At 33.2% G+C, this 60,948-nt stretch overlaps 3 protein-coding genes across 8 annotated transcripts in view; 2 read left to right on the top strand and 1 right to left on the bottom strand.

The window, feature by feature from the left end:
• Nucleotides 1–511: 511 nt before the first annotated feature.
• LOC111057983 (zinc finger protein 2 homolog) lies at nucleotides 512–22,930 on the bottom strand. Of its 3 annotated transcripts, none has more exons than XM_022345470.2 (5): nucleotides 22,667–22,917; nucleotides 20,565–20,781; nucleotides 18,595–18,706; nucleotides 14,603–14,703; nucleotides 512–3,680 (listed from the first exon to the last, which is right to left on the bottom strand). In XM_022345470.2, exons 2-5 carry the CDS (start codon nucleotides 20,670–20,672, stop codon nucleotides 2,241–2,243), a joined length of 1,761 nt encoding a protein of 586 aa, XP_022201162.1. In that variant the 5' UTR covers nucleotides 20,673–20,781; nucleotides 22,667–22,917; the 3' UTR covers nucleotides 512–2,240. The 3 variants fall into 3 exon arrangements, with proteins under 3 accessions (XP_022201162.1, XP_039290352.1, XP_022201163.1); XM_039434418.1 differs by having other exon boundaries at nucleotides 20,565–20,660; XM_022345471.2 differs by lacking the exon at nucleotides 20,565–20,781 and having other exon boundaries at nucleotides 22,667–22,930.
• Nucleotides 3,686–51,890, top strand: LOC111057981 (dentin sialophosphoprotein). Of its 4 annotated transcripts, none has more exons than XM_039434416.1 (5): nucleotides 3,686–3,727; nucleotides 21,103–21,151; nucleotides 43,846–44,093; nucleotides 46,559–49,205; nucleotides 50,845–51,889. In XM_039434416.1, the coding sequence occupies exons 2-5, from the start codon at nucleotides 21,146–21,148 to the stop codon at nucleotides 50,872–50,874; spliced, it is 2,931 nt and encodes a 976-aa protein (XP_039290350.1). In that variant the 5' UTR covers nucleotides 3,686–3,727; nucleotides 21,103–21,145; the 3' UTR covers nucleotides 50,875–51,889. The 4 variants fall into 4 exon arrangements, with proteins under 4 accessions (XP_039290350.1, XP_039290349.1, XP_022201161.2 ...); XM_039434415.1 differs by lacking the exon at nucleotides 3,686–3,727 and adding an exon at nucleotides 5,426–5,452 and having other exon boundaries at nucleotides 50,845–51,890; XM_022345469.2 differs by lacking the exons at nucleotides 3,686–3,727; nucleotides 21,103–21,151 and adding exons at nucleotides 23,229–23,349; nucleotides 23,666–23,782.
• Nucleotides 51,891–59,882: 7,992 nt separating this feature from the next.
• Nucleotides 59,883–60,948, top strand: part of LOC120352687 — a 5,712-nt gene continuing 4,646 nt past the window's right edge. Inside the window, exon 1 of the mRNA XM_039434414.1 lies at nucleotides 59,883–60,014. The gene's annotated coding sequence lies outside the window, so the exon portion shown is untranslated. The remainder of the gene's footprint in view (nucleotides 60,015–60,948) is intronic.

The raw sequence follows: 60,948 nt of genomic DNA, 5'->3' as shown, positions 1-60,948 counted from the left end.
ACAACAAATCACAAGAGAAGATTGTGGCAGTTTTCAAATTATGGTGTAGATTTTGTAATTTATTAAGTTGAAATAATAAAGAATAATTTTAATAAAAAAAATCGGCTAATTTTGAAACAATATTGGTGGAGCAGGAACAATACATTTGAAATAAAAGGGGCTTTGACAGAAAACTAACTTTTACTGTTCATGAAATACAATGATACTAAACGCTATTTTGATAAACAAAAACATCAACAATTTATTAAAATCATTTACTCGATGCAGCTTCAAGCATCAGTTAAAATACTACAACATATATGAATATACTGTAATTAAAAAAAAAATGAAAAATGGCTACAGTATTTGAAATTTTGTGAAATTCAACATTACATGATTTAAATATGACAGAACTTTCAACAGATACATAGTGTCCATACAGATGAACAATGAGATGATTGACAGCCTTAGATTAATAGATTGGGATGGTCAAAGCAGTAGATTTGAGTACAAAAAATGATTTACCAAAATAAACCACTAATATTATTCATTATCATTCTACATCAACATTGTTCTGTATCATTTTTTGTATATACAAACAATAAATATATTCAATACAGCATTATAAAATATGAATTATTTTCTTAAGGATGATGACGGAAATATCGAGGGTTTTCATTCAATACATGGGAATGGAAAAAAGCAAGGAACCTATTAATAGACAAGGGTCCATAAAAAGAATAAGAAAAGTATCATCAAAAGTAGATTTCCAGTAAACTTTTTCCAACATAGCATTCATATTAGTAACACTTGCTCTACAAGGCAGGCTCATAAAATAAGTGTACTAAGGATTTCACGGCCGAAGGACTTTTATTTTTGAAGTTATAGCTACGCATACATGAAGATAAATTTTCCCCCTCATAACAAGAATGGTTAGAGGTTAAATACATCAAGAACTACTGTTGATGCAATAGTGTATTTTGCAATATGTAAAAAATCTCCCAATTGAGAAATTTGTGGTGTCATCTGTTTTTACGTTCCTCCAGTTGAGGTTTACAATAAGGTATTAACTGCTGCTGTGGTGATGTTGAGTTGAGCTGTGCGCATAGAACCTGAACCAGGAAGGCAGCGGTGACACACCTCTTCACCCTCTACTATCAAGTTAGAAACCATATTTTCATAGAGAAAATCATGGTGATGTTTAGGGACCATTGAAGAATAATTTAAATTGGATATCTTGCTCAATGGGATACCATCACCCTGCAATATACAAAATATCTCACCAAAGGAAACACCCAAAAGACCATGGATTTTACATAGAATTTGCAACAAAATATATTCTTATATCAACCTTTAAGATTCGTATAATTTGTTCCTTTTTTGAACTTTTTATGAGCGTTCTAACTGTTGTAATCTGGCTTTGAGCTCAATGAATGCAATTTTTCAACTTTGAGTTGAACCCATGAAAAGTTCAAAGACGTCAAAGGGATAAATTATATGAATCTTATAGGATTATCTTATCATCCTCTTTCCAACCACATCCTTAGAATTAGATTTTGACTGATAGTTATCTAGTTATTGACGTTTTCAAAAATATCAAAATATTTCGAAAATTAAGGTCATAGAAATGTTTCTGGTATTTTTTTATTGCAAATGTCATGTAGAATCTATGGTCTTTGGCTGTTACACCTTTTGTGGGACACCTGTATACTGTGAGACCCTGGAAAAATATGCAGAGGTGTGCTGACAAAGGAAGTCAGTCAGACCAACATGGCCTTCACCACAAAGCAATTGCTCTGAATGGGGTCATCCTGCGCATTCCCCCTCTCCTACCACCTTCAAATCACTACTCTCCACCTTCACGAAGCTGCACATGAAAGAAAACGTTTTTCAAGGTTGGCCTGCAAAGGGATGATCGAGCCGTTGTGATAGTTGGCAAAGGAATTGAAGTGAACATTTTTTTACTTTTATTTTAAAATTCTCTGTTGTATTGACAGTTCTCAACATATCAACCTCCAAAAAGTATTGTCAGGCAGGAAAGGAATCAGGCTAATGAAAGTGCAAGATTTAAAATGGTATAGTGTATGAACAAATGGAGATTCAAATTACAAGACACAGTAAAGCTCTTCGTACAAACTGTACACTTGTAAGACTTCTTTTTTTTAAGACTTGTAAGACTTCTTCTTCTTTTTGCTGTGAGTAAGCAAGTGGACATGCAAATGATCTCACCGAGAGAAACTCTTTGTACAGCCTGTAAAACGCTATGGCTTCCCTTTGCTGTGAGTACACATGTGATCGTTCAAAGTACTTGGAATAGAGAAACGTTTCTTACAGACTGCACACTTGAAAGATTTCTCTTTGGTGTGAGAATGCATGTGGATATTTAAATTACTAGATGTGGGAAAACGTTTGGTACAGATTGAACATTGGTAAGGTTTCTCTTTGGTGTGAGCAGTACGCATGTGGACTATCAAATGAGTAGACTGAGAGAAGCTCTTAGTACAGACTGAACACTGGTAAGGCTTCTCTTTGGTGTGAGTGCGAATGTGGATATTCAATTCATGGGATAGAGAGAAACATTTTTTACAGACATTACACTGGTAAGGCTTTTCTTTGGTGTGACTACGCATATGACCATTCAAAGAACTAGATTGAGAGAAACTTTTTGTACAGACTGTACACTGGTAAGGCTTCTCTTTGGTGTGCGTACGCATGTGAAGAACCAAATGACCAGATAGAGAGAAACTTTTTGTACATACTGAACACTGGTAAGGCTTCTCATTGGTGTGAGTATGCATGTGTACTTTCAAATGACTACTCTGCGAGAAGTGTTTTGTGCAGACTGAACACTCGTAAGGTTTCTCTTTGGTGTGAGTACGCATGTGGACTATCAAATGAGTGGACTGAGAGAAGCTCCTAGCACAGACTGAACACTGGTAAGGCTTCTCTTTAGTATGAGTTCGCATGTGGACATTCAATTCATGAGATACAGAGAAACTTTTTTTACAGACAGTACACTGGTAAGGCTTTTCTTTGGTGTGAGTTCGCATGTGGACATTCAAGTTACTAGATACAGAGAAACTTTTTGTACAAACTGTACACTGATAAGGCTTCTCTTTGGTGTGAGTTCGCATGTGGATATTCAAGATTCTAGATAGAGAGAAACTTTTTGTACAGACTGTACATGGGTAAGGCTTCTCTTTGGTGTGAGTATGCATGTGGACATTCAAACTATATGAAACAGAGAAATATTTCTTACAGACTGTACACTTGTAAGGTTTCTCTTTGGTATGAGTTCGCATGTGGACTTTCAATCTATATGAAACAGAGAAACATTTCTTACAGACTGTACACTTGTAAGGTTTCTCTTTGGTGTGAGTTCGCATGTGGACATTCAAAGTACTAGATAGAGAGAAACATTTCTCACAGACTACACACTTGTAAGGTTTCTCTTTGGTGTGAGTTCGCATGTGGTCATTCAGATATCTAGCTCGAGAGAAACTTTTTGCACAGAATGAACACTGATGAGGCTTTGTAACTATCGTTTTGAGTGTTGCATTTCTATCTCCCTGATCTATGTCATCTCGATTTTGATTAGGTTGTGTTTCTACTATTTCATTGTTTCCATCTTGTGATTCACTGTTTTCTTTTATTTTTTCTTCTTCAGAGGAATCACCACAACTACCAGCTGATGGAGACACCTGAAAAAGTCCAAAAAATCAATTTGAAATATAGTATTCCAGTGCAGGTAAATCTCAACAAACATATTGTATTCTTGAAAACAAACACTGCATTTGTAGAGTAGTTAAATCCAATGCATGAACTATCTAGTGACACAGATTATGTTTGAAAAGTATCCATACATCTTTATCAATCTCAATGTATTCAAATAGTTTCGCAAATAGTCAAATTGCCAATAGAATCCTCAATATTTATTGAATTCTTAATTAGGCCAAGTATGTTGTAGTTAAATTAAATCAAATTAAACATAATGTTTGCACATGTATATTATATTTATTTGTTAAAAACATCTTATGATAGGATAACAACTGACAAATAATATCAAAATACAGGAGGGACGCTCGTTCTAGGTTGAGTAGTTGATAAATACTTTCTGAAAAAAGATATTCACTCAAAGCCGTTGGGAAATTTTATGATGTATATCTTTATTGAATGCTGTTCTTATTATTCAAAACTTTCAAATCATGAAGTTCTGGTTACAACCACTTTACCTGTTTTACAAATGAATTTACAAAATAAGTGACGTCATCTACTTTCATCTGCTACATTTTTTTGCAGACATTTAATCATAATCTTCATATTTACATTTCAAAAATGATATTTTTATAATATTATGATAAACCAATTTATTCAATTGACCTTTTTAATTATAAAACTAATATCTTGATTTGTAATATCTACATAATTATGTTTTTTGTTAATAGATATTATTATATGTGCATAATTCACACATTTATTGGAATCTGTAATTACATGAACAAATCAAATATATAACATTAAACTATATGAGGTGCCATGCATGACATTAAGTCATCTCAGGATAGGCACACACCAGTTAGTCAAGACAAGACAAGATATGATGAGACACAATACTTCACATAGTTGCTTATGAAGACATGTCTAATTGCAATGACTAATCAGTGTGTGTTGCATTATAAGCAACTATGTGAGATATTGTATCTGATCATGCCTTGTCTCGTATTGACTAACTGGAGTGTGTCTAGCCTAAGTTTTCTTGAATGTATTATTTTGAGAGTTGGAAATTATAGTCGTGGTATTGAATTATGCTATTAGATGTTGTAAGTGATGTAATGTCCAACGTGTAAAGATAAAACGTGAGTTTTACCACGTTTCATGAAGGCAATATCATGATTTTTACTCCATGCTATAAACTAGTGAGTTGGCTTTTTGGTCTGCAAGTCAAGGTCTGGGTTGAGTCACATAAATAGATTTTGGATTTTCAATTTGTGGCCCATTACGGTATCCGTCTATCAGTTACAAGAGCTTGTTCAAAACATTACTTGTTGAATATTGAATCGAAGATTCGATTTTTTATTGAGAAAAATGTAATATCACACTTGCCTGGAAAGATCGTTGACTGTGAGAATCAATTATAGGCTGTCTCATTCCGGGCAGCTTAAGCCTAACATAATTTATTGCATTTTCCAGGATTAATTATCTTGTAGGGAAGAAAGAGTAATGTTTTAACAATAATTTTGTAGAAGTATTATTTTATATATTGTGACGAAATGGTTTTATTTAGCAGAATTTCTGGCTCCTCTGCCGTTTACAATCATTTTGAGCATTTGAATAGTTCGCGCTCACTAGCCTTGTCTGACGTCACAACAATATTTTATTTTCTGTACCAGCTGACTGTCATCTGTACAGCTAACCTAAATTTTGAGATTAGTTGAAGAATCAAACACGAAAATTAAAACAAATTAGAAATGATGTAAGTAAGACCAAAAACTATTTGTATTATTTTATTGAAAGTACCTGAATTCAATTAAATTTAGCCATAATAGTCCAGGCGCTGGCTTACATTGAGCATACATGAGAGAGGCAGAGAATTTGACTTTGGATTATTGTAAGGGGGTCTTTTCTTTAGTGTATATGAAACTCGATGTCGTCACGTCCCAGGGTGGTCGACAGATTGGGGGGAAGGGAGGTAAGTTGTAAAAAACGCGCGCTTATAAAATCGCCTGTCCTGCAGTTACTATTATAGTACAGCTTTGAATTTTTTCTCAATGTTATGTACACATAACTAACTTTCAATGTGGTCCTTTACATTTTTGCGATAAACCACATAGTTTTTCCGTACAAAAATTAAATATCTCGAAAAATGTATTTTTTATTATGGACTTATTGTTATTTCTCGAATATTCAAATCGTTAGCCGACTTAGAGGAAAAGGTTCACAATAAACGTTGTAGGCCGTTTCTTCCTGAATCCAATGATATATATATATATATATATATAGTTTGGGGGTTACGATCATAGATGCGCCGGTGGGAGGGGGATAAGTAGCACTGTTACGCTGCGGCGCGGTCCTCCCTCATGATTAATGTGCGTAATGGCCTGTATATCGCATCGCTCCTACTAGAGTGCGAGATAAATTACTTTTAACATGAAGAGGAGAAACCCATTCCTCCCTTCACAGTTTGTAGCGTGGACACAGACGGACATCCTGCGCACAATTGGATGCGCCGTGTCATTTTGCTTCATGTTCTTGTGATGAAAACATCTCTGTGACATACACAAACCAATATACAGTACCTGCTGACCAGTACACTACTTGGAACATTGCTGGAGGGGAGTGTTGCCACGTCGCGTTACAAAGCTCTCTCACTTAAGACACAAAAGAAGGAGAATGCTGCTAGGTAGTGGGAGTGATAAGTGGAGGATAGAGCATCGGACCTCTCCGTCTTCGAGAAAGAGCCGTGTTAAAAGTAATTTATCTCGCACTTTAGTCTATGCATTAAAATTATGTATTTCAGGAAAGCTATCTTATGTATTTTCGGTCGCTGAACACGATTTTTCAACTCTCAAGCCTTAATAATTGATAAATTCTCATCATAATATACAAATTATGGTCAAAATTACAAACTTCATCTCATTCTGCAAGGAATCTAAGAAATGACTGTTTGAAAAAAAGAGACTTGGGTTTCAAGAAATATATTAAGTTAGAATAATGATAATATCTATATGTGTTTATGTTTTTTTGTTTTTATTTCAAATTAAATAATTGTGATGCGCTGCAAGCTAAATTATTAATTACACACTGACCACGCTCATTTGATATAGTGGTCAGTTAATATCCAAAAAATGTTTGTGGAATTTCTTAGTTCTTCATGGTGGAAATAGTATTCATCATTCATACATTATCATAATAATATTATGTTTAGTATGAAAATGTTAATCTTTTGTGAATCTTTAGTTTGTCGTGAACTTTCGAGAAATTATATCCAATATTATAATAGATATGTGTCAAATCAAAATGAAATGAGAATTTAAATATTCATTCAAATTATTTTTAATCGTATTATTATAATGGTATTTCACTAACTTTTGATTCATTCATTCATTATGGTATTCCCCCGTTCAGACTGTTTTGAAATGTTAACAAGTTATTCAGTATCAAAATTTGGAAATAGAATAGTTTTGGGCCATGCCTGTTATTCTTTCCCAAACATATTTATATGATTTGTAATTTTATCCACGAATGAATGAATGTATTCCTGTACATAGCTGGATTATTCCTTTATATATTCGTCACATTAATAAATCTCTGCCACAGATTTAGAAATCAAGTCTCCATGGTTTGGAGAGCATATTATTGGAGTGATTCTTTTACTCTGCTGCTTCTAGTATGTTCACTTCCTTTGTTTGAATTTAGACCATGTACAAAACTATGTCCACCTGTATCACTCCATCTTCATTGAGAATTTTCATAACTCTTCTCATCACAAAGTTTCCATAATCTTGCAGCGTATTGGAAGTTTTGAAAAGTGAAGTAGGAGTTGAATGAATGTATTCCTGCACGTAGCTGGATTATTCCTTAGAATAGTTTAGGCTGTTTTTTGACATTCAGTCATGACATTAGCCTTTTTGACATTCAATAATCAGGACAGCCATGTCATCATTATGCGAATTTGTCAACGATATTTATGTATTTAGTCAAATCCACAACTAGTTTCACTTACAATTTCTTAGGCCAAGTGAGATTAAGCGTTTTTTTCAAATATCCATAAGATGTTGACAGAGATTGCGGTTATTGTAGAAATGCATGCTGCACTAAAACTTCAATGCTGAATTATCTTTAAACAGCTACCTAGTAAAAAAACAGAGATGAGATCTTTTTGTTCTAGAATGGACTAAGACTAGGATTTTTTGTTTGGTTGCATCGTGGAGAATGACAGAACTCTGTTTCTTTTTATAGGTGTCTATTTCACTTTTACAATTTGCGACAACTTTGTTCAGATAAAACTCGTTGGAGACCGAATAACTATTTCTTTCTACATTCAAAAGAGAATCACACACTTCTTCACTTGCTTCCAGACCATTGATAACATTATGCAGATTCTGTTGTCCATCAGAGTCTTGAAGAAAAATGTAATGTTCTCTTGAGAAGGTTATGCTTCTGGAAATCATTCTCATCTCTCATTATTCTTGTTTTACTTCCTTCGATGACTTTCTTCACAATCTCCAGTGATATCCATAATGATATCAACATACTTGAACAGAATATCTTTGATGGAAGATTTATTTATATAGTGGCAGCCATTTTAGGAAAGCCTTTGAAGAACTAGCTATTCCAATCACTCACCTATGAGTCCTAGATGATCGAATGAGGGTTTGCTCCAAAGCATGATCGGTTGTCACATTATGAAATTTTTCAATGTTTCCTTTCGACAGAGAGTCAATGTATTGGACAGTATAGAGTTAATGTTTCCTCATTGGAAATGATTTTCTACTTCTGTGGGTATTTTTTTCATATTTTCTAGATATAACACAGACTCCATAGCATGGTTTGTGTGATTGAATAAAAAAAGTATGGGATCTTTTCTCGTACAGTTTCTATGTGCAATACCAGAGTCCTTCCTTATGAGCACGAATACAATTTAAATTACTCGTATGTTACAATAATCAGTCATAAATTTCAAGTAATCATTGATTTTGCATTGTGATTTTAAAAAAACTCCACAAATAGTTCCTGACTTCTTTCAAATATACTTTGACAATTTCTCATATTTGAACTTTTCATGAGTCCTTCTTGTAGTTGTTTCATTGAATTAATCGCTTGCTCTCACACCTTAATTATACTGATCCCCCCTCAATAGATTTCCAACAGTATTCTCTACAAATATTTCAGATTCAACAAAGATATCTCCTATTCCACTTCCATTCAAGTAGCACCACAAGACAATCAGTCAAACTCAGCCAGATGAGAAGTATATCTATTCGTAGATATTAGTTACAGAAATCAGTTGATAAAGCTGCGTTTACACCAAAGTTATTAACAAAATGTTAATAACTTAATCTTTATAGATTCTATTAGATTGAACGAAACTTGACAAACACATATTTATGTTCATAATGTGTATGATAAGTTATGTTCAATCTAATAGAATCTATAAAGATTGAGTTCTTAACATCTCGTTAATAACTTTGGTGTAAACGCAGCTTTAGAGTTGTAATCAAATATTTAGTAATATTATGTGACAAATAATTTTCAGATGAACAGAAGGACCTTGGCTGTCTATTTGGACTTAGCCAAGGCCTTTGATACTATTCCTCACATCTTTCTCTTGAGAAAGTTGGAGGGTATAGGTTTTCGTGGCACAGTTTTGAAATTTTTTGAGAATTATTTGAAAGACAGATCACAAATTCTGACTATAGATGGAAAAACCAGTAAACTAACTTTAACTGAGTTCGGCCTTCCACAGGGAACGGTTCTGTCACCAATTCTATTTCTCCTCTATATTAATGACCTATTGAGACTTGATATAGCTGGTTGTCATTCGATCTCTTTTGCTGATGACACGGCATTGGTCTTTACTGGTTCAAGCTGGGATGAAGCTAAGCGCTTGGCAGAGTCTGGTCTCACACGTGTTAAATCATGGCTTGACCAACACATTCTTACACTGAATGCCAATAAGAGTGTATATATGGTATTCTCACCAGCAGTGAGCTCTCTCCCCAGAGATATTCTGAATACTGGTATCAGAATACACTCTTCAATCTGTCTTGAACGGGAAAGATTGCAGACTGGTGATGGAGATTGTGATTGTCACTCATTAAAAAACGTGAAAGAAACTAAATATCTAGGAGTCTTTGTAGACTCTCATCTTAAATGGAATGCACATATAAATAACATGTGTAAGAAAATAAAACACATAATTCACAAATTCCATAGATTGAATAAATCAGCCATTAAAAATATAGAGAGATGGATCAGAAGTAACAATGTTTTTCGCCTCATGTACAGTTAGAATCTACTTTATTAAAAAAAACTTTTTTCTTTGATATTATTTTCACTAAGTTATATTTTTTTCAGATATTATATTACTACAATTATTATTATTATTATTATTATTTAAGTTATTTATTTATTATTACTACCATTCAAATAAAATGTTTAATCATCTTTTATGTTTATGTTAAATTAAATTAAATCTTTTGGTACTCGTTGCTAGCACACAAACTTAGGTTTTGCTGGCAACGCCAATTAAATTTTAAATTAAAATTTTATTTTTATTCTGTATAAGTATGAAGTATTTATTTATTCATTATTGTTATCTTTATAATTGGCAAATAAATGATTTTGATTTGATTTTGAATCATGGGGGAGGATCGCGCCGCAGCGTAACAGTGCTACTTATCCCCCTCCCACCGGCGCATCTATGATCGTAACCCCCAAACTATATATATATATATATATATATTATATGTAAAAGAATTAACCGGGTACATCCGTTTGTTTTGACTTACTTGAGTCTGACGTTTCGTCGCCATCGCAGACGACATCTTCTGAGGGTGGCGTCGAAATCCACACTGGAGTGTGGATTTCGACGCCACCCTCAGAAGATGTCGTCTGCGATGGCGACGAAACGTCAGACTCAAGTAAGTCAAAACAAACGGATGTACCCGGTTAATTCTTTTACATATAATATATCCATCCGCGAAACACTCAAATGTAATATATATATATATATATATATCATTGGATTCAGGAAGAAACGGCCTACAACGTTTATTGTGAACCTTTTCCTCTAAGTCGGCTAACGATTTGAATATTCGAGAAATAACAATAAGTCCATAATAAAAAATACATTTTTCGAGATATTTAATTTTTGTACGGAAAAACTATGTGGTTTATCGCAAAAATGTAAAGGACCACATTGAAAGTTAGTTATGTGTACATAATATTGAGAAAAAATTTAAAGCTGTACTATAATAGTAAATGCAGGACAGGCGATTTTATAAGCGCGCGTTTTTTACAACTTACCCCCCTTCCCTACAATCAGTCGACCACCCTGGGACGTGACGACATCGAGTTTCATATACACTAAAGGAAAGACCACCTAACAATAATCTGAAGTCAAATTCTCTGCCTCTCTCATGTAGGCCAATGCTCAATGTAAGCCAGCGCCTGGACTAAAAGATTGCTCTCTATCCTATAACATTGTCTTCATTGTTACTCAGGTTAGCTTATCAGATGTGTAGATTTTAACACTTGCATCACATATGCCATTTAGTCCACATGCTTGCAGCTTATTACTGATAAGGACAGAACAGAAGACTTGCTAATGATAATCTCAAGGAGAAAGGAGACCTCCAGCTAATTCTCCCTATTAATTTAAATGTAATTTATATAGCACAAAGCAAAGTTCCTAATTATTATTATTTTTGAATCTTAAACTAAAGTTCCTATTGTTTTGAACGTTCTACTGAGTGTGTATTGCCTACAATTCCATATTATGATGTCCACCAGCAGCCTCACAGGACGGTCACCATACGTACGTGTGAGTGAATAATATATTGTAAGTCCTGATCAGGCACAAGTATCATAATAGTGCGCGAAAAAGGCCTAAATCAATTGTGCATCACCAAATATCTCGACGATTAATCACAAACCTATTAAAACTTGTAAAGATCGTTCAAAAATCATCACATGAACTCAAATACTTTTCATGCGGCAATTGCTAATAGTATTAATAAGAAAGACTTTATTTCATTATCCCCAATAAATGTTCAATATTATCATAAATTTAATTCTGTTTGTTTTCATCATCTTTTCAAGTTTATTAAAAGATTATTTATTAATAAATTCCTATTCCAATTGTCTAAAATCAGTCGTTCTAAATTTCAATTCCTTGCATGGAACTGTTATATTATAAGTTATCTTTCAGGTTCTTCAGCTTGCCAATCAAGCTTCATTTATTATAATATATCACCTACAGAAGAACATGACCTCCCCTATCACCCTCATAGATCACAGAAAATTCTGGGTTTATGTGAGCGAGGGTGGATGTGTTTCTCCTGTTGTGATCCTCTCAAGTCAACAAAAGCCTATATATTCCGGAGCAAAAAGGGATGGATCATGATAATATATATATATTTTTTTATTAACGTTGCGAGTGTTCCTTTCCAAAAGCTTGAGGTGCAGACAAAAGGACCAGTGATCTAAGGTAAGGTTTTTAGATAATAGGATATTGTTTCATTTTCCCATTCCCAAGAATCAATTTGTTTTTTTTCCTGAGCGACCACAAATTGCCAAGTGATTAGACCTAATAAATATTTTTGTTTTTGTAAGTGTTTTAAATAGTAAACTTGAATATAGTTTTAAATAGTAATAGTTATTTGTGCAACTAGGCGAGTGCGGAATGATGGTTTCTTGAGTGCAGCAAAGAAACTTTGCGCACTTATTGCACATTAATTTTTTTCTACAGTTAGGTACCATAGAATGTGAAAAGTCAGTAATAGACGGTGAACATGTCCTATACCAAATAAAATGTTTGTTTGTGCAAATCTTTAGTATTTTTAATGCTGATAATAAATATTGCAACCATAACAGAATTATTTCAAATTCAGTCTAAATGACAATAGAATGAATATTATAAAGTTGTATGAGATTCAATTATAATAATACTCCATCTACAAGAAGTCATCAGCAAGTGTAGAAATGGCCATATCATTTGTCTGCATATGTATTGTGAGCCATCAATGAGACTCACAAACGTTATACTTCACCCGTGACTAACAGTTTAATATTCTCCTATCCGAAAACACAAAAGTTATGCAGCAAAACTTTGCTTATACTTATACGGTGCCCATTAATTTGTTTTATTGATTAATTTGTCTATGCAATCAAAGCTGTAAGCTTATGTTTTAATTTTTCTATTAATGTAAATAAATGAATAAGTTAATAGGCCCAGGACAGATCAAGGATTAGGCTAGTGATCAGCCCTCAGGACAGACTTAAAAGTCTAACCTGACCATTCTATGAAATTTTCATGTGTACTATTTATTCCAGTTCCAAATATCCTCAAGTTTGAGTCTGAATGATATATTATACACAATTAGTGTAAAAATATAGTTTCAGCTTGTTTTTTCTTGTAAATACATTAGTAAACGTGTCAATTTGGCTTTTCTGCTTTTCTGGCCAAGCGCCCAGTAGCCGCATAAAACGTATAATTAAGGTTATACTGCATTATTTAAAACGTGATATAGATATATTAATATATAATATATCATATAGATATATTAATATATAATATATCTAATATATATAATATATTTATATTATATAGACATTACATTTACCTGAAATGCTGAACTTCAATCATTCAAGTCACTGTTGAGTAAACAGGATATTGTAAATCCAGTGTTTTTGTTTACAGTATTCAATAACATCTATTCTGTATTCTGTTTCTAATTCATCAACGGTAGTCATTGAAGTTGTTCTACGAAAATGTGAATAGAGATGTTTCGGGGAGATGAAGAACTGAATAACTTTTTTTGAAGTGTAAATATTTATGTTTCAAATCTAATGGATACATTATTGTTTTGAAAATATAACAATCACAACCTTAGTATCAGTAACAAGATATAAAGTTAATAAAGATATAAGAATACTTGATTCCTTGATCATAAAAATGGTCGATAAATGTTTCCAATGTCTTCCAGTTAAAAATATAGGCATCTTACACATAAAAATTGTTTATGATAACTTGAATAGAAATAAAATACTGATATTGAATACTATCAAAACTTCTTGTTTATTTACTGTTTGTTATTCAATATCTCGCGGTAATAATCAGCTGTTCTACAAAAATTTCCAGCCAGCAACATATTCAGGTTTACCAACATTTCTTTTACTTTGCCGCACTCTACCATCATAAAGCGTGTTAACTATTTTGTGTTGTTATGTTGCAAATTTGGAGTGCGACAAAGTCTTTGCCGCACTCTAATCTACATTCCCGCACTGGGTGTGGGAATAAGGTATTTTGCGTACTATAATTGATGGGGGAATGAGCACTTTTTCGGGTAACTGTAGGAAAAAGTTAGAACCTTTTTCTTTTATTTTTATTTATCATTTACAATCAACTTAAAGACAAAGAAACAGACTACAGTCCAAAACTTCTTTTCATCCCAATTTCATAAAATAAATTGTCTAAATAAAGGTTATGTGCGACTTTCCAATTCTTTTCTTTCTCTTGTTTTGTTTTGATCCTCAATTGTTTAATGTAATCGACATAGTAAAAAATTGTTTAGTATTTCTATTGAAATTCTTTTCAATGACACCCATTTCCATTAGTATTATTCTTTTCCTCTCATTTATACATATTGTATATTACATATTTGTTGGAGATCACTCTCTCCGCAACCATTACAGAGGTGAATGAGGTTTGGTTTCGCTTCAAACTGTAAGACCTCTTCTGGAATTGCAAACAATGTATTTTAAATGAAACAATCTTATGCTTCTACATCATTCATGCTTCCTTATTGCCAAACTGGGAAAGTATTAAGAAAAATATAGGCTCAATAAGTTTCACTGAAATATCTATGCAGTAGATTTTGAAAGCGATTGTCTCACTTACGAATTCATGATCTGAGCTCTGGTTCTGGTATTGTCTTCTTGCATTACTATCCAGTACTTCCAAACGGACCAGTCTGACATAAGCAACGGGCAAGGTTGTCTCTGAAACGTAAACCAACATTGACTTGACACTTGAGGTATGAAAGAGGAAATAGAGCACAATCAATACTCAGTATAAAGTGTGATAACGAGACATTTCTCATAACATTTACTTGTCAAAATCAACTGCTACAGCTAACCTGCTACCTAAGCAAATGTTTCCAGCACATACAATTTTACATTATTTTGAACGAAAATATCTTATAGGCTAGTTACAATGCCACTGATTCATTGACATGATTTTGAGATATTAGTTCTGATTGTTACACAATTATCATTCTAGTAAAGAGATTAAAATATTGATTAATTATATAATAATAGACTTAATATCATTATTACTTGAGAGTAATAATGGTATAATAACTGGAACTGGTGTCTCAAAATTTGTTTTATGGTTTTAACAATATCTAGTCCTTTAATATGGGAGTAAGGTTCCACATCACCTTCACAACAACACACAAATTTATAGTATTTTTTTATTATATTTGAAGAATTTGTAAAGTTGATGTATTATAAAGAGAGATTATATATTAATTTGGAGATAAACTTTATTTGGTGGGATGACTAGGCAAAGTACAAGGTGAGATCATAGAATAAGAGTACTGATTTTTTCAAAGCTGAAATAATTTTATTTGCTAATTTTAGTTTTGGGGCCAATCAGACGAGTAGCCTAACTCCTAAATCACCAATATTAGAGGTATTAGGTTGAGAACTGACAAGGCAACAACTTATTTTGCAAGAGATGTCGGAAATCTCACACACACCATACTTTTCCAACAGCTCCTTCAACTCGAAAAACGTTTTCCATCTATGTTCTGGAAGATTGAAAAATAGTAATGTGTAGGTGGCAGGTAGCTCAGAGCATCGCAGATGATCTTGTTAGCTCAATACCACCAAGTCAATCCAAATTTTTAAAACAAAAACAGGTAATAAAGAAATAATGGTAGATGGTCACAGTTAGAAAGGATCGAGATTTAGTGAATGGACAAGTTTGTTTCATGGCGATGTTTGACGTTTGGTTGTTCTGCTTCTATGAAAACTAACAGTGCTATTAATAAAGTTATGGGAGCTTCGGGTAGCCTACCCATAAACATTCAGTTTCGGATATCAACAAAGAGTCAAGAGTTTCAAACATTGATACTACTCCCACAAAATCATCAAATAAGATAATTGAGTTGTCGACTCCAAAATCACGAGAGATTGGTGTTAATACACCCAACATTAGAATTGTTACGGATGACGAGACTTGCAGGATATGTGATTTAGAGCTCTTACAACATAACCTTATAATTAATATGGTGAGGGATTTAAAATTAGAAATAGAACAGATGAAATCTGAAATTGAGAGTCAGAGTGAGGATTCAAATCAAATAATTACGTCACTTGAGTACAAAAATTAATCTCTATTAGAAAGAATGCAGTCAATGTATACGTCTATTGAAGCATTGGAGGCGAATAACTTAGCTTTGAGAAATGAGAGTTGTGTATGTGATAAATTGTACGATGAGTCGGGAAAGTATGAGGAAACATAGACAAAAGGTGAAAGCCCTAATTGTTCTAATAGGAGATCGTATGTGATAAATTGTACGATGAGTCGGGAAAGTATGAGGAAACATAGACAAAAGGTGAAAGCCCTAATTGTTCTAATAGGAGATCGTATGTGATAAATTGTACGATGAGTCGGGAAAGTATGAGGAAACATAGACAAAAGGTGAAAGCCCTAATTGTTCTAATAGGAGATCGTCTAATCGAAAGACCAAGAATCAATCCGGGAAATCTAATGCTAGTATCACTTGTGAGGCTAGAATGCATCATTATGCTGATAGTCAGGGGAGAAATGTCTGCAAAGAGTAACAGCTACAATGTCACCTCTTTTGTAAAGCCGGGTGCAAAGTTCCGGGATGTCTTGCCCAATAACCTTGATAGTTTTGGTGCAAAGGACTTTGTCATAATTCAAGCCGGCTCAAATGATTTGAGTAAGGATGAGACTGAAGATGTTCTAATAGCGTTGCGATGGAGTTTGGCGGCACTTTACACGACAAAAATGTTATTGTTTTTCAATTCCTCTTCGGTAAGACCTGGCAGACTGGTCCTGCATCAACGTCGCAATTAAAGAAACTAATAGGTCATTGTTGAAAATATGTAACCTGTATTCACATGTAAAATTCATAGACATTAGTAACCTAGGACGAAAATATTTCACAAGTCATGGATTGCACTTGAATGGTTTTGGAAAAGCGTATATCAGTGATAGGATTGTTAAGTATGTAGAGGAAGTTCATTTCCTCCCATTACTCTTCCACTGTTTTTTATAAGAGTAGATAGGCGAAAATTTAATTTGAATTCCACTTCTATTGATACACATTCTGTGATTGGTGTTTGTTCTGATCAAATCAATTCAAATGATTCAGTTCCACTGACTTGTTGAATGAGTTCGCTATTGATAACAGTACCGGGTGGACGAGCTTTGCTCCACACCATAGAAATCTTTTGTACACAAGAACGAATTTACCTGCTCAAATCTCAAATTATACAGCAGTAATAATAATGTCTCTTTTACTCCATGCTATCTGATTTCGAATACATCCACAAATATTTCTCATATTTCTGTACAATTACAGTGGAACTTCAATTTCTTCATGAACCTCGACTTGAGGCTGTTTGTGAGTGGTATCCTATTATATTAAGCGAGTAATTTGTGTATATCTGTTTATGATTCTATATCTGGTTATTTTTATATTTGGTTATTTATGTTCAACGGATCTCAAAAACGATTTTCACGAAATTTGGAACATAGTAGATTTATGATATAAAAATTCGATTGCACTGAGTCTCATCCCTGGGAAAACTCGCTGAAGGACATGAAAAGGATAATCCATCCTTGGAAAAACAGATGATAATTTCGTCGTCTGTCAAAAACAGAAGATGCGTTTGCCTGTGTGGGAGATCAGCTGTGTAATCAATTAGCTTACCGTATCTCACAAGAAATCCATAAATTTTAATTGACTCGATCAAAATAATCTGAATTGTTGACATGAGATGGTATATCATAATATTCAAAGTTAATCATTATTTTACAGTTCTAAGTGATTAGTGAGTGTTATTTTGTTATTCAATTTGGTTTGTAAATAATCTAAATTACAACTTTTTTGTTTTAAAATGTTTGGACTGAAAATTAAACCTGAATTCAAGTGTATGGAACATAACCTAGGCTACTTTCTGGACTATTTATAGTGTATAAATCAAAATTCGGGGAAGAAACAGTTTCGGGCTGTGCCTGTTGGTCCTTCCCCAATCATTTTAGAGAATTGTGTTCTGCTTATCAATAGTTTATAAATAAATAACGAGCAAAGCTCGGTGACCCGATATTTGATATTATTTATGTAATTGAGCATTGGTGTAGTCTCAATTGTCTTTTTCAAAATTAGATGATTATTTTCTTTTTAATAGTTTTTATAGTTGTTGTTGTTACTCTATTTGTTACCATCATTACATAAACATTGTGTATATACTACTGTAGAAATGTGTGACTTGAACTTATTGTTTTTATCTTATATATTGACGTTGTCTATGCTGTAAAGGCTTTTCGACAGTAACATTTTATTTATTTATAAGGCGATTCTTGAAGTGAGCACCTGATCAACATTGGTTTGCTATGCTTGTCAGTGATCAGGCAAAACAGATAGCTCTATCCTTTTCTAGTTGCACACGTTTTCCAACACGTCTACTTCTGAATAGTTATCTGCAATTTTTCTAGGATCTCACAGTATCTTTCAGAGCTGATAATCTGCCATTGAGGCTTCTATCCATTAATTTTGTGGACTGTCCTTTCAATTATCACAATTCACTTTTTTATCAAAATGCAGTAAAAACATTGCTTGGGAATCAACTAACCTTTGATTACTGTCCTTTCCTTTTCTAGTTCATCTCCTTCTCTTGTACCTTCTTCAGTTGAAAATGTTTCCTCCTCTTTAACAGTCAGTGAACAGCTAGGGTTAGATAAGACCTGGAAATATACAATAAGATAATATCAGATCATGCACACTTGAAAAATAGAACTGCTACTTCCCTAAATTACAGTTTTTGTATGGTACATCAATTGGAGGAATCAGTGGTCCTTCATCCTAAGTGGAGCAAACAGAGAGATGTATTAATAATTCTTGCTCCAAGCAGAACAAATTTTACCTACTTGCAATAGATAGGTGCTTTGCATTCTTAAATAAAAAACTAATACATCTAAATAGCAAGGCATACTTTATGGGCTTGCTACTGAGCTCAACCTCTTTAGTAACTTGGATGCCACTCTTTCCAGCTCTGTCCTTCACTTTGGCAATGTATGAACTGGGGAAGATTCTATATTTTATAGTAGAATATCAGTTATAATGCGTGAAATAAATTATAGAACTAGTAATGTTCCAAAGCTATCAATGATTCCAGCATTCAAAATAAAAATATCCATTGCCTAATTTCATTGCACTTGACAAATTCCCAATACTATCCTATTATATTAAGGGAGACATATCTGTATATATTTTTATATTTGGTTATTTATATTTATGTTCAACTGATCTCGAAAACGGCTCTAACGATTTTCACGTAATTTGGTATATAGTACCTAGGTTTATGATATAGAAATTCGATTGCACTAGGTCTCATCCTTGGGAAAACTCGCTGAACGACATTGAAAGGATAATTCATCCTTGGCTAAAGCAGCGTGAACTTTTGTCGTCTGTGGAGAGTAAAAAGTGAGCGAGTGATTCTGTGGAAAATCAAAAAATCGCATCCCCGAAATTCATAAGCTGACGTATAATAGCCAGCTGTAGAATATAAACGCGATCATTTTTTTAGAATTTGTGTTCTGTTTATCAATAAATAAAAATAACGAGCAAAGCTCGGTGCCCCGATATTTGAATTCATAAAGTGATAACTCTAGTAAATTGGTGATACTGAAATAGATAAACTTCGGTATTGCCAAATATCAACTGATACTAATGGAAGCATTTAAAAATAGACCTATGGAAGCAATTTGGCTTCATGGGCGCGCTGATAAGCAATCTATAAGATAAGTTAAGCTACATGCCCCTGCTACTCAATTTGTAAACCTAGTGACGCAGTGCAGGATGGTTCTCTCAGCTTCAGCTTGGCGTTGTTGTCATTTGAGATGGGTGTCCGAACTGGACGTGATTCGGCCGCATTGCAGGATGACTGTTAACGGTTGCCGTAAGATCAGCAGCTGGTTTTTTTTTTGTTATTATTCATGATAGAGAAATTTTGATTGCAGATTCGTTCTCAGCGACTCCAAGTAAGACTGGAGTCAGCCAGAAGACTCAGAATGTCAACAATGTTTTTTAATAATTAAAAGTCATTAATATGGAAGTACACCACGTTTCCGGAAACTTTTTACTGGTGACTGGAGTTATTATTGATTAAACAAAAATCAAAAGAATTGTAAGAAAGAAAACTGCTGATGAAGGCGAATGAGACCGCCACTCCATTGTTGTTTGTTTCGGTTGTTTGGCTGAGCCTGGCTGGAGGGATCAAATAACCGATTGGACTGATCCTTCGTCTGTCCGCTAGGCGGAGCCATGCCCGACCTTGTCTGGGTGGAATGAGCACTGCGGCCGTTTGCACTCCCAGCAACGCTGCTATTATTTGTTGTCTTTGCGCGTAATCTGAGTTAGCCAAGCAACCATCCTGTACTGCGGAGCAAGGTTATGTGTGGCCACTTTAGTTGAACTCCTACAAATACTATATATGAGTTTGAATGCTTCATGAAGGTTCAAAACCCACCATTATCATCAGTCTCATTACCCTCGCACAAGCCTAGAGTTCATGTGAGCATCATCCTCAGCCAAAAAAGTTACCTGTTCGTCAACCAAAACTTCCTGCTTGCGAATACAGGACATGCTGTAGTCGATATCAATCTCTTCTTTGATTATGTCTTCATCCATGACAATTGTCTCAGACTTCATATGTAAAGAACGAGTTTACTGGTTAAACCAAACATAGTAGCCAACTGTAGAATAGGCGATTACCAGGGTCCAGGGTTTGATTTATGAGCAAGTAAAAAATGTAAAAAACCTATAAGGTGGAATGAAGAAGAGTACATCGAAATTAACTTATTTGAATTTCTACTTAATAATTATATACTACTATTAGGGTATACTATTGAGATCATGAAGACTTGATTCATAATTTATTATCCATTAATAATGAATAATCATAATAATATACTATTGAGATTATGAAAACTTGAATCCAAGTAAACTTAACTTCGTTTCAAAATCGCCCATTCAACTTCGCTCAAGAACTTCGTTCTTCTGATCGGCCAGTTATAAAATGTCTTGCTTTAGAATTAGAAGAGCATAAACCTAAAAGGTATCTTTTAATTATTTTTTACAGGTTTTTTCATAACCAACAAATTGTAGAACCAGCTCCAACCAAGATGAAGGTAAGTTTATTTATTTATTTTAAAAAATATTTTCGGAAAATAATGTGCAACCAAAATACAAACGTGTAGTGGGTGAATCTGAAACAACAGCTCACAAAGTCCTACCTATTATGTCTAATATTCAAACCAGATAAAATGAATTAAAAGCTGTTTGACAGCTACACATAAAGAATTCAATATTAGACCTATTAAAAAAATATTTTTTTAACGTAAAATTTCTTTGAATGTGAATCTGTAATAGGTTTGAGATGGTCATAAAACATCCTGTTTGCATCCACCAAACAATTTGTTTTTATGAATATTTATTAAATTCAGCTAAAGATTTCTTGGTTTCAACACAAAGCTGAATGGCGAAATTTGAATGTGATTTACGCAGTTACTCTACGACACTTTTTGGTGGAAATAATTAATTTAAAAAGTGCGCGCCAAAAACTTGAACCAAAGATTTGAAAAGTTGTTCCATGGGAACAACCAGTCACGTGATTGAACAATTTACTGTACACAGAACGTACACATGTGAACGTTTGTATGCAGAAGCATATGCGTTATTACTATCGCTCTCCTATGAAAATAGGACAGGTTCTATTTTCTGGCAAGATTTTCCTATCACCGTTGACATTCTGAAGAATACATTTAAAATCACATGTTCCATCTTTTTGGGAACTATCGGCCGACGAAAAAATAAACTATGTGAAGCCAGCCATATGTATTAAAGTACACATTTTTTAAGTATGGGAGCCAAATACATTTCTAAAAAAATACTAACATAGGCCTATGAAAAAAATTGGCTCAAGTCTAGGTCCAGTACCGATATATCTGTAATAAAATTTATGGTATCAATTTGGCATGGTATTTTGATCACATAAATTAAATGGCGGTCACTCAAATTTAGTTTTACGAATTTCACTTTGATCAAAACTTTTCACACATCTCTAATTACGCTCATCTTTTTTCACACACCTATGGGCCTATAATATAATTATGCCTGTTAGAGATCAGGTTGAGTTATATGTTTAATAATAGTGTTTCAAAGGTAAAGGTAGGTTAGGGGGTTAGGATTTTGGTTTGGGATTACAATATGCTGGAAGAGGTTGGGAATCAGGTTCAGGTATATTTAATGATGTTTCAAAGGTAAAAGGGTACGTTGAAAGGTTAGGTTTTTGCTTTTAAATGGCAATCATATGCTGGAAGGGACAAGGGATTAAATGGCAATAATATGCTGGAAGGGATAAGGAATAAATACATTAAAAGGAATGTACCAATCTATCAATATTTCAAAAACATGGCTGACACGGTATAGGTTAAATGCATGCAAAATTGTGTTAATTTAAACTTTCTTAATTTAAAAAACAATAGTGACCATCGTTTAATTTTTGTAAACAAAATAACATACTAAATCGATCCCAACAAAAAACTTGATGACAGGTATATCGGCACTGCACCTAGATTTACGCCTAACAATTAATTGGGCTGAAACCCAATATTAAAATAATTGAATAAAATCATAAATCTTACCCTCAATACTGGATTCATGATGGGATAAAACTATTCTTTGCCTTTTCTTTTTCAGTCAAACTGCTGTTTGTGATTCAATTGCAATAATTGCAATATAATTAAGTTGCTGGACGAGATATCAGAATTAAAATATTATTAATCAGAATAAAAAATATTATTATTCAGCCGATACAAAACTAAACTTGCTTGGTCTAAAATCATTTTATAACCTCATTCCTCAACTCAGGACTCAGGACATCCTAAATAAAAGTTCCTAGACTCCTCAAGCATGTTCAACTTTTGAATCAACAAAACTGGTCTAATATTTAATAAAATGATAATAATATTGATAATACTAATATAATTTGTACATCAATATTATATTGAATCAATTGTTGGAGAAATTATTCCTTCTCCATATTTGAATATTATTTTATATTCATTCATTATATTAATTATTTTATATTAACCCGATTTTCTATTTTTGAATTAGAATAAAAAATAATTATTATTGAGGAATAATAATAATTGAAATCTACTGCAAAAATAGTGTTGGCAAAACTGGGACTTCCTGTACCCTTCCATCTTTCATTAATCTTCAGCTGCATTAATTTAAAAAATTTAAAAAGTCATGTTGGTTTTCGGATTCATGTTTAGTATGTAGTTTTTAATGTGTTGTTGTAATAACGTTGGATTTGTTAAAAGTAAGTAAAAAATAAATTGAACAATGTTCTTCATATATTCAAATATGTTTACTAGATTTTCAAATTCTTTTATAGATGTTAACTTTTACTTGATGTCTACGGTACCGTACCTATGAATAATGAAGTTTGTAATGGATTTCAAAAAGCTTGTAATTGCTTAAACATTATTGTTATATAATATTATAGTGAATATTGTCGTAAATAAAGCTTGAATAATTTGTTGACAGATACCGGTACTTTATTAACTGGTAACTTATCTAGAAAATGAACTGACCTGTATAAGACCTGACCTGTATATAGTCATTTTACTTCACAGATTCAAAAATAATTCATTCCTGTCATAAGGACAACAATAAGATAAGTTAAGTTTTTGTTTTTTAAAACATTCAAAATCGTCAACCTTTTATCAAACATTCAATCGACTTTCTGGCAGGTAATTATAAAGTCTTATACCATATTCAATAAAACAATTCAATGTATAGGAATAATAAAATTACACTGATTCAGTCTGAGTGGAAGAAGCATATTATATTGTACTAGCAGGAACCCGTGCTTCGCAAGGATCTATTTTAAAACTTGACTTCATGAAATTTTAAAGAATTGAAAATAGGCCTATAACCATCCTTGGTTAATTAAGAATCTATATGCAAAATTTCAAGTTAATTAGTCCAGTAGCTTACACCGGATGATGCGTCAAACATCATCATTATTTTGCTATGTTTCATAGCCATATCAACTATGGACTTTAGTATGGGGACATGCTCCAGGCTGTAAAGATGTACTGCTCCAGCAGAAGAAAGCTCTAAGGATCCTAGATTCGGCGGGCAACTTGGACAACTGCCGACCCATCTTTATCAAGCTGAGAATACTCACGGTATACAATCAATATATCTGGTTCTCCCTGTTGCACGCAAGGGATAATTTTTACTTGCTCACAAGAAGAGAAGACAGACACTCCTACAACACCAGAGGAAAAGCGAAATTAGACATCCCTTTCTGTAGACTGAGTAAGAGGAAGGATTGTCTTCCAATACTAGCCCTGAGGATTTACAACGTCTTACCTGACAGTGTGAAGAGCTTGGACGACAGGAGCTTTAGAAAAAAAATCAAAAACTGGTTAATAGTCTTCATTCTATTCAGTGGAGGGATACTTTGAGGCCACTAAAAACATCAGCTAACGTCGAGTGATAATATTAATGTAATGACCACAGGCAAGGCCATCTTGAAAAAGTTTAAATATTACTATTCTTAGATGTTTTATATTTTTATATGTTTGACTAAGTTTACAAACGTAAATAAGTGTTTATTATGGACATACCGTAGTTTATATGTCAACTCTACGACAAGGACCAAGTCAGGTCCACTTTCTGACACAGTCAATCCAGTTATCTGGTCATGACTAAGGAGAGAAGTATGAAGTATAAGTAAGTACATAATTTCCCATCCCGAACGTGTATAAGCCAGCTCTTTACTTTAGTATAGATATAGTTAACGACTGCAAAAGATAGGACTGTGGAACAGAATAGTGGTGAAATTATGATAGCGCCAGCAGAAGTCTAAAACACTGCGTACCTAGTAGATACCACGGCTTTTGTTTGAGCCGAATGTAAATCTATATATACACATATAAAAATGAATGTCTGTTTGTTTGTTTATTCCCTATAGACTTGAAAACTACTTGACATAACTGCATGAAACTGTGGGAATATGTTGTGTGAATATTGGGGATGGTTTCTGACCAGAAATTTCAATAGGGGGGCTAATGATGAATATTTTATTAATCAATTTTACAGACCTACGTTTTTAAAATTGTCGGCCGAGCGGCTACCGAAGAACCGAAAGATGATCATGATTCAAGATCATATTGTGATAATATGATTTAGCATCTAAAGTTATTAGCTGTAATAAACACGTCACCCTGAGATAAATATTGTGTACTGGTATTAAAACGGTAGTTTGGAGTTGAAGTGTAGTTGATTGGTACCAGCTGTGGATAATGGTTCCTTAGAAGACCTATACAAATAATTATCACTCCCCTATCATTGAGAAACTGGAAAATGTTGAAAAAATTATTCACCTCGTGAAAGAGAGTTGTTCATATTGCATTCATTGATTACTGAAGAATGAAAGAATATTTTTTTTAATTTAGCTTAGCTTATATTCATCCTAAAATGGAAGTTTCAAAGAATATGGAATTCGGTGTGATTTATCGTACATCGCATATTTCCTGGACCATCTATTGACAATCAACAACTATGAAAACATTGATGAATTCATTTTTGAAACACTGATTTTACCTATCTATTATTTCTAATTCAACACTTTACTGATAGATATTTTCGGAATAATGAATGCTGCATGACTAAGCACATAGAAAGTTCATATTGATATGTAAATGAAAATATTGATTGTCAAATAAAATTCATGATTCACCAAATAGTCAAGTGTGACATGAGATATATTGACTTTTTGGTGGTACGAAGTTCGCCGGGTAAGCTAGTTGTAGATAAAGCTTTATTATTAATAGTCAATGCTGAAAAAAGACAGGCTCAATCACCAGGAATACTATAAATTGTATGAGGGACCAGTAAGCCATTAATATTTTGAGTATTTCAATCACTTACATTATGGACACTGGATACATTATGGACAATCGATACGTATGAAATTTATTAGCTACCAGTACTGTACAGAATGAAAAACTTTTGATTGCAGTGACCCCAACTACTACAATATGAATAACCATGTGGATCAAATATAAGGAATTACTCACACCTCTCATCAGCTCGTACTTTTTATTCTCAAAATATTAACAAAAAATATAATATATAAGTTATATTGAATGAACTTACGGCTAGTACTCAAGTTTGTCTTTTTCTGGCCGTGCTACAAATAAATGTAGGTATATGTTTGACATTTTGTTTTTGTAATCTTGTTGTCCATTAAGAAAGTTTTCAATGTGATTTTTGATGGCAATAAAATTTGAATTTGAGAAAAGAATTATTATCAACAAACTCCTAACCAAAGCAAATCTCTGTGCTCTGTTCTAATCGGAATGTATGAGACTTCATATATACAGCTGCCGTGCTACCAATTTTTCCCTAAACGGTTGGAATAGCATTTAACACCTATCAACCTAAGAATAGTTGTCGGCTCCAATAAAATAGATTCTTGATAAACTGTGAATGGATCTATTGCCCATGAATGAGAAATCCAGTTTTCAGAGCAAATTAACTTATAATCTTCAGATGAAATTTTGGCAAAACACAGAAATATACAAAGAACAATAACTTACAAGCCTAATTATTTCAAGTAACTACGAACTAAAATACTTATCTAGTTTACAGTTGAAACACAGTGGCTATTGGCTTTACTACACTAATAGCTAATTTTGCACAAACATTTATATAAAACTCAATCTAAAACATTAATAAACGAAAATGATTTAGAGCAAAACTCTACGACAACAATACTTGTAGCAAGCCATTTTTCAGAAGAAGAAAGAAGAACAGGAAAAAAAACATAAGTTGCCAGTCACGAAAACAACGCCCTGTTCAATATCGATCTCCACAGACACGTCATCAAAAATTATAACTTATAAGTTTAGAATTCACATTCTACATCTGTTCTCAATAAAACTTTATTTTGAAAATGTTATTTTAAATTTTTATATATATCTCGATTTAAATAAACCATTTATCCAGTAATTTGTTAACCCTGCCTCGGTGACACCATGGAACAATGCAACAAACATTTACAATAATAAATTCTCCGTCAAAAAATTTGTCCGTCTATTGATAACTCTGACATTTACTATAAAGTTCCATAGATCTCGAATTGAAGATTCGATTCAAATGTGAGAAGAAAAATGTAATATTACAAATACCCCCCTCTTGACATAAAAAGTTTTACTGTTTGAAAAATTTAAAGAAAAAATTTACATTGACCCTAATGAAAATTGTTGAAATTTAAATTTGAGAACAGTAACAATTTTTTCTAGAAAAACAATACATGTCACCCTATAATTGAAAATTATTATAAAAATTCATCAATAGCGTTTGTTATATGTTTCCAAACAATATTTCAAAATATAGAATATCAATATTACTTTTGATTTAGCTTTATAATTTAAAGAAAAATATCTCAACAGAAAGTTTAATATGTAAAGAATAGTTTTTTTTTTTTTTTTTGAAATTGCACATAAATTTAATAGATAGAAAAATTCAATTTTTATTGCATAAAAAAAAATTATGTATGTTGAATGAAAAATTTATTATTATTATTTATTTTTTAAATGAATTGATGAATTGTTACATTAATTTTCACATAAAATTTCAATAAATCAAAAAATGTTCATTTCTTTCACTATTGATGCGGTTGATTTTATTGATGCACATTTTTGAAAACAGTCCGTTAAGGCACTCAGTATGATTTTCAGTTAAGTGTGACTCCAATGTGATGACGTTAAGTGTTGGGCTGATCTGGATGCACGTAGTGTTGGGCTGATACTTGTAGTCGACTGCTGCATACCAAACTCGATACAGGTGACATCTCAGTTAGCATTGCTTCATGTTTGTAGTAGACGGCTGCATTCCAAACTTGATACCGGTGACATCTCAGTTAGCATTGCTTCATGTTTGTAGTAGACGGCTGCATTCCAAATTCAATACAGAGTCACATAAATTTTGTATCATATTTGTAATTATACAATGTACATTTCAGGCTTGAAATGACAATGTAATTTGTTTTTTGGAAAAGAGATAGACGCTGCATACAGGATTAATTTAGGTGAGGATTAATTTAGGTAAGGTTTGGTTTTTTGATATTTTCAGCTTTCAAGGTTTAGAGTTCTGCATACAGGAATAATTTAGGAGAGGATTTTTTGAATCAATTCTTTCATGATACTGTGACTGTTCTTCTGAATTCAAAGTTGTGAATGTGAACATGGATGGCAATTACCTCCAGGTAATGCAGTAGTGTTGAAGTTTGAGATACAGAGTCAGCAATAAGCATTGGCATTGCTATTGGTGTATGCTTTGGTGTCGGCTTTGGCATCGGCGTTGATATTGGCATTGGCGCAGGCATTGGCATTGGCATTGGCGTAGCTATTGGCATTGGCGTAGCTATTGACATCAGCACAGGCATCGGCATTGATTTTGGTGTTGGCATCAGCATTGGCGCAGGCATTGGTGTAGCTATTGGCATTGATTTTTGTTGTTGGCATTGGCATTGGCGCAGATTTTGGCATTGGCGTAGCTATTGGCATTGATTTTTGTTGTTGGCATTGGCGCAGATTTTGGCATTGGCGTAGCTATTGGCATTGGCGCAGGCATTGGCATTGATTTTTGTTGTTGGCATCAGCATTGGCGCAGATTTTTGGCATTGGCGTAGCTATTGGCATTTGCGCAGGCATCGGCATTGATTTTTGTTGTTGGCATCAGCATTGGCGCAGATTTTTGGCATTGGCGTAGCTATTGGCATTGGCGCAGGCATCGGCATTGATTTTTGTTGTTGGCATCAGCATTGGCGCAGATTTTGGCTTTGATTTTTGTTGTTGGCATCAGCATTGGCGCAGATTTTGGCATTGGCGTAGCTATTGGCATTGGCGCAGATTTTTGGCATCAGCATTGGCGCAGGCATCGGCGTAGATATTGGCGTTGACATCAGCACAGGCATTGGCGTAGATTTTGGCGTAGTTATTGGTGTTGATATTGGTGTTGACATTAGCGTAGTTATTGGTGTAGGCCGCAGCGTAGATTTAGGCATAGATATTGGCGTAGTTATGTCACACTAGTTTGAAAATCACCCAAATGTTCTTAACACTCTTCATGGCGTTCACTTGTTACTGATTTCGAGATTCACATGATAACTATTTCAATGTTAATGTCTGTGCTGTACCTGTTATCTTAAAATGCTTATAAACTAAAAAGAAAAACTTTGATTAGGCTATCAATACAATCTAATACACATAAAAATTATTTTAAGTATCTATGAAATTGAAATTTGTTAACATCTTATTATACAGTCAGCAATACATAAATTGTGAAATATGGACATATCAATGATAAATTTAAAAAAAAATATCATTTTCATCTATTCACTGTTCAAATATCAAAATTTTAATCCATTCTTCAAAATAGAAATATAATTTCATAACACCCTGTATCATTATCAAAATTGTAAAAAACAAACATCATATCATCACAACAAAATTTAATTTCAATACATATTTCAATAATTTCAGACATTTGGTCTTCTATTCAATCATTTCATAATATATCTGCATTTCATTATTATTTAATATAACATTTCATTTATAGCATGTTCATTTCACATTTATGATTTATCATTCAGGGTTTCAAAATTATTTAGTTTTAATTTTGTTCAAAAATTGTATAAAAAGCAAATTATTTAATATTATTAATCATCGTTTGTTGGATACTATAGTTTATTTCGACTCTTCAATGTTCTAAACACAAACTACATTTCATGACAAAACTTTACTATCAAACATTAAACAAGAAACCATTCAAAACATCAATAATATTTTGCTTCAAAGGCAAACAATATTCATCAGTAATCATCATTTTGCATCTATGGCAATCAACATTATTAATCATTATTTTGCATCTATGGCAATCAACATTATTAATCAACACAAAAAATATTATCTCATTACTGCCTCTCTAAGTCATAACCTCTGTTATTCCTTCTTTAGGCAATAATGGGTTTCCATCTCAAAAAACAATCACATACCAGCAAAATTCTAATCAACAAACCCCACTAAAAATTCTACATACACTCCAGCATCCATTTCAAACGATAATCAATCATATCAAAATTTATAGAACAAACAGTTTTAAAATTTAAAAAAAAATATCAATTACAAAACACTTTAGAAAAATTTTAGCCTTTAACTCATTTCAATTGATAATATAACACAACGTTTTAAATTAAACCAATTATTTTTTAAAATAATTTAAAATTTAAAGACTGTATAATAAGTACAAACATTTCAAGATTATGATACAAAGATGATCAAGATGAAATACTGGGTAAATAAGTTCCCTAAAAAATACAAACAAGAGAAAAAGAAAACTGGGTAAATAAATTCCCTAAAACAATATACACAAAATTGATACACTTCACATAAGTGATACATGATGAAAAAATATGTCACAAGCACACAATTCTTCACACTACAATGGATAGATTTTAGAAAAGTTAAGTTTTATCAACAATTAAAGATTAGGAAAATAAGCTACTATTTCAACTTCTAATATTATTTCAGAAAAAATACAAATTTAAATGACTATGGACAAGAATGGTTAAGATATGCTTCATAGAAGAAATTTACTGAATATTACACAAAGACAGGAAAGAATCGAAAATTGAAAAGATTAAGGGCCAAGAAAAATAGGCTACAGGAAAGAAAAAAGATACAATTATGGACTCTTACCATACATAGTATTTACGGTCATTGCTATTCTGAATCCCGGCATGACACAGGATTCCTAATCATTGTGTGTTGGGGAATACCCTTTCATCATGTGATTCATTGTCATCATCTTGTAAGTAAGCAACTTGAAACAACCTTTGAATACTAACAAATCAATGGAGACTTTGCGTTTTGTTTTCTTCAATAGCATGATTTTATTCATGGGTTCATTAGTTTCAACCAAGCAATTTTGCTCACAAAAGTCAATCATGCTCACTTGAGAATGCATTGCATACACCTTTTCAATTCTCAGTTGAAAGTTGAACTCATCAACTTGACTCAAAGCAACATTCATTTTGTTCACATTGTTCCTAACCTCCACAGAAACCTGTCTCATGTAATCATTCATTTTATTTACTGTTTTCCTAACTTTCGATGTAGTAATCTGATCCATAGAAACATTCGATTTGTTTACTGTTTTCCTAACCTTCAATGTAGCAATAGTACTTTCTTGATAGTTGACTTTCAATGAAGACAACTCCCTACCTACTTCTTTACTCAATTCTACTATCTCACTAGGGTTGACTTTTTCAACAACAGTAACTAGGCCTACATTGTCAGAAACTTGAATGAGTTGATCTTGTAACTTAACACTACTATCATCCTGCTTCAATTTGTTTTCATTTTCATGACTATATCTTTCAATGTTTCATTTGCATTTTTCAATAGAAGGTTTATACTAACCTGCTCTAGTCTAATGCTAGTACATTCTTGCTTCATATCATCAAACCTAGCATTTTGATTTTTAAACATTTGGTCTAACTTAGCATTTTGCTTATCAAATTTAGCATTTTGCTCATCAAACTTTTGTGTTAAGAATGCTATAAGATTCAGATCATTTTTAATGTTTGCCATTTTGTAATATGCACTGATTCATTAAAACTTGATCTCTCTTGAACCGACCTCCCACTCAGCAACAAACCATTCATAACCTATCAAGATATCTATCCACTAATAATTTCTATAACCAGGGATTTCATGGTGTACCATTTGGGACATATTTATTTTGTAATTCTGTCCCACCACAGGGGTAACATTTGCCGTGCTACCAATTTTTCCTTAAACGGTTGGAATAGCATTTAACACCTATCAACCTAAGAATAGTTGTCGGCTCCAATAAAATAGATTCTTGATAAACTGTGAATGGATCTATTGCCCATGAATGAGAAATCCAGTTTTCAGAGCAAATTAACTTATAATCTTCAGATGAAATTTTGGCAAAACACAGAAATATACAAAGAACAATAACTTACAAGCCTAATTATTTCAAGTAACTACGAACTAAAATACTTATCTAGTTTACAGTTGAAACACAGTGGCTATTGGCTTTACTACACTAATAGCTAATTTTGCACAAAAATTTATATAAAACTCAATCTAAAACATTAATAAACGAAAATGATTTAGAGCAAAACTCTACGACAACAATACTTGTAGCAAGCCATTTTTCAGAAGAAGAAAGAAGAACAGGAAAAAAAACATAAGTTGCCAGTCACGAAAACAACGCCCTGTTCAATATCGATCTCCACAGACACGTCATCAAAAATTATAACTTATAAGTTTAGAATTCACATTCTACATCTGTTCTCAATAAAACTTTATTTTGAAAATGTTATTTTAAATTTTTATATATATCTCGATTTAAATAAACCATTTATCCAGTAATTTGTTAACCCTGCCTCGGTGACACCATGGAACAATGCAACAAACATTTACGATAATAAATTCTCCGTCAAAAAATTTGTCCGTCTATTGATAACTCTGACATTTACTATAAAGTTCCATAGATCTAGAATTGAAGATTCGATTCAAATGTGAGAAGAAAAATGTAATATTACACAGCTGATAGAAGGCGCAAAACTCAACTGGCCAAGCATACAACAATGGAACAAACCCGTGGCAAGCTCGCGCTCTTGACCAACGCAAAATTGATTCGATCAGCTGATTGATGAGATTATTTTAAGCTTTCCAATGATTACAACATATGTTATGCCGGTACCTGGTCTACACGACAACGATATTTGCGCAAACTTGGCTCAAAGCCAGGTTTACGCAAATCTGGCTTTGAGCCAAGTTTGCTGAAACCTCTGTTCACACCAACTTTAACACAAACCTGTATTATAAACTAAACCATATATACATTCAATAGAAAGTCTTTGAAGAGTTTATAAACTTGAAATGAATAGTAACTCAAGCCGCCTCCTCCTCCTCCTCCTCCTCCCCCACCTCGACCACCTCCTCAATCCTCCACCCCGCCAACTACTACTCCTCCTCCTTCACCACCTGCTCCTCCTCCTTCTCCTTCTCTTCCTCCACCTTCTCCTTCACTACCTCTTCCTCTTCCTCCACCTACTCCTCCTCTTCATCCTCCTCACCCTTCTCTTCCTCCTCCTCCTCCTCCGGTATATATACTGTATGTAAGTTTGATGGCAATGCTAGAGAAAGAAATCAAATTGTGTTGTGAATTAAGTGAAACACATTTGTTGATTTAATCCAATCAATTATTTTTTTTGTACTTGATTTAGTGATGCTATCTAAAATTAAATTTTCGGGTAACAGGTTAATCAATCTATTTTCTACATAGGGGAACTGTCTACGGCATACTATTAGGTCTGTCCTGGAAACACGGTAATTTGATGGCGATCTGAAATTGTAAGCTGGGAAGTATGGAGTGAAAGTATTTTTGGATCTATTGATATAAAGTATTACATTTTTTATATAGAGTTGTCTCACTGTCAGAACCGGGAATTCTTCATAAAGTAAGTGACTGGGATATCGTCTCGGACTTTGGAGAGCAGCTTTTAGTATGTGCCTCTGAATCACACCTATTTTATTGAAATGAGTGTCTAAGGCACCCCCCCAAACCCTTATACCATACTAAAATATGGATTGGGCATAAGCTGGATAGACCATCATCAATAACTTTAAATCTCCAACACTGCTGAATCTGTAGAATTTATGAACAATATATTTCATTTTTTACACATATTATCAATATGTGCATTCCACTTCAGATGTTGATCTATTAAAACACCTAGATATTTAACTTCTCTCACACGTTTGTCAGTGATTGTCATATACAGTCCCTAACAACAAAATCTGAGTCTGACAGACTACTCCTTTCAGCACAGTCAAACGAATGAATTTCAATTCCACCATTTAACATTTCCGCAGGGATGGAGTTTATTGAAGGCGAGAAAGTCATATATACGCTTTTTCTTGTATTTAAAGTGAGCGTGTGCAGATCAAGCCATGACTTGCTGTGAGACCTAATTCTGTTAGAAGTTTTGTTTCTTTCCACGTAGAACCGGAAAAAAAACTAGAGCTGTATCATCAGCAAAAGAGATGGAATAACATCCATTAATATTAATTTTCAGTGTAATTTATGTAAATTAAAAATAATATTGGTGAGAGAACTGTGCCCTGAGGTAGGCCAAACTCAGTTAGATTTACTCTGCTTGATTTTAATATCTGGGATCTATTTTGTAGATGGCCTTCAATAGTTTTAAAACTGGTCCACGGAAACCTATATTTTCCAGTTTTTAAGTAAAGTTTGATGAGGGATGGTATCATAAGCCTTATTCGCCAAATCCAAGAACACAGCAAAGGTTTTTTTCATTCATTAAGAAGTTTTCAGACACAATCCTCACCAGTCGAGACATTGCATCCTCAGAGGACTTCCCCTCCTGAAAACCAAACTGATTTTCTGCTATGAAATTATGTTTCCTGAGATAATTAAGAATACGCACTTTTTTCAAATATTTTAGACAAATTACTAATTAAACTGATAGGACGATAATTTTCTGGAGATTTTCTATCGCCTGATTTGTATAAAGGTATAATCTTGTCAACTTTAAAGTGGGATGGAAAATGACCGATCTCTAGACATTAATTTTATTGTATAAAAACGATAATGGCTGTGCTATGTAATGAGCAATATTTTTCAAGCAAATATTACTAATCCCATCGACCCCGGGTGATGAATTATTTTTCAAGGTTTTGATTAAAGCAGATATTTCCTTAGAGTTTGTAGGGTACCGGTACATGAAAAAAGAATGTGGAACATTTTGTGTTTGATTAGTGGGTAACGCTTGTGTGTTATTCGAGTTAATCGTACTATTAGTTTTTCTGCATACGTTCTGCCAACTTTTGAAAAATAGCAATTTAAAATTTCTGGGTCAATATCTACTGGTTTATTTTTACGTCGAGTTTCTAAAATCTCCTCTATACAATCCCATGTTTTTTTACTATTGCCTTTAGAATTCGCCATTTTATTTTTATAATAATCGATTTTTGCTTTTCTAATCAATGAATTCAATAAATTTCTATACTTTTTATACTTGGCTTGTAGAATCGTATTGAAAGATTTGCTGTTAAGTTTCTTGTGCATTTTATCTAGTTCTCTAATAGACTTTATCAGACCTGAGCTTATCCATTTTTTCAGGGGTTTATTCTTATTTGTTATTTTTATTTGTTCAGTAGAAATATTTACATAATTTATGAAAAAAATTATCAATGTAATCATCCAAATTTAGATTTTCCTCGGACAAATTTGTTTCATTTCTCCAAGTTTTTCTTTCAGTTTATCAATTAGTAATGAGTAGTTTATCTTTTTAGCAATTTTTTCATTATTATCTTTATTAACTAAGTTTGAATTTCCAATATGTAGGGTAGTGCAGTAATGATCTGTAATATAGGTCTTTTGTATAGAGCTTATTATAATTTTGTCCTTAAAGTTCAAATTTCTTAATAAAATATGGTCTATACAAGTTTTTGTGCTGTGAGTTGTTCTTGTGGGCTTATTCACCAGAGATTTCAGACCGTACGTTTGCATCAGATCGACTTAGATATTCATTGGCTAAATAACTATTTTTTAGTATATCAATATTCATATCTCCAATTAAAAGTACATTCTCATTTTTATCGATACCACTTAGTGTAGCATCTAAATCATTCAAGAAACCTTCAATATTAGTAGAAGGTGATCTGTAGATCGCAATTAATGCTATAAAATAGTTGAAAGCTTGTAATCTAATCGAGATAGTAGAAGCTTCGGAATTTTCAATAAGAAGATAGTCAACCTTCATGTTATCTTTAACAAAAACGCACAAACCGTTAGCCTACTTTTATTCAACATACCTGGTCTATCTATAACTGTATATCCATCTATACTATATTCAAAAACTTTATCATCCGTCATCCAAGTCTCGGTTAACACAATAACATCGTAATTGATTTTGCAGTTCTGTATAGTGTGCGAATGTTCATTTGAAATATATTTAGAAAATTGATATCACCCATTTCATTTGTATAAGGCACCGGATTAAAATTAAAAATATCATCACACTCTATTGTATCGTAACATTCTAAATCTATCACCTCGTCAAAATTAAACTCATGAAGCATCAAGAGCTTAAAAAATCTTTGTTTGACAACCTAGAAAAAAATAATGGAAAAAAGGGTATTTAAATTAAAAAAGTGAGAAAAAAGTTGAATTTAAAGAGTGAGAAAAAAAACAAACAGATTATCTACCCTGCCCACTGCGCATTGGAGACGAAAAGTGTCTTTCTATTTAAATTCATCCAAGTCCTCATCGCACATTATCCTTCTGGTTCGCGAATTTTCAGTTTTTTAACAATGATTTTGCAGTCACGCACCCACACGAAAGTTAGTTTTTTGTTGTTCCTCAAAACCTTGGCTTTTCCCAGTAGACGTTTAAAGAAAGGAGAAAGATGTTCATTTATGTATACGTTCGTTCGATGGAGGTAATTTACTGCATATCTCGGTAGATTTGATGGTTTTCTTTTTCCTTGCAGCGTAGACCCAATTCAATTTTATGGTTCTTGAAATGAATTTAGCGACTATAGACGAAGGTCCTTTGGCAGTTGGCGGTCTATGAACTATTGCGAAATCTTCTTTTTTGAAATTTACATTTATAGTCTTAGCCACTGATTCCATGACGTATAGTAGATTTTCTCCATTTGTCTCCGGAATGCCGACTTTTTCTAAATTGTCTTTTCTTGTGTGTTGTTGAAAAGCGTTTATCTCTTTTTGTAAACTATTTACATGGTTTTGAGACTCTTTGCATTGTTTTTCAAGATCCTGACATTTCTGTTTTAAAACTTTATTTTCTTTAGTTAGATTGTCAATGTGAGCTTTGATTTCGAGAGTGCATGAACTAAGACTTTCCATTTCAACACTCAATTCCTCTAGTTTTGTAGTGAAAAGGGCAGTGAGTTCGGTGCGTAAAAGGGTATTATCAGCACGCAAACTAGCGATTATCTAAGTAAATTGTTTCGAATTTAAATCTAACTGACCCGAATTATTAGTCTTTTCCAGCTTGCAGTTGTCGCACTTCCTCGCAGCTCGAGCCTGCGTGTATTCATTTTCTTGAATTTTTCTATGGATTCCAGTCGTGTGCATGAAGGATGAAACACATTTTTACAATCACTACACTCAACTGAGAATTCTTTTTCTGCCAAAACAATTTCACACTTAAAACACTGTACCATGATGAATTCACTTTTGTTTGGAAAGAGTTTGTTCAAAACTTTATTTCGCCCAGCGGCAGGTTACTGATTAGAGCGGTACTATCGTCACAACCGTCTTCATTGAAATCTGAACTGATACTGAACTGTTTGAAGAATATTTGTGCAAAGTTTCAAGTCTGTAGGCCAATTAGTTTGAGCTATAGTGTGATTATAATTATTTTATGTCAACATTTTCCAAAAATTCCTTCTCCTGAACCCCCCTGTGCTCCTGATCGGAATTTTTCTGCATAGATATAATTTTTTTTCGTAGCTGAACAAAAAAGTTCCTCATGACTTTGCTGTGCAATGAGCGATTAAAAAGTACAAAATGTTTGGGGGCCCCAGCTCCCTCAGAGGGGCAAATTTCTGAAAATCCTTTCTTAGTAGATGTTTTGAGGCTACCCTGAACAATTGTGCAAAATTTCAAGTTTTTAGGCTCAGTATATAGTTTGGGCTGTGGTGTGATTTCAGTCTGTCGGGGCTTAGCCTTTTATAGATAGAGAAGATGATGATGGCTATGAACAGAGCTATTCAAAGCGAGAATTATTAGCCCAGTCAATAAAGGTTTTTTCGATCCGAAAATTAAATAAAAGCTGAATCTTTTACCATCGATAGAACCCTCCCAGAGGGTCATTCTCCCAAAAGTCCCAAGAAATCCCCTAGGAGTTTTCCCCCCTAGCCACCCTCAAAGTTGAAAAATGCAGGTAATCACGGAAAATCAATTATCTCAATTATCTCTGTACCCATTGATCAGAAACAGTTCTATTATATGCCATTCGATTCGTTACATTATGGACTACAATATTAGTTATATTCATTTTTTCAATAAAATTAACAGTTTTCTTGATAAAATAATATATATGTAAAAATTTAGGGGGTTTGCGATTTGATTTTTTTGTTTTCTTCGATAAACTTCAAAGCAAGTAGTTTTAAAGAAAAATGAGCCGAATAGTTAATGTAGCCACTCTCATTGCAAATCCATTGATGTATATTGTTATGTATTTGACGCCGTGGAAGGGGAAACAGTTGACGCGGAACGGCGCGGCTGACTCTCTTAGCCATAGTAAACAGTAAACTGGAAATCAATTATCTCTGTAACCATTAATCGGAAAAAAATCTATCATATGTCATTCGATTTGTTAAATTAAGGACTACAATATTAGTTGGATTCATTTCCTCAATAAATCGAACAGTTCCCTTGATAAAATAATATAATGTAAAAATTTAGGGGTTTTTCGATTTGATTTTTTTGTTTTCTCCAATTAACTTCGAAGCAAGTAGTTTTAAAAAACAATGTGACGAATAATTATTGTGACCACATTCATTGCGAACCCATTGATATATTGTTTTGTATTTGCGATTCAAGTTGACGCTGTGGAAGGGGAAACAGCCGACGCTGCTGACTCCCTTCACCATAGTAAACAGAATAATACTGCTGTCTATATTGTATCTCATTTACACTATGGCGCTCGAAACAATTAATTTTGTCTATTGTTTTGACATGCGCTGTATATAGATTTTCACTTTTCAATACTCTAAAAAATATTACAATTTTCTTGATTTAACCATGCTCATGATAAAAATCAGGATTTCGTTGTTTGTTCACAGAATTTATTATATTAATTTGAAGTGTTCCTTCTCCATACGAGTCAGAGGTAACACAATTTGATAACTCTAGTTTCAGATATTGATGTTTTTCAAATAGTTTCATGATATCATCCTTATTATCCTTATTTTGTGAAAAATGAAGATTCAAAATTTCTTTTCATAACTTATCTTGTGTTTTATCTTGTTTCATCATTCTTTATAATTTAAACACTTGATAATGGAATGAATATCATCAGATCACGTGAACAAAAAAAATAAAAGGGTGGGCCTACCTGAGATACTATATGATAACACGGTACTCCTGATAAATTGAAAATTTTCAAGCTGAAAGTAGATTAATTTGTTGCACATTCGGTTCAAATATTAACAAATGTTACCAAATATTACCAATATTATCACATATAGTGAGAACGAATTACTTTGAAGCTTTCTATTCTCACTGAACATGAAGAGGCAATACCAAGCCAGAATCGCAGTTCCGTTCAAATCAGAGCTTACAAATTGATGCTATGTAACTATGGATGTTATCCCCATCTCACAATTTCCCTATTTATCCTTATCCTGATTCAGAATGAAGTAGTTGATCTCTATAATCACAAAAATCAATGTAAAGTACCTATAATAAATAGTAAAAATAAAAAAAAACTCTAGTAATAATGCAACTTTTTCTAGGTACGAATTTCAAGGCTCATAAAATGACTTTTTCTCAATCACAGGCAGAAATTCCAATGATTATCATAATAGTAAATTAATGAAAATTGTTTGTATTGTACATTGTTCGACGTAAGATAAGCCACATCTTTAAGGTAATCAACGCGTATTTAGGATTATCATGTTTATGAATGAAAGCGAGACTGTGATAGAAGATTAGTCAAACTGAAATATAAACATTATATACAATGCATATTTCTGATCAACTATAATTACAAATAATTGTATCAAGCCGAAATGAATTGAGCAACTGAATTTCAAAGTCACTGTTCAAATCGCACTGTGATTTCCTTCTACTTCCAAATGGATTGAATTGCCTCACTCTTCAACGTAACAATTATTGTAAAAAAAACAGTGGAATGTGAACGTCACCCAAGTAGCATTTGAATTTCAATTTTTAGATCATGAAATTCATAAAAAACTAATTCTTGAGAGAATAGTGATGAATTGCAAACAGTGCAAGTAACATTGATACAAAGCGATACAATGAAAATCAACATCGATTAATTTAATACTGGACTTATCAAATTTATATTACCGTTAATTTATATTATTTATAAAGCTTATAAAATGTAAAACAAACATTTTAAATTTTCTCTACTGGAGCAAAACATCGATAGAAAATAAAGAAGATCCCATTATAAGCACAATATACTTGTGTACTAGAATTCACTTGAACTAACTCATCTCACTTCAACCCTTCAATGATCACAATGAACTAGAATGGTATAAAAACCATGAAATTGATAATCAGGTACATTTTTCAAACAGCTTCACCCAACCAAGAAATCATGTTCAATGTATTTAATTTGAATGCTTCGAATAGAAAATGATCTATTCTTTTGGTGCCCTAATCAATATCAATTTCAATCAACATCAATCGACATGAAGAAAAGCTTCTGCCAACCTTGTGTAATGAATGACAAGATGCGAGTGGAGGTGAAAAATCGATATGTTAACAAAAATAATAGAAAATGATGAATCATCTTTCAATTAATCTTATACGGTAGGGTACTTTGTGGTTAAATGTGAAACACTTTCATGATTTTCCTACCTTTTATGCATGCTTACTCTTCCTCAATTTGTATGTTTGCATGGCTTTCATCTTTAGAATCTACTGAATTTTCATATTGGACTGTCTAAATAATGTAGATTCAACTAGTAAGAACGGAATATAAGCTACTTTACAGAGAGAATCATAGAAAGTTTCAACTCAACAAGCCCAATGTATAAATTTTTTATGCCTCAGCCGTCATATATATTTGGCTCAACTGAAGAAATATTATCAACCTGGCTTGGAGAATATTAACTGTAGAAAACAGCAAATACTGCACGCTATGATTTTTAAGGAAATTGCCACTGTTAACATTATTGTAATCTATGATTTATCTCAGTTTTTGAAATTCTTAACTTATGATAAATTTTAGCATAGTATTATGATCATTCAAACGTATTTTAAATATGTATTATATTATGTAATAGTATGAATATTTTATCGGTTGCAAACAATATCTTTGTCTGTCATAGAATGCATGATTTAGCAAATATATAACAACAAAATGATTTTAGAGAATTAAAATGTGAAAAATTAGTTTCAATGCATGTCAAAACAATAGACAAAATTGATTGTTTCGAGCGCCATAGTGTGAATAAGATGCAACTTGGAAAGCAGTAGGCCTACTACTGTATTTTACTGTTTACTATGGTGAAGAGAGTCAGCCACGCCGTACCGCGTCGACTGTTTCCCCTTCCACAGCGACAAATCGAATCGCAAATAAATAACAATATACATCAATGGATTGGCAATGAATGTGGCTACATTAATTATTTGTCTAATTTTCTTTAGATTATTTGCTTCGAAGTTAATCGGAGAAAACAAAAATCAAATCGAAAAACCCCTAAATTTTTACATATATATTATTTTATCAAGGAAACTGTTTGATTTATTGAGGAAATGAATACGACTAATATTTTAGTCCATAATGTAACGAATCGAATGACATATGATAGATTTTTTTACGATTAATGGTTACAGAGATAATTCATTTCCAGTTTGCTGTTTGCTATAGCTAAGAGAGTCAGCCGCGCCGTTCCGCGTCGACTGTTTCCCCTTCCACAGCGTCAAATCCAATAGCAAATACATAACAATATACATCAATGGATTTGCAATGACAGTGGCTACATTAATTATTTGTCTCAATTTCCTTTAAAACTACTGGTTTCGGAGTTAATTGAAGAAAACAAAAAAATCAAATCACAAACCCCCTAAATTTTTACATATATATTATTTTATCAAGGAAACTGTTAATTTTATTGGAAAAATGAATATAACTAATATTGTAGTCCATAATGTAACGAATCGAATGGCATAAAATAGAACTGTTTCCGATCAATGGTTACAGAGATAATTGATTTCCCGTGTTTACCTGCATTTTTCATGTTTTAGGGGGCTGGGGCGGAAAGCTCCAAGGGAATTCCTTGGGACTTTTGGGAGAATGACCCTCTGGGAGGGTTCTATCGATGGTGGGAAATTCAGCTTTCATTTAATTTTCGGATCGAAACTGCTTTTTTGGACCTTCATTGACTGGGCTATATATACTTATTTATTATAGCTAGTTTAGATTGGAAAATTGCTCATAATACCCATAAAATTTATATTTATTTCTATAAATTTATAAATATACTTTTAAGATTTCAGTCTTCAGTCACACAACTATAGGTTAAATTTCTTATGCCGCATCTACATGGCCCAACAGAGGCCTAGATGTCGGCCAGCGCCAATGTGTGGATGGGTTGTTTGCCAGCTCTGGCCTTCATTTACCTTTGTTGAATTAAGAGGCTGGGCTAACATGTAAATGTGACATTCTTAATTTACAAAGGATAGTTATAGCTGATAAGTCTATTTTGATCTAATTTCATTAATTAATACAATACTAGTAGTTCTGTGATCAGTAGACCTCGCGCAGTTATAAACCACAGCCTCCTCTAATACTGTCCATCAGAGTAAATTATATCCTATCCTGTCGTATCGGCGAGATATCGGTGTGTAAACAACTAATGGTGGTTTGGGTTGTTGTACCGACAATGATAATAATAATTTTTTGTAAAGCTTACCGAGTTGAAAGCCGAGAAAAGTCGGGAGAAAATACTATGCTACTTCGAGTTATCAATTGCATGCCTCATTGAATGCAATTATAATAGTCCACACGACAGGTGTTTTTTACCAAGTTACATTGGAATATTCATTGCATGCAATTATTAATAATCCACTCGACATCTAATTTATGATGAATAATTCTATAGTCTAATTTTTACGGTAATATTGGCGTTTGAAGGAGACTCCTTTTATTTTTGTATTATCCTTGAAATGCAAAATTTAAAAAAACCTTGTATATACGTCGACGCGAAATTCAAAAAGGAACATAGGTACCTATCAAATTTCATGAAACTCTATTGCTGCGTTTCGCCGTGAATGCGGAACATTAATATAAATATAAACATAAAGAGAAATGCAAAACCGTTGACTTGAATCTAAGACCTCACTTCGCTCGGCCAATTATTTAATTTGTCTTACTTATTTTAATGTATTTTAGCCTTCTTTTGAGAGAGAGTCATATCATATTAAATTTTCACAAGTACTGTACGCTTGGTATAGCTTTGTGGTAGAATATGAAGGATGCTCTTGCTGGAATTGACAATTTTTGCAGTTATTGTCAAGTTGATAAAAACGCATGTAATTTGTGAAATCATCAACTTGTGTTCATCAAAGACTTTTGCAAAGCACGAGTGACGAGTTATTCCTGTTCAATAACAATTTATTTGATAGTTCAATTTATTTGATACCTAATGAAGAAAAAATCTGGTGTGGTTTCCTTCACACAACTTTCCTTGCTCGTCATTGAGCTGTAAGCCTCATCCTATGTTAACTTTACAATAGTTTCAAAGAATTGTACTCCTCACCTAGAACAAGTCTGTGTGTGAGGAGGGAGAATAATAAACGGGAATAACATAATGACGATTGGCGGCTACATATTTTAGTCAACCGAGTTGAAAGCAGAGAAAAGTCGGGAACATTTATATAAAACTATGATCATATTATTGTATAAACTTATAAATTATGTTTCTCACCTATTTTTTTTAATTTTGTAGATGAATTTGGACATTATGTACAAAGACAAAAATCCCAATTGGGTGAGAAGTGGACAGATTCCTGCAGCTGAAATGTGGGCAGAGCATTTCAACAGAACTGTCAAGAGGAGAAACCCCATCTACACAAAATACTTTGATAAACATTTAGCACTATGCAGAGTGAGATATGGATTCCTCAATGCAGATCAAATATTCGGCATAGCTCTAGAAAAATTGAACATTCCAGCCTGCGGCTTCAAAATTAAAAAGTGAGTGATTTATTATTTCTTATATCTGTTTTAATATAAATGTTCAAGCTAAAATAATAATTATTATTACAATACGGTATGTATCCAAAGACTACCGTAACATTATTTTCTGACTTCAATAACTGATACGGTACCTAAAAGTAAAGAATTAGACATGATTAATGTGAAATAGTTCTGGTAAATAAAGACCATTTTGGATTGAGCTATTGTCAAGATTCAATATCGCGATTTCTTGTAAAACATTCATAAGAATGTAAGTCATCATAAAAGTTTTAATTTTAATAACTGTTACTATGTGATGTGTTGATAAAATTTGAAATTCACATTGAAAATAGAAATATTCATTCAATATAGGTCCAGCCTGCGAAGAGACTAGTTGTTGATACCATTCACTTATGAAGTGTAAGTAATCGAATTGATAGGTAGTGACAGAATCTCAGTTGCGGTATATGAAAATTCTTTAATACCTAATTATCATGCACGGTTAGAAAAAATAACAAATTTGTTACCTCAATCTACAATATTGTTACTGTTACTAACAATCTACCTCAGCAGGTTCATTATGGGCAAAGTTACTACCTTCCTTCCATGAAAATGCTTTCCAACTTTCTCTTTCATGTATATTATTTTTAATTTCTATCACACATTATATTTATTTATTTAGTATTCAATCACAAATATTATTCTAAATTTTCATCTAGAAAAATGACTAGAAATTGTGAAAAAGCTTACATCCTTTCAGGGGAGGGTTATACTCACAGATGGTGCGTCACATTCCTTCTTGATATACCGTACACCAAGTTTCTGCGAGAGATGCCTAGTATTCTCATTTAAGTTTATTTAGTTTTGATTTCTCTCTGTTATTCTCTGTATCACTTTTTTACTGTAGATGATTCAAATTCATTCTTGATGATAGATAACCTAAAAGTTTCTCTAATATACTCAAAAAGATGTATATTGTGACTTGATCTATTCAGTTTTGGGATTTCTTCTCTATAAGTGAAGCAATAACTGTAATTATAGCTATAGATATCCATGAAGATTGTATGTGTAGCAATTGCAATGAACTAGTTGACTTCAAAATAGGCTGCCTTTATGCATGTGTATGTGAATAATTGGTACCAGGTATTCAAGCAATGATTTTATTAATAAATGCATGTATTCGGATGTAACTGGAGACTTGGTAATGTATATGTGGGTGCATGTTTACTAATGTCTCTAATTATTACAAGGGAATTTCATAGAATAGCATTGTTGTCATGTTTCCTTTTTTACCGCCTTCTATATAATACATCGAATCTGATCTAATATGATCAATGATCAATTATATATGAAATATATTTTATTCATAAAGAAAATTCATCTTTCCATGATTTTAAGATAGAATATTATGGTAGTTCTTCATATTCCTTGATTACAAACAATTTGCTGTTAGATGAAGGACGGATTTTTCTGTTTTTTCCAATGACAATCAAGGATAGCAAACCAATGTTAATCAGATGCTGACTACTTTGAAATATGAATCTCAACCAATGGTTTTGCAAGTTTGTATGGTATTGTTCCCCAGGCCTTAAGGCCAATGACTATGCAAGCTACGTACGGTAGGCTAGTCTAATTCTACTACACTGCAATTTATATACCAGTCGAGAGCTCAAAAAAATGTTGATCTGCTCAGTAGGTGAATGCGCTTAAACATATGAAAATGAAATAAAAATATTATTTATCTATATGCGGAGCTAGAACTTTTAAGTACTCTCTACCACTCAACTTTGACATTACAAAATATAATGAATGATATAATACTACAACTGGAAGCATATTCAGAACAAAACAATCAATCTGTATTTAAATTGAAAAAAACATTCTAAATGTCTTCATAGATAAGTATAAAGCACATGATAATTTCAATCAAAATAATAATTATATAGGTAACCTTGTATTTCTTGAATAAGAGAAATTAAAGACTTGGTAGCATTTGAAGAACGGAGTAGAAAAATGATAATAATAGAAAAGACATTTAAATCAACATTCACACAGCTCGCCAATTAATATTGTACCACCTGCAGATACACCACAAAGGCTGATTTTTCTTGATTGATCACTTCAATAATTTCGTTTGAATTTCACTATCCATCACGAACTGCTCTATATGATTCATCAAATTTGACACTACAATGACAACGCAGACTTTAGCCTATCAGCCTAATTCATTGTGAAAAATATAAAATATTTACTCATCGACACAGTGTCTACTTTTTATTAACAGTGAGTGAATATTTTATATTTTTGACAATTTATATAGTCTGCAAGTCGTCATTTTAGTGTCAAAACTTGATGGATAATTTCGTAGTTAAATAGATTGTTCATATTCTATTAAATAGTTACATAGATAGTTTACCAAACTATTGTTTATCAGAATAATTACTGAATTCTCAACTTTCAACAGCAAAATTTACTTTTTTCAGGACTTTCATGAAGCAACTGAAGACTAATAGGCCTAGGCGGCTGAGCAAAAATAATAATCAATATTCAAGATCAGCCAATGTAATCGCTACAAGCGTCCGTCTTTTCGAAGACTGCGACGAATCATCTATTATTGAGAATGACTTCTCCCGCCATCCTGAAATAATTGAAGCACCATCATCCCCAGCATTCCAAGATAATGTATATGATGATTTGACCGAACTGTTTGAAGCAACAGAAATTCAACCCTATAAACCACTATGTCGGAAAACGCGACCGTCTCATGTATCAACAAAAACAAATGAACAACAAAAAAATATCAACAGTCCCAAGGACAAAAGACTCTTGAACCAATTCGAGAAATTCAAAGATATGTCTAAAATGAGCTGTGAAAACTCTCAACCAAAAAATATGGAGGAAAAAAATGCAGTCAGCAGTAGCGCAAAAGTAGACTTGAGTACGATAATGAACAAAAGTATTTTGAAAAATAGCTCACATCAAATAAACGTATCAACCCTCGACAAGTCTGTACAATTTCATACAAACTTGGAAGAAATCTTCGAGTTTAGTGTTCCCGAAAAAGACAATGATAGCTCAACTATCGAATATAATTCACCCAATGATGAATCTTTGAACATTCTTGATGATGAAAGTAATGATGATGAAGGGGAAAATGAAGAACTTAAAGAAGGAATATCGCAAAACACGTACATATTTTCTGATGAAAAAACAACTGTTTGTAAAGACAATATCTTTGAAAGCTCGCTTCAAAATAAGGAAATATATATGGAAAAGGATGTGAGTATCACAGATCAACATAATCTTCCAAATTCTTGGCATGAAAGTATTGGAAGAGATAAAAATGAAATAGAAGCATTTAGCGAACTTCACAACGTGTGCTCACCCGATAGAACCATTGAGCCGATTGAACGATCGTATCTGAGTAGTAGTAGGATTGAAACTCACTTGTCAGATGAGGAATTATCGTGCATAGAAGTGCACAAGCGCACCCAAGAGAGACCAATTTGCCAACCAAATGAAATCATCAGTGAGGAAAATGCTCAAGACGTCCGAACACCTATTGCAATAGACAATTTTGAGAAAAGACAATCTAATTCCAAAAATGAGGAAAAAGAATCATTGCGTTTTGACAGTGTAAAAATTCCATTCTTTCCTAGAAATAAAATAAATAATTCAGATGTACTTGAGACAGAAATTTTTTTTTTTGAAAGTACAGAAATTCAACTGCACGATGTAACTGAAATCATTGATAATGAAAATGAGTTTTTAACTCAAGACTCATCTAATCAAGGTTTAGAAGAGTTTGTTGGAGAAGATGTAGAGACTGATAGAAGAAGTAATAGAAGTGATCCATCCAATAATGAATCTTCAAACAGAAGTATCAATTCCAATCTTGAAAAAATAGAAATGCTATCTGGTTCTGGAAAAAAAATGGTTGAAAGTGTCGAAGTCAACAAATATACAACATATTTACAATCAAAAAATATTCCATTCACAAAAAATATTTCAAGTGAAGAGAAAGCAAGACAATGCAATGTAAGGGTTCTTTTTGATAATGAGTCTTTGAAAAGTAATCAAAATGAAAGCAAATATTCTAGTCCATCAGAGATTGAGAAAAAACTTTGTTCTGGAGGAGAAATGGTTGAAAATGATTCATGTGGGGAGAGTAATATTTCCCATTTCCAGTCCATAAATATCCCATTTGGAAAGGGAAATAAGCCACAAAAGAAATTAAATACAAAACAACTTTCCCATATGCAATCTGCTAACATCAAAATCAGAAAGATATTTGATAGAGAAGTGAATAGTTTGGAGAAACCTCCAAGTCAAATCTCACCCACGCCGATGCAAGCGCCAATCCAGCATGCAAATAGATTTGAGCATTTGTCTGAGGGGCACATTTCAAGCCAGTTATTTGAAATGGAAAATGAACTTCAGGATTATCACTCTAATTCATCCTCAGAGTCTTCTGGAGCAAGGAAAGGTGATAAAAATAGCAATTCTTCATTAATTCTCAGTGATTGTTTCAGAAACATGAGCAAGTACTCGAATGAGAGTGACAAGAATGGCATTGATGCTCGAAGTTCAGAGCAAGTGAGCACAAATTATGATTTGACACTTGATGACATGTGGGATTGTGTAGATGATGGTAGAGAATCAACTCTAATCGACAAGAGTATGTCTTTTAATATCCCTTCTGTAGACGATGATTATCAAATGCTGGAATCAGACGACTCACTGGCTGAAGTGTGCAAAGCGATGAAAAAGCCCATGTTGTCGACCTTTGGAGCAGACTTTGGTAGCACCAAAAACCAGCGCAAATTTGATGAAGAGTCTCTGGCTTCTTCATTGCACTTATCTTTCAGTCCGAAAAGAAGGAAGCAAAATACGGATGGAGCGTTGGGCAAGTCTGTACTCTGTGCAACGAGTGGAGAGAATGCGCCTTCACAGACGACAGCGGAATCAAATGCCCTGAAGAGGTGTTTGGACTGGCTGGAACAGAGCGACAAGCAGAATCCGACCAGTTGGATGGCGACCACCGCAGCGGCCTCAGATGGCCTCATGCAGCTTACAATCCCCGATCAACATGCCATGGATGACGGTGGTCAGCAACACCTAAATATACCGGTAAGATGGGTCTTTGTATCTTTTCTTATACAACAAAAATAATATAATTTTTCCTTGCTTAGGGGGGGGGGGTTACACACATACACACATAATCTGTAAACTTGTTTGTTGTGCGTCGGGGATTAGTGATAAAAAGTATGATTATAAGAGAAGAGTGTACCTCTACACCTTTAAGTGGGTTCCGAACCAATAGGAAGCTATTTTTAAACTTGAAAATTATATTTATTTGTTTCGGCTCTTCAAGTTGTGGCCATTCGTCCAACGAAAATTATTATTATTTTCAAGAGGATAATATATCGTATAGTTTCATCATAAACTTTTCATCCAAGAAAATTCACCCTACTGATTATTTTATATATAAATAATTAAGATATTTCATTAATGTACTTGCAAATTGATTGTAGATGAAAGAAAATTATATTTTAATCCAGGATTTTCGAAAGGTTATTATTAATACGATATATTTTTTCTCAACTCCTGCCCACGTACAAAATATTTTTGCTTTTTTGTGAGTAGTAAAATATTATAAGCATCTATTAACTAGCATGAATCTCCTTCCTGGGAAACTAGCAAGGGCTCCATCCCATCCTTGAAAAAATCCACTTAGTCTTTATAAATTCCCTCTCACGCTTGAGGTAGGTTGCAGATAGGCAACTCGAACACAAGGCTCGCTAATTCTAAACTGATGAGGAATATCCTTCAAAATGTTCAATTACAACTGTTTTAAAATCTTGAAACAAAAATTCGTTTTCTAAAATGTTGAGCATTGAATAGCATCTTGTGATTGTTGGAACACTAATTATTTCCAACCAGAATTCGAACAGACTTTCAAATATTAGAAGAAATAGAGTTTTATGTTGAAAGTCTTCAGAGTTGAAGTTGTAAATAATATTCAATGTACCGGTATATTATTGCAGTATGAGAGAAATATTATCAGCAAGGAAAAATGTGTAAGAGTGCCACACTAAATTTTTTCATATCAACTTTTATCTTCACTTTTACAAATAGAGGATGATTTACTGAAAAATGATGATAATATATTTGATTATTTGAAGCTATAAACGCCTGCAAAGGGTCATCCTACATGCAAACTGTAAATTCACTAAAATAATATATAGAAAAATAATAATGGTTACTTTAATATTGGGATTTTCAGTTGTAGGCGCAACTGATTCCTAGCTCTGAGTATCTAGCAGTTATCTTCAATGTTTTAGATTAATGGTAATTTTTAATATTATTGACTGTTAATTCATTCCTCTTGATTAGATGCTCCGTCCACGTTGTGATCATCAGAATAAATCATTTTGATACTTAGGAATTTCAATCAATTGCCAACTCTAAGAATCACTTAATATGTTGTACGAAAACCCAATTGAATTCAATCACCGATACAACACTTAATTATATTGACCCGTTCATTGATTTTCGTTGCAACTTTTCCCTTAGATTCATGGCAGTTGAATTCTATTGGATTTCGTACAACTGACCGACAGTCATTTTTAATGAAAATATGGTCAAACATTTTAATATAATAAACAAATTGATTTATTTCATTCATTGACAAAAATTTTATTTAAGTCTTTGAATTATATTCTATTAAACGATTAACTTTGATGAATATATTTGATATTCCTTTCAGGACATTGAATTTTCCAGCAGCGAATACTAAGTTGAACATCTCAGTGAGCCAGTTCAGTCTTTATTCCCAACTTCTACCAGCACTTATACATTAATCTAATTTTATTTCTACCAATAATAACTAACGTCTACCTTATCTTAATGTTATAAGACTTTTTTATAATATAGCATAATTTCACTGATATTATTTTTCCAATTACGGTATTGTATTATTATCATTATTAAATGTTCATATAGTTTCCATTTTGTGTGATAAATTGCCCCAGTATTCATACTTTGAATAAGAGTAATACGTTTTGAGAATGCTTGTTTCAAATTAAACACAATTTCTGTCATTGGTCAAACGTAATTAATTAATTCTCGTCACTGAATACTTGTCAAAACTGTTCAAATACTGACTAAATCAGTCAATTTGATTTGAAGTTCATAATATCTATTAATGTTCTTAAATACTATTATCCTGTATTCAATTAAACGGGAAATTAATTATGAATTTAAATTTCGTGTTTCTTTTCATTGTCAATAGTTTCTAATTAATTTCAAGCGTAATCAATATTTTACCATTAATTATGTTAATTACGGTACTTCGAAATTTAATCTAAAATTTTATCAATATTGGAACTGCAGTTGATTAATACTTGTTAATTATGTGAATATGTATAATATTACATAATGTACCTGTAAATATGTAATATATTCCTATACTGTTTGTTTATGAAATGAAATGAGAACACTCTTTATTAGTCGGTATCATAGAATAAAACAATCTATAAATAAAAAGGTTTTCTCTGACAGTATACAACTTGATTATTCAACATATAAAATTTTTATGAAAAAATGAAGAGATAATTCATGTTGTTACCGACTTACCGTACATTATTTTTAAACCTCAGCTATTCTTGTTGATACTATATAAAAAATTCAGTTTCAAATAAATGATAATTAAATGTCAAAATATCTTCCCATTTATTTTGGTTAGAAACTAAGTGCCATCTGCCATGATAATTATACACGATTCTTGAAAAGTCTTGGACCAACTTGGACTCGGGCAGAGATTTGGCGCGGACTTTTGTCGCTTGCACGTTTATCCTTTGTAAACATATATATAGTCGAATACGGACAGATGAGACGTGGTGCGGATGGTCACTTTCTCGCCCGCTCCATATGTCTCTACGTGGCCTTCACGCCACTTCTTGCTACTTGTTTAGATGAGAACGAAAGAAAATTATCTGTTTAATGGATTAGAAAACAATTTAAATATAATTAAAATGCCACTACAACGCCCGCCTGGTCTGCATTGCATACGCCACGTCCGTTTTGTGTGGATTGAGCTTTCGGTTACGAACAGAACGGGCAGGTGAATTGACCGAGCGAAGTGAGGTCTAAGATTCAAGTCGACGGTTTGGCATTATTTCTCTTAATGTTTAAATGTTTATATGTTGCGCATTTACGGCAAAACGCGGTAATAGATTTTCATGTATTTGACAGGTATGTTCCTTTTTAAATTGCGCGTCGACGTATATACAAGGTTTTTGGAAATTTTGCATTTCAGGGATAATATAAAAGGAAAAAGGAGCATCCTTCATACGCCAATATTAGAGTAAAAATCAGACTATAGAATTATTCATTATAAATCAGCTGTTTAGTGGACTATAATACTACCCGTTCAAAAACATCGAACATTTTGATGAATAAAAATCTGGTGTGGCGCACTCACACAACTTTCCTTGCCGTAATGAAAATTGATCATCTGACGCTAGTATTGTCGCGCATATCAAGTCTACTTATAAACAAAGATCTGAGCCAGCTGGTGACAGGACAATAACACTGGAGACATACGAGGTCTGCTACCTCTTCATAGTGAATCATTTAATAGAATCAACAGTTGCCAACAGTTTGCGATTGGATAATCACATTTTCTCGAATTTCGTGCTTATTTTAAATTTTAGGTGAAAATGTCACTGAACATTAATTGTAGAGATTTTTATGCTCAATCTTTTTCACTTGATTTTTTTTTTTTTTGTTTAAATTGTATCTGAAGCATGATAATTGGGAATTTAAAATCACACTTTGCATTGATGGGGTGGAGCTCCTGGAATTTATACAGATATGGGACTCGTGGCAGTTGATCTATATATATAAAAGCGAAATGGCACTCACTCACTGACTGACTGACTGATTCACTCACTCACTCACTCACTCACTCACTCACTCACTCACTCACTCACTCACTCGCATAACTAAAAATCTACCGGACCAAAAACGTTCAAATTTGGTAGGTATGTTCAGTTGGCCCTTTAGAGGCGCACTAAGAAATCTTTTGGCAATATTTTAACTCTAAGGGTTGTTTTTAAGGGTTTAAAGTTCGTCTTTTAGCATGTATATTCTTCTTCTCCCAGAAATTTCCATATCATATGCTACTATAGAACTATAATCTAGATAGAGTACCTCTTCGAAACAGTTGTTAACTGGCAACTAAATTAATAATTTTGTCAGGTTGGCATTAAGTTGAGTTGTCTTTGTTAGGTTGGCACCAAGTTGAAGATTGATTGAAGAAATTGATTGGGCACTGCTACTTCAATCCTGGGAATATTATATTACTAGCAGTCAGGCTCGATTCGCTCGCCATATCCGTTTAGTCTGGACCCCCGACTGGATTGTCCTAACATATGATAAAAATGCTCAAATGAAAAATGCAGGTGAGCGAAGCGAGCCTGCTGATTTCATTCTTGGACGATCCAGTCGGGGGTCCAGGGGGCGGAGCCCCCTGGCTAGACGGATATGGCGAGCGAAGCGAGCCTGACGGCTAGTAGAGCTTATAAATGACTATTTTAGGTATAAATTTGATCGAAATCGTTGGAGCCGTTTTCGAGAAAATCGCTAAAAACCCTGTTTTTGACAACATTTTCACCATTTTAGCCGCCATCTTGAATTGCATTTGATCGAAATTGTTCGTGTCGGATCCTTATAGGGGAAGGACCTTAAGTTCCAAATTTCAAGTCATTCCGTCAATTGGGAGATGAGATATCGTGTACACAGACGCACATACACTCATACACACACACACACACACACACACCACACACACACACACACACACACACACACACACACACACACACGCACACACACACACATACAGACCAATACCCAAAAAACACTTTTTTGGACTCAGGGGACCTTGAAACGTATAGAAATTTGGAAATTGGGGTACCTTAATTTTTTTCGGAAAGCAATACTTTCCTTACCGTACCTATGGTAATAGGGCAAGGAAAGTAAAAATCAGACTATAGAATTATTCATCATAAATCAGCTGTCTAGTGGACTATAATACTACCTGTTCAAAAACATCGAACATCTTGGAAATGTATCTTTCCATCAACGTTAGTAGACAGTTGACTATAATACTACCCGTTCAAAGACATGGAACATCTTGAAAATGTATCTTTCCATCAACGTTGTAGACAGTTGCAGCCAGACCTGATAACAGCGCTCACACTCACATTCCGGGACGACACGTCACGGTACGATAGGACAGAATGCTCTATGTTTATTTAGGATTTTTTCTAGACATTTTAAATTGATAAATTATTTATTAATTTTTGAGAAAACATAACAACAGGTCAATGTAACTACACTGAGCGCGAGGTCTACTGTTCACAGAGCTACTAGTATTATTAAGCTTGCAGTTAATATGGTCGTGATCGATCTTCATAACATAATGTTCAATTCCTTAGCGGCGTTTCGGGACGCCGCTTAAGTAGGGTTCACTTTAGTCACGTTTACTTCAATGCAAGTTTTTTCAACGTTTGAGTGAAATTGGCTATTTTTATAACTTAGAGTCAATTTTACTTGAATTAAAGGTTTTATAACCTCAAAAGTATATAATCATAAATTGAAAAATCTACTATTAATTACAATGCTTTCCTCTTAATTTTCATATTTTTCTTGCATAATACAGTCGAACCTCTCTATAACGAACCTCTACTTAACGAAATCCTCTACACAACGAATTTTTACCTGGTCCCATGACATTCTAGAGTTTTTGCTGCTTATTTACCTCTAACGAATCTCGGACCTCTCAACAACAAAGTTTTCTCTCGACTTCAACATACAAAGTGTAGTGTGTATAGGAAGCAGATGGTCATTTTCAAGGAATTCTTTAGTTTCAGCAGAAAGGTCAATAGACTAAAAATAATGGCAATTCAGGTAGGAAGAAGGAAGAAGATATAGAGTGGTAGACAGTCAATAGAGCAATAGAGGGTGAAACACATGTCGGAAATTGAATGCAAGCTACTGGAAATTGAATTCCAAGAGCTTTCAAGTTGAAATAAAATTAATATTTTATCCAATTCCCTTTTTATTAGTTCATAAAGTGTTTCATCATCATTTTCCCATGTCATTTGGGGTGGGCTCTCCATATCAATTTGCGCCATTCTTCTATGTCTTTTGTCTTTTGTCGATGGGTTCATTATTGTAGACCAGGCAGGTGAACGACTGGACTTTTTTCCCATTCTTGCTTTTGTCACACATTGCAATCCTTTGAACTGACTATGATGATGATGATGATGATGATGATGATGACTGTGACGAACCTGAGGAGAAGAATCCGTCAGATCAAGAAGCTCTAGAGACTTTCAAAATTATCAGGCAAGGATTAAAACTGAAAAATAGTGTACCAGACATGTCCGACTGTTTGAATAAATGTGAGTCGTTTATCAAACATGATGTTTTATTCAAATGCAAAATTCAACCGATATTACTCACTTTTCAAATATAAAACAAAAAATAGGAAATTTAAGTTATTATAGTGAAGATATTGACAAAATAACCGTATTTTGCATTCCATCTAATAGTAGTGTAAAAAGTTGAAAAATATTGCTACAGAATATGTACTTTGATTAAACTCTACTAATAGTACAAATCAAGCTTTCTAGAAATAAATTGGTGAGTTACTTAATTATTACGTTCTTCAAATATTCAAAAACAAGTTTTTTATCGACAGCATCAATTTTCAAATTTCCATATTAATATTGGCCTAATAGTTACCCTACCTCCTACGTTCGCGATGATATGTTTCATGTACCAAATTCATTTATTTACCGCCGTGATACAATATTTTAAGATCCATAGGATCGTGGCAGTTTTCTTGACAGAACCTCTCAATAACGAATACCTCTCGGCAGCGAATTTTTTCTCGGGATAATCGACTTTGTTATATAGAGACTGTACTTTTCTTTTTAGTTGTACCTTACCTTCAAGATTCAAGTTGAATTCAAAAGTCATCATCATACCTCCATCTATTGGTAGGTACCATATAGGCCTATAGGCCTAGTGGATTCAAGTTCCTGTTCTTGTAAACTTGGCCTCAAGTTTTCAGAATACATCAATTTTATACAAGACTTGAATGAAGTAAACTTGACTAATTTAAACGCCCCTTATTTTTAGAATTCTTTTCTTCTATTGGACAGTTTTTTATATCTCTGTCATTAATGCTCTAATTATCTTGAATTTTGAAGGGATGGCATATTTCAAGGTCCTTCATCACTAACGGAGTCCGTAGTCAAAAATTTAAAAAGAAATCAATTTTTGGTTCTTGTGTGAATATTAATATTTGAATCTTGCGCTTTCCAATGAGATATGAACAGAAGCTCTGGGACAACTAGAAATATATCTATTTCATGTTTAAAAATTGAATGTCCATGCTAAAAATTCCAATTTCTTGAATTCCTCAGTCATTTTTATAATTCTTCTAATTCATTATCAATGTTGAATATTATTATCATTCAATTATTATTAATTCATAATAATATTATTAATAATTAATTATTATTATTATTATTATTATTTATATAATAAAATAATATTTTAATAATATTTTATTTTATATTTTTTTATTATTATTTTATTATTATTATTATTATTATTATTTATTATTATTATATTATTATTATTATTATTATTAATTCATTATCAATGTTGAATATTATTATTATTCATTCCATTATATTGGCAAAATGACTGCCTCTATTAGTTGTTCAGCTGTTTCAGGTTAGTATCTAGACAGCTGTGGTTTGTTTACTAATATAATTCTAGGCAAAGTCATGAATAGGTTATGAAATTATGATCAACTTGCTTTGAGATAATTATTTTCTGTTGGATAGTTAGTGAAGTTTACATTTTTGAAGTGATAAAATGTGTCGAAGTCAAAGAGTTTTCAAGAAAATGAAAGCAGGCTTCAAAAGAAAACCGTTGTCAAAACAACCGACATTGACTCCAGCTGCTCCAACTCCATCATCATCAAGTGCCAAGGTATCAAGATCAAATGAAAAACTCTCTGATAAGATTCTTGAATATGATAATAGAATTGAGGACAATACATTTGAGTATATCATCATCAATTTAGATACGTTTTTCAAAACTCTAGGAGAAACTGAGAGCTGTAGTACTTGCCATTAAAATTTGACTTTTGAAAAAAAACATCTGATAGGACTTGCATGTAGGATAAAAATATCTTGTACAAACTGTGAAACGAAAACAGAAACAATAAATTGTGAGAAAATTGTAATCAATGATGAAAATACAGTGGACAAAGTTTTTTATGATGTGAATATTAGGTTTCAGAGCTATAGGTAAGGGAGAAACTGCTGCTAAATTATTTTGTGGACTAATGAATTTGGCACTACCACCAAATAGGTACAATGACCATGAAACGTACATTGGGACTGTTAGTAAGAAAGTGTGTGAAATATCTATGTCAAATGCAGTGCAAGAAGTTGTTTCTGTAACTGAAAATAGAGATCTTTGTATTGCAGTAGACGGTTCCTGGCAAAAAGGGGACATACTTCTCTGAATGGTATTGTTTCTCTGACTTCAGTGGATACTGGAAAAGTTTTGGATGTATCAATAAAGTCGAAATATTGTAGATGCCCTGATAGGTTGAAGAATGCTCACTTGGACAATTGTAAAGCCAACTATTTGGGTGTAATTGGTGGCATGGAAGTAGCTGGTGCAGTTGAAATGTTCCAAAGGTCAGAAATTTTTTACAATGTGAGGTATACTGAATATTTAGGAGATGGAGACACAAAAGCTTTCCAAGCAGTGAGTAATGCTCTACCATATGGTCCTGATGTTCCAGTAACGCAACTAGAAAGCATTGGACATATTGAGAAAAGAATGGGAACAAGATTGAGGAAACTGAAGGCTCAAGGTAGAAAATTGTCTGATGGTAAAAGTTTAGAAGGAAAAAAAAGACTGACAGATGAGGCTATCCATAAAATCCAACTTTTCTATGGTTTAGCCATCAGAAGGAATACAGACAGTGTTCCAAATATGAAAAGAGCAATTTGGGCTACATATTTCCATATATCTTCAAATAATGATAATCCTCAGCACCAACTATGTCCTGACTCTGACACCACATGGTGTAAGTACAATCTGGCAGCTAAGACTGGTGAGCCATATGATCACAATAAACATTTCCACTTGCCTCAGATTGTAATGTCTGAAATACACTCCATTTTTCACGATTTGGCCAAACCTGAGCTATTAGAAAAATTCACAAAGGGGAAAACCCAGAACCCAAATGAGAGTCTCAACAATGTAATTTGGACCATTCTACCTAAAAAGACTTTTGGTGAGGTTTCCACCCTACATTTTGGTGTTTATGAAGCTGTGAGCAGGTATAATGATGGACATATGGCAAAAATATACCTTTTGGAGGAGATGAATGTGAATCCAGGAAGAAATACCCTCATTGCCTTGAGAAATCTGGACAGGGAGCAGATACGTAAGGGTGATAAAGCTGTTGCAGATTACCAGAAAATGGTTTGTCAGAAGCAAAGCCTTGCTAAGAAACGACTGGAGATGGTTTTTGAAGAGGAAGAAGACCCTGAAAACCCATCCTACAGTGCTGGTAACTACTAAAAAACGTGAGTAATGATAATTCACCTTGTATTTGCTTTCTTTCACATTTTTCTCAAAATGTGATTTTTTCAACTTCATGTACCTTTTTCTCAGCTTCTGTTAGAGATAGGATGCTGAAATTTTTATGGCATATTATACTGACCAATAAGTTTATTTTGTGTGTATGTTTCTATGTAATAGCTGATATTATCATTGGAAAAAAAATCAGCCATGTTTTCAGATTCAAAATTTTAGAGTTTTTGTATTTTAATTTTAGAAAATCTAGTTTTTCCTCTATATTGATTTTATACACACAAAATATTAGAATGGTAGTAAGCTTTAAAACAAAAAAAAATGCAGGTCTCTATCTATAATAGATCCTGAGAAAAAGGTACAAATGTTAACATGGAGTAACATACGATTACGGACTCCCCTTATTGTCAGTTTTAAAAATATGTCACTGTTGCCCCCACTCGAAATTGAAATCCTATAATATTAAACAAACAATTTCTGTTTAGATTTTTATATAATTATCTGTATGTGACCGGCTCTAACGATTCTCACGAAATTTGGAAACAAAGTAGGTTTATGATATGAAGATTCAATTGCACTAGGTCTCAACCCTGGGATAACACTCGCTGAAGGACATTAAAAGGATGAATACATACTTAGAAAAACAGCTGGAAATTTTGTCGTCTGTCGATACCGTAATGGGAGTGAGTGAACGAGTGCATGTGTGGGTTATTCCTCAGCTGATCTCACGAGACGAATAATATTCATCAAGAAAAACTTATTTTTGTTTATTTCTCTTTTCTTAGAAATAGTATATTTCGCACCTAGGGCCGAAAATGAGACTTTTCCGGCTCGAAATCGGTTTTCAAGACCGATTTGCTACTCTAGCAAATCTGAGGTAATCTGAATATCAGGAAATTGTCCAAATATTTTTATTTTTCATTCTAATTTGTCTAAATAACCTAAATGATTATGTTCAATTATGTATTAATGTGGGAGGTTGAGTTTATACTTTTTTATTCTCTCAAATGAAAATAAGATGATATTATTATGAATGTTTTGATTCTTGAATAATAAACACAGATGATGAAAAGTTTTTTGTTGACATTGACATTCATTACTGGATTGATGGATTTGATGGGTGTAGTTGGTGATAGGACTGGTAAAGAAATGGAAGGATCAGTGATAGGGCAGGTTTTACAGCGGGGGCGTTTGCAGGGTAGGGTACCAGGTGGAGTTGGGATTTCATCAGAGGTGAGTTTTTTTCTTCAAATCCCATTGCAATCTAGTCTAAAAAGACTAATGAGCAATTTTCTCCTATTATTATAATGGGTTAAATATTAATAAGATAGGTAGTTCTCACCAGGACTACTACTTCTAGCAAGTAACTGTTAGAAAATAATAGTGAGTTGATATTATTGAACTATTATTTTATATTATACATTCAAATTAAAATACACTGTTTTTCCTATGTTGGCAATGACAACAGCTGTTTTTGTGTATGTTAAATAAACGATGGAGGTTTGTTATTTTTTACTGCCTTTCCAAAGATTGAACTACATATAGTTTTTCACTAAAGCTATCCTGTTCTACTGTAGTGCGAAGTACCTATTAAAATTAACAGATTATGAGACTTAAAAATGTTTAATTGAGCTTTGGATGAAGTTTTCGATAAAGTGTACTGAAGTTCTCAAGACTAAAAATGACTGGATTAGATGGTCAGTGAGTTGACCTAAAAACTGAAGAACGGCTACGAGTAAACGGTTGTGAAATAATTTTATGCTTGAAGAAGTTTTGTTTTATGAACATTTGTAGATTGTGTGAAAGCAAGAAGAAGTATGCAATCCACAATTACAATGGCAGAAGAGAAGACTCGCGTAAGTATACCGTACCTCAATACCGAAAATTATGAAATATGGACAGTTAAGCTAGAAGCTCACCTATTGAGAAAAGGTGTTTGGGATGCAATAGAAGGTTTATGTACCCATATGTACATATTGATAAGTACGACGTAGAACGTGAGATTGAGGATGAAACAGCTTTTCCCCAGAGTGAAATAAAACGAAGAACAAGAATAAATCAACAAGCAAGAGCTATTATCATAGAGCATGTTGAAGACTCGTTCCTGGATGATATCATCCATCTCGAATCTGCAAAGGATATGTGGGAAGCTCTCGAAGAAGTATGC

This window comes from Nilaparvata lugens, chromosome 8 (assembly GCF_014356525.2).
Source record: "Nilaparvata lugens isolate BPH chromosome 8, ASM1435652v1, whole genome shotgun sequence".
NCBI lineage: Eukaryota > Metazoa > Arthropoda > Insecta > Hemiptera > Delphacidae > Nilaparvata > Nilaparvata lugens.
Note: the sequence above shows the minus strand (reverse complement) of the source record. Positions and strands in the feature narration are given on the sequence as shown.

Coding starts and splice junctions, on each gene's coding strand:
- LOC111057983 (XM_039434418.1), bottom strand. Junction 14,704..18,594: donor GGAAAGGACAGTAATCAAAG/GTTAGTTGATTC, acceptor TTTACGTTTCAG/AGACAACCTTGCCCGTTGCT. Junction 3,681..14,602: donor AGAGCTCAGATCATGAATTC/GTAAGTGAGACA, acceptor GGACTTTTTCAG/GTGTCTCCATCAGCTGGTAG.
- LOC111057981 (XM_039434415.1), top strand. Junction 21,152..43,845: donor CAGCTCCAACCAAGATGAAG/GTAAGTTTATTT, acceptor TTAATTTTGTAG/ATGAATTTGGACATTATGTA. Junction 49,206..50,844: donor AGCAACACCTAAATATACCG/GTAAGATGGGTC, acceptor TATTCCTTTCAG/GACATTGAATTTTCCAGCAG.